General features: G+C 38.3%; 1 protein-coding gene across 2 annotated transcripts; it reads left to right on the plus strand.

The window, feature by feature from the left end:
* Positions 1-5,789: 5,789 nt before the first annotated feature.
* IBTK (inhibitor of Bruton tyrosine kinase) lies at positions 5,790-59,558 on the plus strand. 2 transcript variants are annotated; one of them, XM_039728599.1, is made up of 29 exons: positions 5,790-6,002; positions 13,248-13,913; positions 17,177-17,273; positions 17,614-17,738; positions 18,586-18,696; positions 19,871-20,041; positions 21,154-21,271; positions 22,993-23,173; positions 24,487-24,610; positions 27,932-28,109; positions 28,797-28,971; positions 29,845-30,438; positions 31,804-31,890; positions 32,797-32,879; positions 32,982-33,019; positions 34,766-34,859; positions 35,248-35,349; positions 36,087-36,204; positions 37,924-37,984; positions 38,618-38,745; positions 40,277-40,389; positions 40,979-41,127; positions 41,325-41,488; positions 42,625-42,717; positions 43,839-43,994; positions 48,861-49,013; positions 55,519-55,587; positions 55,689-55,821; positions 58,190-59,558. In XM_039728599.1, exons 2-29 carry the CDS (start codon positions 13,590-13,592, stop codon positions 58,313-58,315), a joined length of 4,065 nt encoding a protein of 1,354 aa, XP_039584533.1. In that variant the 5' UTR covers positions 5,790-6,002; positions 13,248-13,589; the 3' UTR covers positions 58,316-59,558. The 2 variants fall into 2 exon arrangements, with proteins under 2 accessions (XP_039584533.1, XP_039584545.1); XM_039728611.1 differs by having other exon boundaries at positions 43,842-43,994.
* Positions 59,559-72,089: the final 12,531 nt, after the last annotated feature.

A 72,089-nucleotide genomic window follows, 5' to 3' on the forward strand; every position in this document is an offset into this window, starting at 1 on the left:
ATATTTACTGTTTCTTATACAGCCTTTCACTCATAGGTTTCAACCCATTTTAGAGAGTCCTATTTGCATCCCACCTTCTATTTCCCTCCAGTAACTAAAGGGAGCCTGCAAGAAAGAAGGACAGAGACTATTTACATGGGCATGTAGTGACAAGGGGGAATGGCTTCAACCTGCAAGTAGATTAGACAACAGGAAGAAATGATTTTTGGGAGTGTGAAGAGGCCCTGGAACAGGTTGCCCAGAGAAGCTGTGGATGTCCCATCTCTGGAAGTGTTCAAGGCCAGGTTGGATGGGGCTCTGAGCAATCTGGTCTAGTGGAAGATGACCTTTATGGTTCCTTCCAAGCCAGGCCACTCCAATTCTGTTTTGCTGGGGATTCACTGACCACAAACAGCTTGGTACAAGGGACAATTTAAAACAGAGAAGATAAATTCCTGTTTTCAGCAGTCCCAGTAGAGGTCCTTATTTAGATTATACATGGAGACAGACCATGGTGGGAGTGAGGAAGGATGAATATTCCTCCCACTGCCTGATGCAATATTTAGCAAAACACTGGCACAGCTGAAACTAGGTCAAGAGAAATGCCTCGAGTTCCGAGCCTGCACTCCACAAGCTAAACTTGCAAAGAAAACTGTGGTGTTGTTTTTGTTGCAGAATTGCCTGCTAACTGAACAACACTGAGGTGTCATCCGAGTGTCTCAAGACAGACTGTAGATGGCACTGCAAGGTAAGTGCAAAGGTGTGTCTCTAGTAGCTGTGGAGATTTTATTCTCCTGAGATTTTTTTTATATATCAAACACAAAGAAAGCATTTTATGACTAAAGACCTACAAAGAAGTAAGGTAAAGCCAGAAGAGACCTGTCTGGAGGTGATGGAAGGGAATGCCATGCTATCTTTTCCAACATACTATTTAATGCAGTGCTACTGGGAACCAACACCTTCCACAACAGTGGTGAGTTGCTACAGGGATGGACATGAGTGGTGCTTCCAGCTGCTCCTGGCATCCCTGGTCATGCAACTGGAGCAAGACAATTCACACAGAATCACAGAGTCACTAGGTTGGAAGACACCTTCAAGATGATCGAGTCCAACCCATGCCCTAACACCACAACTATGGTTGTGGTACCAATTCCAGTCTCCAGGCATCATTTCAGCTGGACCATGAGCTCCTGGAGAGATGTCACTGGCACACTCAGAGAGACAGGCTGCCTCCTGCTGTGCCCAGTGCTGGGAGACACATCCTGACCCAAGCCTCTGCCCTCTGCCCCCCAGCCCGAGCACAGCAGCTTGACACTGCCAGCACAGCCACTGTACCTGGGGCTCAGTGCAAGAGAGGGGGTCAGATGCCTTGTCCAGGGATAGCACCAACATAGCTGCATCTGGGCATGAAATGGACAGAAAAAAATCAGCTGTACCATAAAGAGGATGTTTACCTAGTCTTTACAAAAAGTTTGGTTTTTCTTTAAATCTCTTTTCTTCCCATCATCAGAATAAGGCAAGAAAGGCAGTTTCTCTCTGTTCCCACAGGGTCAAAAGAGAGAAACAGATCCTCTTTTTCTTTTAGCCATGATAATCTTTCCTCTCCCCTCTCTCTGAGATTGCCAAAGACCAGTGCTATTTGCCATGGCTGTGGACTCTGAGACTTGCACTGGAAAGTCTGTATGAAGCCCAAGAGAATGTCCTTGATTCTCTTGTGTTTTTGTCCAAGAGAATGTCCTTGATTCTCTTGTCTTTTTGTCCATCTCTCCTCTCCACAAAGGTTGATGCTCTGAAATAATCTGCAGCCTTGCTCCTTCTATTCAGAAAGATAAGGGTGATGCAGGAAAGGCAGGCCACAAATTGAATTTTTTCCTGCATTTGTACAATAAACTTCCCCCAGAATAAAAAAAAAGCCCAACCACCATTTTGTTTAAAATCACACTCTTCTTTAAAATATTTCACATCACAACAGATTATACTACAATAACTTTACATGTACTGCAGTCTCCAGTTTTATTGAAGACTACATTCTAGTAACAGTCCCTTTACCAGGTCCCACAAAAGTTCTTTTAGTACCTGTGGGATGCCAATACGATTTTTGTTTCATGTATGTCAGGCCCTTTATCACAGGATTTTACAAAACGTTTCTTTAAAAATATGGGAGTTCTGAACAAATGGGGGACAATGCGACAATGTGTCACCACACACCTGGCATATCACTGATAACAAACTATCCTTTTTGTGTATCTGGACTACTACAACATCAGAGAGGCTCCCAAGGTCTAACTTTAAAGCTGGAAATCTTGCAAGCTAAAGAGGAGATGTTGGAGTTTCTGACAGGGCACCGCTACACAGAAGTGCTCCAGCCATGCAAGATGAAGAACCTGCTTTTCTGGAGCCACGGTTTGCTGAGAAAAAGCTCATGGATGCTCACCACATCTCTATTTCCTACTTCACAGGGAAATTCTCAAGTAGATGGATCAGTTTGGGAAGCCCATATCCATCACCGCTGTCATTTCCACACTGCTTGATCCTTGGACTTCTCCACACTTTTCTTGGATTGTTATACATCAGGAATTTCATGACCCTGTCTGTTTGAGCAAGAGGATAAGCTTTGTCAAAGCTAGATGCACATAGTTTTAGTAAATTTGGAGATGCCTTTTTTTTGCAAGCTTTCCCTTCTAATGGAATTTTGCTTTATTAGTTCTGTAATACAAATTTTCTACCATATTATACTCTTTTTTTTTTCAAGTTTGTTAAAGAGAAGGATCATGAGAAACTTTTTTAGTAGCAGAATTAAGCCTGATTAATATTTTCTTCAGCAGAGTATTACTGCTGCCAATAACAGTTATTACTCAAGGCTCCAGAGGACACTGGTAATAATTAGGCCAGCTAAGGCACACAAATAGATATGTGAAGGCAGAAATCTGTCACTTGACATTTAGTATAGCCAAAAAGGAAAAAAAAATAATTATTTTAATTTTTGATATATAGACTGAACTTTATGATTAATGACTTAAAAATGACTTTTTCCCCCCAACGTTCAGGATCAATTTCAGACAGAATAAAGCACAAGTTCTTTTTTTCCTTTCTGTCACTTAAATCTCCTCCTCTAATTCCTCCAGTAGCCTAAGTCTGGTGCAGACTACAATGGATGCATAGATAAGATTAATAGGTCACTAGAAAGCTGCCTAATGGGGTAATGCCCTCCCTATAGCCTAGATTTATCTTCCCTAACTTAAATGAGTACACACATTTAGAGCACAGTCAATTCGTAATTCTTCAACACTCAATGAACTGAGAAGCATAGTAAGACAAAAATACACTCTGTAGGCTAGTTAAGTTACTCAAAATTGATGTTCCTCCTCAAATTCTGAAGATGGCTAAGTATACTGGTTTTCCTTTTTAAGTGTTGCTCTTCCTTCCTTTTTATGGATTAAAGTCTAGAACTTCTATAAAAAGTAACAACAGCAGTTAGAGACATATTTTTTCCTATAATTACTTGATTATTTCTGATAATTCAGATCTTTTCATCAGAGACTGAAAAAAGCCAGATGAACAGTTCTTTATTGACAGACACATGCTGTGTGTGTCAGGAATTTACAAATCTGGCTGTTGGGCTACAAAATTAAAAATACTCTTCAATGACTTGTTGCTGGCTTTTCATCTCCACATCTGTAGTTTTCTCCAGAAGACTTAAAATTGTATATTTTTATGCAACACTGTTGCAATTTTCCACCGTAGAAAAACCCAAACCAAAACAAGTAATTTAAACAGAGGCTCAAGTTACGCTATTTTTAACAGAAGAATTAAAATTGTATATTTTTATGCAACACTTGCAATTTCCCACCATAGAAAAACCCAAACCAAAACAAGTAATTTAAACAGAGGCTCAAGTTACCCTGTTTGAGCTACTTTTGTTTTACAATATTACTTTAATACCTCAACATAGCTCTGCAAATCAAGCTGTGGCATCCTCGTTGTGTGGATGGTGTTCACCAGTTTCCTGCTGCTTTTGCAGAGGCAGTACAAGATAGCAGGAATTTCTATTACTGACCTGTAAGCTGGGGTCAATTGGAAAAAAACTAAACAATAAACAATAGGCAAAGCAGTTAATGTCTTATTTTTATCATGAATATATTAAAAGTCCTGCAAAGATAAAACTGTTGCATAGAAAACAATTGCAAAAAGCCTTTGGCTATTCTGTCAGGGTTTTGTCTGACTTGGACTCTATCAGGTCCTATTTGTGACTGTTATTTTCCACTTTTCTGTGTTGCTTGCTGCAGTTTTCTATTCTTTACAGTAATATTTATTAAGAAAGACATGAGGGGCAGTCCAGCTTTCAGAAATTATCTTTTTTCATATGGAATCTTAGACATGATTCTACTTTAAGCCTCTTTATCTTTTCATCACGTTTTTTTGGTGCTCCAGAGTTGGTCCAGACTATTCACCTGAATTTGTTATTATGCAACAAGGCATTGCTTAGAACTGCCTCCAGCTGTATTTGGAGCTCCTCATGTCCCCAGATGGTCATCTCTGTCCTTAGGCCAGCTGGCAGCAGACTTGGAGCATGGCCACCTCTGACTTTTATTTGTGACTGAAGCACTAAGAAACTATCACTGGGAAAATAATGCATAAATAAATTTTACGTAGCTTGCAGTTTTAGTTACAGTGGTGAATGGCTGCTGGCAAACTAAACATTTATAGAGAAAATCAAAGGGCAGATTGTACAGTTCACATTAACTGAGTCAGATGGCACTGGTAAAAATGCTTGAGATTCACCTAATACAATTCATACTGAATCTTTCCCAAATTGAACTGCTACTAAAGAACATGCAAAACTTTTTTTATCAACTGCTTTATGGTTTTAAAGATAGCTATGTTGTTTTAAGATCATAATGCTTGCACCGCATGGGATAATGCCGTGGCTTTAAAAACCACATAGGAACTCTGCCATTACATTACTATTAATACATCATTAGTGTATTTATTGGAAAAATCAATTTCCCAAGAAATCAATTTCTTTTTTTTTTTTAAGGTGTTGTGTGTTTGTTTTACTCTGTATTTTACTTTGGGTACTGCTTGTCTTGGGTTCAGCTTCCTGCCCTTAAACAGTACACCCTAATCCTGTCCCAGATTTCATTTGTAATCTGTGCTGCCTATTGCATCATCCAAGGCATCCACCGAACAGGGACGGAGCCCTGCCGGAGTGCCCGCGGCAGTCCCAGGAGCGGGTGTGCAAATCCCTGGGCACACACCGGGATTGGGAGGCTGCCCCGAGACGGTGCCAAAAGCCTCACAAAAATCAAGCTGTATCCGATACATTAGACCACTTGCTCTGTCAGAGCGAGAAACTCAACGCAGTCTGGATGGGCACAGCCTTCTCCCTGCTTTCCCCCGTTACTTTGAGGGGACCCACGGGCTGGGTTTTTGACTATTTGCTTTTGAGCCCTCCAGGAGGGAGGCGTGACCTTACAGAAACCCATCCCACCCCCCGCAGCAAGGCACGGCGCTTCTGCGGCCAAGACTGCCAGAAGGAGGCCCCTCAGCTCTCCTCCCTTCCCGATAACTCCAGCCCGTTCCCCTGCCCGACACCAGCACCGATATCCCCAACCCACACTCCCTCCGACCATCTTGGTTTAACGCCGGCCACACCAGAGCCCCCACAGCCGCCCCGGCCCCGCCCCTCGCCCCTGACCCCGCCTGTCAGTCAATCCGGGCTCGGCCGCGAGGGGCGGGGCCGAGGCGGCAGCCGCAGCCAATCGGCGCGCGAGGTGCGGCGGCACGGCGGCCAATCGGCGTTTCGCTTCTTCGTGGGTGCGGCGGCCGCTGCCGGTGCTCCCCGCTGAGAACCGCGGCCCCGCCTGTCGCTGTCGCCGTCGCTGTCGCTGTCGCCGGCGGAGCCGCCGCGGTAGCAGCTGCCCCCTCAGCCTGGCCCTGCCCCGCAGTCACTGAGGATGAACCCCCGCGCTGCCCAGCGCGCGTCCCGCCCTGCCCGCCCGAGTCCATTCATCTAGCGACTGGTGAGGGGCGGGCCGGCGCGGCCGGCGGGGAGCCGCTCGGGGACGGGTCCCGTCGGAGGGGTCGGGACGGCGGCGGCGGGCGGCTGAACGAGAGGGCAGAGCTCCGGGCAAGGCAGCCAGGGAGGGTGCAGGACAGCCGGCCACGTAGAATGGGAGGGGACCGGCTTGGTGGCTCGGCCGCCTGTGTCAATAAGGGCTCTTGTCGCTCCTCGGCTGCGTGGACGCTGGAGCCAGAACGGCCCCTTGTCCCTCTGCCTGCCCCTGGCCTCTCTCTGGCTCCTTGAAGCGCTTCAGACCTTCCCCCGCCCTGACACTGGCAGGAGCCTCTTGCCAGGTTTCCTGAGCTGTGGGTTCAGGGAAAGCCTGGCGTGTTTCTCTGCTCTTGGTGATACTTGGCTGTTTTTGGTGGCAGCTCGCAGTGCTGCTGGGTTAGACCAGCACCGTAAGCACTGGAGAGCCGCGATCTCGTAGTTATCTTAAAAGGATACTTCCATGCAGTCTTCCTAGGAGAAATACAACTCTTTTTTTGGGTTATGTGGTCAGTGTAGTTGTCTGTCTTTGCGGAAACTGGTCAGAGTTTGTGGTTTACAAAAAACAGTAATCGCCCACCAACATCTGGTGTGGCTAGTCTGCAGTAAAACTGTACTCGGAGTTTGCAGTTAGTCAAAAATGTCACTTTTTCCCATGATGGAAAAGTCCTTGATGGATTTATTGGGCATAATTTGAAGTGGGGTGAAGTTCTATTGCACACTTGTGGTTTGTTGTGTTTAACTTCCCTTCAGCATTGTCTGTTTCAGTAAAGCCTGTAGCAAGATCTTGGTGGATTGTGGAAGTGACTGAGGCTGCACTCACTGTACTTTTGCCTATAGCACTTTGTTCTAATTTTTTTAAACAGTATTAAGTTATTAAACACAAGCAGTCCTAAGTATGTCCAGATAAGTGCAGCACAGTAGTTCACAGTTTACTGTTTATGTACAATGATTCCCAAGTGATAGATGTGCTCTGACGTTTGTAGCTGAATTTAGCTACCAGTGGTACTTTGGTCTTTTTTTGACAGATGTGTCAGCCTTTAATTGGCAGTGCTGCTTAGCTCAGCTAGGAGCAGCCGAATTAGGGTTGTTGGATTGCAGAATGTCTCATTCTGATAAGGATTATGCTGTTGTTGTTGAAGGAGAAAGTTACAGAAAATCCGGAGCGAGCCTCTAAAGGTCACTTGTGCTGGGTTGTACCTGTGCTGAGTGGTGGCATGAGGCCCCATCCCAGTGAGAGAAGCAGCAGTGGCCCAAGGGACGCAGTGGGCAGGGTGGAATGTGGTGTCTTTCAAAGCAAGTTGGTTTTCCTTCATAGCTTTACTTCTGGGCAGGTGACATTTATTTATAACTTGAGCAGTTTGCTTGTTGTCCAGCTTGTTTTGAGAGCCTCACGTGCATTCAGTTTGTCATTTGAAAATCCTTCCTGATGTATAATCTTAATCTTTTATGGAATTTGAACAAATGACTGTTTTGCCCACTGTCAGAAGTAAATTGGACTGGAGTTTTGATGTTTCTTCTTTGTGCCTTATTCAAAGGCTCTGGATGGTCTGCTGAAGCCACAGCTGAAGGAGGAAAGAGATCCAGTTTGCTGGTACTCAGGGGTTGTTCCATAAACATTCTGAATTGCTAGTAGCTCTTCCCAAGTTTTCTCTACTTACTTGCTTCTCTTAAAACTTGTTATCTGAATTAGAAGCAGGACTCTATCTGATATTTTGTTCATTGAGGAGAGCAGAACCCTTGTTTTTTGTGTCTCAATGCTCCTCTTATACAGTCAAGAAGAAGCTGCCTTTTTAAAGGTCTCTCTGTGGGAATTTCAGGCAGCCAAACCATTCTTAGGTACTGCATAGCTTAGGTCTACCTGGTTTTCCTTGTACATTCAGTTAATTTTCTCCCCGTAAAATACATTTTGTGTTCAAGGGGTTGGAAAGTGTAGATTTTTGCCTATTCTTCAACAAATGTACAAGGAATTTCTGAGCAGGTTAAACTACCTGTGAATATGTAATCTCAGCAGGAATTAATAGTCTAACTGTTCTTTAAAGGCTAGGACAATGTGCTGCCTGTGTCTGAAAGGTGTACTTGCTTTGTTTATCTAGGAATTCATCTGTGTTTCCTTGAGATCTTGCTTAATGCCAGTGCTAAGGCTGTTATATTACTACCTAGCCTCAATTTTCTAGTCACTTTTCACAGATTCTAAACTGTTAGTTTAATATGTATTAGTGATAGTTGTCTTTAGGTAAGAAAATAGTCAACAGAAAGTCCTGGAAAAGTGGTAACATGATAGCAAATTCCCATGGCTTCATCTCTGTAAGCCTTTTTTTATTAACTTGCTAATCAAGGAGTCTGTTTAGTCAAGTTTGCTTTATTTTAAGGATTAAGTTTATTTTAAGGATTTCTGTGCTGTTATGGTTACAGGTCTTTTGTGATGTTATGAAACAAATGTGAATGGACCAACGTGGACAAATGTCAGCATGCTTGTTTAAAAAACAACCCCCTTCCATTCCACACTGGAAATATTTAAGATATTGCAATGCCCTTATAAGGATAGACTTAACCCTCCTGAAATGCATGGTGTTGCCAGTCTCACTTCACTTAGCAACTTACTATCAAAAGGAAAACAAAATTAATTTAGTGCCTTCAGAAGAATATTTTTTTACTTTTTTTTTAAGGAAGGATGTTAGGCTTGACAAGGAAAGCTCTATTCTTCTTTTATATGAAAAATAGAAACCATTGCTTAGTTCTGTTTTAGGAGACTCAAATTAGGGGAGCTAGGTCATTTTTCATCATGTGCATTTTAGCTGTGACTGGTATTTAGTAAAATTAGTAACACTGAAAAAAAAATAAACTGACAAAAAAGCAGTGAATGGAATGAAGTTATGCCAATGTTAAGGTCTTGAGAAGTATGTTTTTAGTAAAGCAGCCCAAGGATGAGTTTCAGGGCCATGTGACTAATTTGACACTTGAGTTACTTTAATGCAGTGCCCATTGAAGATGCAAACCCAGCAATCTGCCTTTGAGTGGCTCTGAATTCTGAGTAGCTGAATCTCTTCTGTGTTCTCTTTCACTTCCATGTAAGACCATTGTCTGTATTGAATGAAAAAAGGCACAACAGCAGCTACCAGCCACCTTCTTGGTACCAGTATCCACATCCATATTAGCCAGGTTTTGGTAGCTCTAATACCTGAGTATTGGCATTCAGGAAGAATTGCAAGAAGCACAGATGGCAGTTCTAGTATCAAATGAGACTGGATGCTAGAAACATACATGGACACTGCCAGCCATGGTGTGAGGGCTGGTTGTTGTTTCCTTGTACCTCTGTGCCAAGAGCACACAACCTCTGTGGAAATGCTTCCTGGGAAAAAAGAAAATTGGGGATGCATTGGTAGCAAATATGATACACAGAGAGAGATTTCTGGAACTCCACAGTGGGAGGCTTCTGCTAACTCTGTTAGCTTTTCCCAAATGTTGAGATTCCATGTCTGCTGTTTGCAGGAAATGAAATCTATCACATCATCCTTAGTCACTAAGGTATTTGTAGAATCTTTGTTCACTTCATACTCAGGAGAGGTGTGACAGCTTTGATTTTTGTAGTGACTTCCTGAGAGAAACAGATTTTTGAGACAACCACGGTAGGTACAGAGCTGCTTTTTCAGCTGTAGGAGTTCTGCCTCCATAGGGTCAGATGACACATCTGCCACACTCCCTCGTGGAGGGTGTCTGACAGCTCTGGTGCAGTGGTGCTTTGCCTTCTCTGAGGGGGAGAGCTGAGTAAGACAGCCCTGCCTACTTTCTTGCTACTAAAGAATTACTTCCAAATTGGTTCCAGTCTTTTAAATTTTCCTGGGCTGTGAACATATATAATAAATAGCTCATGTCTCTGAGGGTTAGAAACCCACTTGCTGCTGAAATAAAATATCTTTGGGATACTTCGAACGCTGCTCTAATTCCTTCATTTTTTGTGACTTTTTGCTATAATGTTAATTAGGAATCAGGTTTTTAAAAGAATTTGAATTCCAGATAATGCCTACTGTATCACAGAAGTGTTAAAAATATTATAGCCTTATTTAGTTTTTTATGTCTTTTAATGATTACAACATGAAGAAGATACTGGTATTGTAACATGGATGTGATTCATGCTGAGGAACCTACAGAAATATCTGCAAATATAAGTGAAGACACATAATCAAAATGGCACCATGTTCTAGATCATCTTAATTCAAAGTTTAAAAAATGCTGGTGCTTCCTCTTTTCTGCTTGTTTTAGGTGCTCGCTGTTCACACTGACCTGAGCTTCAGTTCACAATTTGAAAGTTTTAAGGTTTTCTCTTAAGGGCTTCCTTTGTGTAACAGTCAGATCTGATGATTACCCTTTTTCAGGTTTTGTATAATGTGGCAGTGTTTGTTGCCAGTGTGACAGTCTTAAGTGAAAACTTGATCTACAGCTTTCTGTCTTGAGCTCAAGGTGTATATGTCAATATGCTAATGCAGTATTTAGTTTTGTAATGTTTACAGTAAAGAAAGGCTGGGTTTGAATGACTTATAAAGAAATAATTCAGCAGAGTCAAGTTTCACATAGCTGAAGTAAATGTCACTGTGATGGAGTTAGTGTGTGATAGGCAGGCTTACATTTCTGTTTACTAGCAGACTTTTTATTCTTTTAATATTTGTTGTGTTATTCACATTATTTTGGTGTTTGGTAGGCTGGAGCTCAGGTGCCTCCAATAAGGTTTTGTTTGGCATCTGTTCTTTTCTTGTAATGGCACAAGTCTCAGGATTTGCTTTCTTCTGGATCATTTTATCATGCAATCCAGTGCCTTAGATAGGTGTGGATCTGCACAAAGGAAGGTATGACACAGGGGACAGCAGGACTGCTTTCTTGGGTGGTGGTGCCATTTCATACCAGTTTAACAGATTAGTCAACCTTATGTCTCCCCAAGTGATTTTTCTTAATGTTCTTTTTATCCTTACCTTTATTTTCCTGTATAGCAACAATAGTAATGTTTAAACAATGAGTATTTAAGATGTGCTTTACAAGGCATGCATACAATTTTTACTTCTTCCATTACATAATTTTATTACCTAGTGTCATATTGGTGAAATGTGATAAATTTTTTCCTGTAGATCTTGAAATGTTTGGGGTTTTGTAGATTTGTTTGGTTTTTTTTTTTTTGAGGGTGTTGTGTTTTTAATTATTAGTTTTGGAAGGGTGTTTGATGTGCTGGCAGTCTGAGTGTGCTAATAGTTACTTATTGCACTTTGATTCATGGGAGCAACAAGTCAGGTTGTATTCTTGAAACCAGAGCTTTTTTCCAAACCTGTTACAGTGATTTACTTCTCTTTACAATCAGGCTTGAGAAGGTCAGAGGACAAAAGTCCACACATATATATGATAAATTTCTTGTGTTACTGCAGAAGTTTTTATGTAGTTTGGAAAATGCCCTGTAGAGTGAACTGAAGCTTGCTGTGACAAATCCAAGCTGAACAGTTGTGGTCAGTTCTAGTCTTGTAAAGATTTCCTGGTGCTACCCCCAGTCAGGGATGAGGTACTAAATTGTAGTGAATAACTGTTGGAGGCTTCATTATGAGATATTTAAATGAATACTCTGGACTAGATTTTTTTTTCTTGAAAGTTTAGATTCTATTGCTAATGTTTGCTTTAAGCTGATTGCTTGCAGCTTTATGGAAATCTTGATTCTTAAAACAAGAGGAGGACTGGGATTTCTCTTTTCCAAACAAAACCATATTTTTCTGGTATGTCTTTGCAAATAAAGATGTTAAGAAAATGTGGTTACACATATAGTGGCTGAAAAGCAATGGAAGCTAAGCTCAACCTTTTGATGAGATTGGGGTCAAGGAGTAGGATGTGAACATTTATAATGACTGCTAAGCTGAGTAGGATGGGGAAGTTCTGTGTTTTGTTGGGTTTTTTTGATATGTGTCCCTGTCTTATCCTCCCATTCCCCACTCTGAGGGTTTGTTAACATTTTTAGTTTTATTATTTTAGCTTGCAGGATGGCATTGCTCAACTTCTCTTGGAATATTTTAATTGTGGGTAGAACAACTTTAAATTACCTTTTGCACAGCAAACAAAAACAAATTGAATACTGTTTCACTAAGTTTGAAACTTACATCTAGTTTACTGAAATGTGATTTTTTGGGGGTCTTAATAGTTCACACTTAATTAGTGATGTACATAGTGATGTATGTTGTTCACTTTTCCTGTTTTCTGAGTTTGTGTGTGATTTTTATACTGCAGTCTGCACTTCTTGTGACACTTCTGAGTATAACTGCAGACATTTCATAGGCTAGGTGAGTGCTTCTGTCAGGCCTCCTTTACTTTTGAGAAAAGGAATGACAAAGAAAGATGTATATGCTAAAGATAAGTATGCACAGCTAAGCAGAAGAGCTGCATGCCCCAGACTGTGAATATACTTTCATGAAGAAGAATGCTTATTTTTGCTTCCTTTTTCTTTCTTCGTTACCCCTTCATTTCTTCTTGCCTGTTTCAGGAGCTTTAGACCTGAGCCCTGTATGAGTGCTAACAGCCTGAATTCATCTCTCTTGTTCAAGCTGCTTTTATTTGCTTTGATGCCATCCTCTGACCCACCTTTGTGAGCAACTCTGGGAGTGGTGGAGAGGAGCCTTCCTATTGATTCTGCAGATTAGAATTAGTAGAGACATGGATAGGTATTTGGGCTGGGGAAGAGAAAATGGGACATAATCCTTTCATTGCAGTGGTTGTGAAGATTGGTGCTGTCCCCTTCCTTCTACCACACTACTAACAATGCCTCTGTTAGCCATGGTGTACTCAGTAGCTGAGGGGATTTTTTGGTGGATGGCTTCCACCCCACCCAGTCTTTTAGTTCAGTTCTTGATTTCTGATCACAAAGATATGATACAGTTAGACACTAAACAGTCAGGATGCTGAGGACCCTGAGGGTGGGAAAGCAAACTTTTTTGGATGTAGTTTACTTTGTGGCCTAAATAATTTATGTCAAAGAAAGGTAGGAGGTGCCTTTGGAGGTTGGGGTGGGGAAGGGAGTGATGCTTTTTCAATCTGACTGAATGTCTGGTATAAGCTCAGATGGCATGGGGCAGGTCAGTCTGCCCTTGTCACATTGTCTTGTCATGTACTTGCTAGTTTGATATGCAATTAAATTAGTTGCAGGGGTAAAGTGTTTTTGTTTACTAATCTGTTCTGGTTTGTTCTCTTTCAGGTCTCCCTTGCAATTATGGAGTTTTAGAAGAATAAGGTAGTGTGGAGGGGGAATCCCCCTCTGCACTAGAGGTAGTTCACTTTTGGAATTTTCTATGGACAAGATTATTTGTTATATAAGATGGTGAAATAAGACTTCTAAAAATATATATTTATAAATATTTATTTGGATCAAGTGCCAAACATAACAGTACAAAGATTTCTAATGGCAGCTCAATAAACTTGGATTTACATCCTTGGAATTACAATTTTTCTGAGGCACTGTGTTGTGTACTGAATTGGAGTGCCTTGATACACTTAAGGGTTGTTCCCCTTAAGGAGAAGAGCAGCTTTAGAACTGAAGATGAATTCTTACTTGCCAGAGTGCACTTCAAAGTGTCGATCTCTACAGCATGCTTTGGATGTTATTTCTGTAGTTACCAGAGGAAGTGAAGGCCAGATCAAGGCCTTTCTCTCTTCTTACTGCTACAATGCTGCAACTATCAAGGATGCCTTTGGTAGAAATGTTATACATCTAGCATCGTCCTGTGGCAAAAAAGGTGTGCTGGACTGGTTGGCTGAGACCAAAGGAGTGGATCTCTTGGCAAAAGACAAAGAGTCTGGATGGACAGCTTTGCACAGAAGTATATTTTATGGATACATTGATTGTGTTTTGTCATTACTGAAGGTGAGCGATTTGCAACTGTAATTTTCCTTGGCATCAACAATTTTTAGAGTTGTACTGCTTATGTAAAAATGTGTTTTTAAACTTGAATGGAAGCCTCTTGAGGCTTGTCTTAATATTGTGTTCAGATTGCAGTGCATTGATTTACTTGAAGGTTGTCTCTGTTCATACAGATGTCTGCCTTTGCCCATGCAGAAATCAGCACTGAGAAAGGATCCCTGATTAATTGTGGACTTCCTTGAAGACTTGTTTGGGTAGATGATATCAAGCTCAGGATCTTAAAAATAGAGAGTGGTCAGACTAAAGATACTCTGAAAATAGACCTGCAGTAATTGTATCAATTGATGTTAGAGAACATAAAATAAGGGGAAATTAAATGGAGTTATAATTAGAAATTAATCTTATATTTAAAAGATAACTCAAGATATAGAGTATTCTGTTAAGTGAATCTCCATTTCATTAGTATTTTAAACCAGGGCTTTTGCTCAGTCCCCCTTATTCCTTTGTTACAACTGCTGTTTCTTCCCATCCAATTAGCAAGTTGTATATATTTTTAATTAATTTTCCTTCTGTTTCTCCTTTCGCAAGTACAGCAAAGGGAAGAGATGTTTGAGGTGTTCAGAGTCTCTTTAACCATGTGAGAAAATGAAATATTTGTGGTTCAGGGTTGTTTAAAAACAAACCTTTTAAGGCAGAGAATGTTCGTTCCATTTTGAATGCAGTCTTTTAAAATTACAGTGACTAGCCATTTGTGGACATAACTCTGCTTTCTACAAGACTTTAAACAAAAAGATGGTGGATGATCTGGTAGGGTCTGATAACTGTTAAATATTTATTTCATGTGCTGTCCCCTTAGAGAGAGGGGAAGTTTTCATCAAACTTGAAAAAAGTAGATGTTTTTATAAGCATTGTACGTATGATTCTGTTCTCTAGAAAACTGGAAACTGTACATGAGATATCAAAAAGTGTTCAGTCCTCTAGTGCATGTGTGTATATCTGTGTCTGATATTTGCTTACAGGAGGCCTGTACAGCTTTTCCCCAATATCTTACTTTTCTGTCAGTTCCATAAGTGAACGAGATTTTTTTCTAGCCAGCTCTGCTGATATTCTTCTAGGATGCAGAACAAAACACTTCATGGAGGATGCTCTCTCTTCTAGTTCCTTAACTGAAGTCTGTCTGCTGTACTGTGTCATAAAAAGGGTGTGTTCTTAAGGTATTATAGCAATAACAGAAACTGATTATAGAATAGAATTATGAAATAGGTGAGATAGAAGGGGATCTCTGAAGGCTGCCTTGTCTAGCCCCCATGTTCAGGCAAGGTCAGCTAGAGCAGGTTGCCCAGGACTATGTTTGGTTGGATTTTGTGCAGGGCATCAGACATCTCTGTTCCAGTGTTTTACTCTCAGTATAGTAAAAATATGTTTTAGATTTAAACAGGTTTTCTTATATGTTAGCTTGTGCCTATTGCTACTTTTTCTGTCACTGGGTATCACTATGATCCCTACCTCTCACCTCCAATTAGGTATTTATTATGTATAAGGCATACTGTCCCCCTCCCCCATCCCAAACCTTCTCTAGGCTAAGCATCCCAGCTCTCTCAGCTTCTCTTTCAATGTCAGATGCCCCAGTCATTATCTTCATGGTCTTTTGCTGAGCTTGCTCCTGTCTGTCCTTATCTGTCTGGGAGTCCAGACCTGAACCCAGCACTCCAGCTGTGCTTGCCAGTGCTGAGTAATGCTTGCTGGCAACACTCCCACCTGCAGCCCTGGATGCTTTCAGCATTTTTAACTCTGAGCTTGCTGGCTTGTGGTCATCTGGTGGTCTACAAGAGTCCCTAAGTCCTTTTCTACTAAGGTGCTTTCTCCAGCTGTACCAGTTCACTGGGTTGTTCCTCCCCAGGGCCAGGATTTGCATTTCCCTTTGTTGAACTTTATGTGGTTCCTCTCAGCCTGTTGCTCCAGCCTGTCAAAGTCCCTTTGAATGTCAGCACAACCCTCTGACTTATCAGCCACTCCTCCTGGTCTCCTGTCATCACCTTTGCTGAGGGAGCAGCACTCTAGCCTATCATCCAGGTTGTTAGTCAAGATGTTAAACAGTACTAGCTCCAGAATCAGCCCCTGGATTCCTAAACTAGTGTGGATGACAGACTTCTGCTGTGGTCTGGAGATGTTCTTGGCTTATTCTCAGACTGTATCTAACTATAAGATTTTCCACTCAGCAATTGGATTTTGTTTGTACAAATTCAGACCATATGAATATCCCTACAGCCTCTGTCTGCTTGTGAATATTTTAAACATCTTCCAGAAATGAAGAATATCTAGCTATAGTTCAGTCATAAAAATAGGTCAGTCTTTTCTGTTATATGGTGAATTAATCCCAGCCCTGTTGCACTAGCGTTGTCTTTATAATTTGGAGAATGTATGCTGTTCTTCTTCTGGGGAATGTTTTTCCAAATAAAGTTGTATTTCATGTGTTTACCTCTTAAGTGTGAGGTTTTGTAAGGTATCCTTTGTATTAGCCATGACCTCAGGTATGCAGGTACAGCTGAGTTGGCCATTAGGTTCTCTTTGAGGACATCTGGAGTTTTTCCCTTTTGGGAGGTGATTGATGGCCCTTGACCTCCTTCCTGAACTCAATGCTTCTGTAGCAGCACTCTGTTGTATTAAGAAAATGATATTTACAGAGATTGTCTGTGTCTAAGTTCTGAAAGAATGACCTGTACATGCTTTATGCCTTTGAAACTTCCCTAGTGCTCTTTCCTGGCTGTGTCCTCTTGCCTTTTCTCAGCAACTGTGAAACTCTGTTCCTTGCTTGTTTTCAAAATAATAGCAGGTTGTTTTTTTTTTTTTTTCATTTTGTCACTTGTCTAGCTTGTCAAAACTGATGCTGTAGAATGCCAGTTTAAGAAAAGGCATCGTTTGAGGCTGGTAAATTAATTTCTGGTGAATACTTGACATTCCTAGATGTCAGTGCTTTATCTTCACATCTTTTCCTTTGTGTTTTGCTGGTTACAGTTTATTACACAGTCAGTGTTGAGACAACAAAATCCATGTTAGTATATCAACAAGATGTGTACACGGCAGAACAGATTTGCAATGTTTTTGGTTTATTTTAGATTTGCTTACAGTTTACTTGAATCTGAAGATTTTCTTTTATTAGTATTAAATTTCAATTAAAGATATGTTTTGCTCCTCAAAGATTTAGCTGGTTTACTTCAAGCTGTGAAGTTAAAATTAACTTCAGTTGTTCTTCTCTCCTCTTTCAGCATGGTGTTAGTCTGTATGTTCAGGATAAAGAAGGCTTATCAGCCCTGGATCTTGTGATGAAGGATAGGCCTATCCATGTGGTGTTCAAGAAAACTGGTAAGAAATAAAATAGTCTAATTTGTATTTTGCAATGAGATCTGTTTCAACAACAGATCTGTATTAACGTATGTACCAGTGTACACAATATTTTCTGGTTTTAATTGGGACTTCATAAATTGTGAGATGCCTGATGCTAATGTTGATCATCTGTACAATATTATTGGAGTATTTTGTCATTATATCTTCTTATAATATTAAATGTTTTTAAAGTTAAGTTTCAGGTAAAAAAAATTTCCTCTTCAATATTTAGATAGAAATGGCAGCTGTTGTTTTTTGAAGTCAATGTGCACAATACTGATACATTTAGAAGCTTCAGAGAGGATCTTTTTCATTACAGATCCCATGGAAGTCTACACCTGGGGAAGCAATATAAACTTTACTTTGGGCCATGGTGGTCAGCAGGGTAGACATCATCCTGAATTGGTGGACCTTTTTCCTCGGAATGGCGTGTATATTAAACAGGTATTCCTAGTGTAGTACACAGCCCCATTTCTTGGTGAGGGGTGTGTAAGGGGGGAAATGTAACCAAGGAGTTAGCAAGTGTTGAAGATTTCCATGGAAAAACAGTTCTTGGAGCTTTCCCCTTTCTGCCCACTTCCTTACCTCCCTGCACCCCCAATCACCATGACTGAAATTGTGGTTCTCTGTTTTGTGGGGAGAACAGGGGCTTTTATATTATTTACTTCGGATATATGGCTTGTGTGTCATTAAATACATTCAGAAGCTTGACACTTCTGTAACTGTTTTGAGCTGCTGGCTTTCTGTGTGACTCCAGTCACATTTTGAACTGAAGTGAAATAATAAATGTGCTTGGTACATATTGAATTAAAATTCATCTTGTGTTCAAAGCAGCATATGCTGTTAAGCACATGTCTCTAATAACTTCTTGTGACTTCAGTTTGAGAATATTTGGAACTTTAAAGTACAACTTGAGCAAACATTCAGGGCAGACAATCTGTGCTGCAGTTTTAACATGTTTTCTTTAGCATTTCCGAGGCAGCATTGTGGACCTTAAAACTCAGTCTTTTGAGTTTCTGTTAGCCATGCTGAGGCCATGCTTAATCTTATTTTAATAAACTGAAACTGTTGATCTCTTCAAGTAGCTTAAGGCAGTACATAATATGTTTTAAACAAGGATTTTATGGGTCCTATGATTAAATACCACTGTCTTACTTCTATTTTCATGAACATATCTCTATTAAGGCAACACTTCTTCGCAAAGTAGTTATGGCAGGTGTTACAGATTATTTGGGAAAATTAATCTGTCCTTTGTCGCCTCTTCCTCATCCATTTTTTGCTCTTTTTTCAGGTGGTACTCTGCAAATTCCACTCCGTGTTTCTTTCCCACAAAGGCCAAGTGTATACATGTGGACATGGACAAGGAGGGCGCTTGGGTCATGGTGATGAGCAAACATGTTTGGTATGCTGTCTTGTGTCATTTCTTGTAGTAGTATGATGTTTCTTTTATTTCTAACAGCAAGTCTAAAAAGGAAATTAGAGTTTCTGTCAGTGTACTTTCAAAATGAGCTTGCCATTCGTTTTAAACCAAACACCTTGCTTCCCACCAAGTAACAGAAAAGCTTCTCCAGTGCTCATAGTGAGGTGGCAGAGAGTAGAGGAATGTGCATTTAATTTTAGTTTAACTTCAGATAGCTAGATGCTGTGATCAAACTTGTGTTTATGGCTGAGTTGATTTAAAGGCCAGCTGATGCTAGATAAGTGGAAGCAAATGTTTTTTGGCTGGGCTTTTTTGGCAGAGAAACAGCAGTACAGTACTGGGAAGCTGTAATGTCAGGAAGAGGGATGGTGGGGTTGCTTTTTATTAGACTTAAGCAAATTAAGTGAAAAGTCACTGGTTGTTTTTATTTGAATAGTACATTATTGCAATGCACGAAACTAAAATTTGAGAAGACTAAGATATGACGACAATACTATTCTTTGGCTTAAACATCTTATCCTACCTCACAGTGTGCATTTATCTTGCAGCACAGTAATTTTTAAAAATTTCTAATGTCAAGTATTTGGTAGAACTTGATATTCTGTTGCTAAATGCTATAGTGGAACTCAAAATTTCTGTTTTTTTAAAGAAAGTAATTCTGTTAAATTAGGATTTTTTTTTTCAAATTGCTTTCCAAAATTATGGTGTTATGTGGTTGAATAAAGGAGAAGTCATGTTAGAATGCATGAAGACTCAAAGATACAGACCTGCTTCCTTATTCTGTGAAATTTCATTAGGATTATTCTGTGTTGGAGGGAGATAGCTCTAGTGTTGGTGGTATTTAAAATACCACATGATAGTTAATATTTGTTCACCTGTCCTGAAGATGTAGTTTCCAATCAATTCAGAACTGGTGGTTTAAAATTCACGTCACCTGATAGAAAAGGACATTTCCCTGATAGCATTTCAAATGAAAGTAATTCATCTTACTACACTGGATGTGGTTGTTACTGACTGTGTTGGAATGCATTTTTGCATTTTATCTATTTCAATGTTTGGTCATGACTTTCTGTTGCTGTAACTTTAGTTTCGTAGATGGCCACTGGTTAAAAACAAAACAATATGCCTTTATATCAACTTGTTTTTCCTGATTCAGGTTCCAAGACTTGTGGAAGGCTTAACTGGTCATCAGTGCTCCCAGATAGCTGCAGCTGAGGATCATACTGTTGTTCTAACAGAAGATGGATATGTTTATACTTTTGGTTTGAATACTTTCCATCAATTGGGTATTCTTCCTCCTCCTTCTAATTGCAGTGTTCCTAGACAGGTAAAAATAACATCAGTGAAAGCTTAATTGTTTGGTGTTGTTGTTTTGGTTTTTCTTAACAGAATGTAAAATGTGAAGATTATAAAAATAACTCCTAAACTTTTTCAGAACATCAGAGTTTAATGTGAGCTCAGATAAATCTTGATTCTGTGTTATATATCTCAGATCTTAACTGTGTTCTGATAAATGTCTTAGTTTGTAACCTGAACAATACCAAAATTTGTAATGTGAAGTATGATATAAGGCACAACTGCCAAAACCCTTTTCTTCCCTCTTCCCCAAATTGCTTTGTAGCTCAGGTATTAATCGGTATGTATCACTTGAGAATCATGCTCTTAGCTCCCTTTGAATCATTGGATGATGGCTCTCAGGGTTTGATCATTACATCCTTTGCTGGAAGCACTGGCGTCAGTGCTTTGGGAACACTAGTGGCAGGGAAGAAGGGGTATGGGCATCAGCAGCTTAACTATATTTCAATGCCTGATCTCTAAATGTAATTCTTTAATTTAATCTGAAGTAAGCTTTAATTTAATCTGAAGTAGAGTAACATGGCACTATTCATGTTGTGAAAGTGAAAAAGAATGATTGGCCAAAATGCAACAGGATAGTGTTTTGGGGTACCATGTGTTCTTCAGTAGTGTAATGACAGCTCTATATCCACAGTATTTGCTGTGATTTTATCATTTTAATATGGAAAAGTTAACCTAAATGTGAAGTGTGGAATTAGTAGTGTAGTGTTCTGCACCGTGTTCAGGCCATTAGGACTTACAGGTTTAAACTTCTAGCTGACATTTTGCAGCACCTGAGTCTTCTGGGGCTGTGCTATGCATGTCCTGTTCAGTCTTGTTCAACATCATCTTACATATGACAGCCTAAGGAGACCTGATTCTAGTTCTGATTAGCTATTACAAAAGGTTTTGTTCTTTTTGTCATTAGTGCAATAGTGCCCCACTTGACAAACTTCTGAAATAAATTGATTTATTAGACTATGTGGACTGATATTAGTGCTTCGTTCTTAATGGCTTTAGGAATTAAATGTTGTCAGAAGTTTGTACATGTGAAATTCACCTGTTCCTACTTAATATTAAGATGTACTTTGGATTTGTGCTTAGGTTCAGGCAAAAAACGTGAAAGGTAGAATGGTGATTGGAGTGGCTGCAGGCAGATTCCATACTGTGCTATGGACTAAGGAAGCAGTGTATACCATGGGGCTGAATGGCGGCCAACTAGGTAAGGTAGAAGCGTTCTGAAAGTAAAACCCAGCCATTGAAAGATGTTGTTCATGCTTAACCTGTCATCTGCTTCTGAGAGCAGAAGCCTGGGTGAAGCTTTTTTCTCTCTCTCTCGTTTCTTTTTGCCAATCTGATGACATCATCCCTTTACACTTCTTTCAAAGAATATTTTTCATTCCTACCAGTTATTTTCACATTTTGAGATGACAGGAGCTTGTCAGATTTAGCTCTCATTTGAACTCTTTTTAACTTTTACCTTCCATGTATCTTATGTGGTTTTGCTACTGAAACGGAATGTTGCTGTGTTGGAAATTACTCCAAGGCAAACTTGTCTCCTTCCAGCAATCTGGCTGGCACTGCCTTTAATAAATTATAAACCAGCCTTCAGCTCTCCTGTCTGTGTCCTTCTTTCCTCAAGCACTGTAAACATGCTACTGATAACTTTTTCCATACTGACTTTTTAGAGTGAAATAGCCCATATCTAGATTTTTTCAGCAATAGCATTACCAGAATCTTCAGTTAACTCTGTCTTATTTTGAAGTCAAGAAAGAACTATTTAAAAATATATTACCAACTAGTGAACTTGATTTTTTGTATTAATGGGACATTTTAATTGTTTTTATCTTTTTTAATAAACAGGTATTGCTATATTGGTTTGGATTTGCATTTTTGCAGTTTTGGGTCTATGGGAAAACAAAAGTATTAGCTATCTCTGGTACTTAATCTGCATCAGCTCTGGCCTCAGGTTCCAGGTAGTTTTGTGTTTCTATGTTAAGGTGTTCAAGGTATGTGAAAAAGCTTGTCTTTGTCAGAGAAATATCTTACTAATGAGTATCTTCTTGTTTGTTTTTGCCTTTTTTTATAAGCACCCATCATATAAGCTTTTTTAATGGTTGCTGACATTGGGATTATTCTGGCTAGTATGTGGCCCAGTGCAGTACCATAGAGAGACAGTAATTGAATCTTAAGTGATATTATCTGTGTCAGCTGGGCACCCTGGTGGACCTGTGGTGATAAACCTTGCCCCCATAAGATGTTTGAGCACAGCCCTACATTGTTCTGTGGCAGGGCTGCTTCCAGCTGTAGAGGCAGCTCTGCTGCTTGTTTCATGGTATCTGTACCCTGGTGCAGGCATAAGTACCCTGCACGCAAAACAGGATTATGCCGTGTATGAGATTCCTGATGTTAGGTTTCTTGTTGCAACAGAGCAGCAATGACTTGTTTTTATTTTATTTTTTTAATGTTTTCAGAGATCTTGCATTACAGCTCCAACCTATTCTGTTTCATGTAACTGCTGCCTTCGTGCTTACCTGCAGTTATAGTAATTTTTTTGACAAGCTTATTTTTTGTATTCCAGTGTCCACAATAATCTGTAGTTTATGTCAGTGTTAGGGTAGTTCCACTGCATTGAATTTTCGTATAATGAAATAAATACTCTTTTTTTGGAATCAAAGCAGTACCACCGCAGTAAATAGCTTCCCTATTGAATATGCCTTACTTCATTTTTATGTATCAGGTCTTGGTTTTCAGGTGCTTGTAGTGGACTAACAAGTAGATGTGGTGGGTCTCATCTGTCTAAATATTTTGAAGACAAATTGTCCAACTACCTAAAAAATCTTCTGGAATTCAAAGTTTCTTCAAAGTAGTGTCATAAAGTATCCTTTAAATACACAGTGTGTGGAATGGTAAATAATTTTTTGGGTATGTTGTATTTTCTAGGTTATCTGCTGGATCCTAATGGAGAAAAATGTGTAACTGTACCTCGCCAAGTCTCTGCTCTACACCATAAAGACATCTCTGTGTCCCTGGTCTCTGCAAGTGATGGCGCTACAGTATGTGTTTCTGAAAGAGGAGATATTTATTTACTTGCAGACTATCAGTGCAAAAAGATAGCTTCCAAGTATGTGTTACTTTTCTAATTTGTCATGAAGAACAATAGGGGAAGATTTCACTGTAGTTGTATACTTGCAAGCTATTTTAAAGATTTTTGTGCATAAAGTACAGAAAATACAGTGGCACTCTCTGTTTTCATCGTTCTTTCATATGAACTAAGACTATAATTTTTGTTTGTTTCTTCTTTTGGTTTTTGGGTTTTTTTTACAAGAGGTTAAGGTGCCATTTACTGTTTACCAAAGATATTTAAAAAAACACATTAGGAGGAAATATTTTGTGCCGTAACTTTAAAAACATTGAAACTGGTATTTTTTCTTCCTCTGTTACCTGAATTTGTCTAAGTGCATCCTGGTAGAGAGATGTTGAAGATCTGCTATTCTGTTTATTTATGTTGTTATAATTTTGAATCAGTGATTTGGGGTCTGAATTTCCTAATTAATGTGTAGATATAGTACATTATAAAGAGTAATTTAGGTTGCCAAGAGGATGTTGTAAAATCCTCTGGTACATATGCTAAAACCAGGTCGTAAAACCTGTTGAAGAAACTGGATTCTTGACTCATGAATTTAGGAAAATATTTAATCCTGTTCTCTTTTACTTAGTTTGCAATGGCAGATTATAATAGATTTTTTTAGATTTGATTTTGTCCACATAATTCCCCCCCTAGTTTTTTAGCTTGACTTCAAATTCTAACTGTATTTATTGATGTGTTACAGCTTAATGATTACCTTATACTTAATTTCTATATGGCTGTTATGTGAAGGTTGACACTTGAGGAACCTTATGCTGTGTCCTGTGCTTTTATGCTAAGCAGCTGAAAAAAGATAATGAGTATGATTTTGATCACCTAAAAACCAAGACATAGCAAACCCCTGAGAAATGACTTGCTGGGATAGGATAGATGTTTTAATACAAACAGCTGAATAAATTTTTGTAATGATGAAATCAAAGTTACATAGCAAACCCCTGAGAAATGACTTGCTGGGATAGGATAGATGTTTTAATACAAACAGCTGAATAAATTTTTGTAATGATGAAATCAAAGCTACATAATCTACTGATTTTTCACTCATGGAATTTTGTGAAGAACTTATAGATATACAACGTGATATACTTAAAAACAAAAGTTATAGTCTTCTGTAATAGTAGCGACTATATTAATAGAATCAGTAGGATGAAACTAAACATAAGTAATTTTTCAGTGTCACTGCATCAACTTTACTTTTTTAATGCTTGTGTAAATGAAAAAGGTAACTGTCATAGAACCAACATTAAGTACACAATAGGGAGATACTAATTTAACTTTTTGTGTTCTTTCAGACAGCTGAACCTTAAAAAAGTTCTTGTCAGTGGGGGATATTTGGAATATAAAGTAGATACCCAGCATCTTCAAGAAAATGGGGGTCAAAAGACTTGCATTCTGGCACTGGATGAAGCTGGAAGGGTAAGTTGTCATAATTATAATTATATAGCAGGCTGCATAGTGATAAATCAAACTTTAAATGTCAGACAAGACAAAGTCATGCATAGAAAATAACAAATTTCACAGAATTATAGAATATGCTGAGTTGGAAGGGACCCACGAGGATCCTGGCCCTAAATAGGACCATCCCCAAGAGTCACACCAGGTGTCTGAGAGCAGTGTCCAAATGCTTCTTGAACTCCATCATGGTTGGTGCTTTGACACCTTCCCTGGGGAGTCTGTTCCAGTACCCAGCCACTCTCTGGGTGAAGAATCTTTTTGTAGTAAACCTTCCCTGACACGGCTTCAGGCCATTCCCTCAGGTCCTGTCTCTGGTCACCACAGAGCAGAGATCAGTGCCTGCCCTTTGTTGTACCCTCACAAGGAAGCTGTAACTGCAGTGAGGTCTCCCGTCAGTCTCCTCCAAGCTGAACGGACCAAGTGATCTCAGCTGCTTCTCACAGCTTCCCCTCAAGGCCCTTCACCATCTTTTTTGCCCTCCTTGGACACTCTCTAATAGTTTAATGGCTTGTCTACATTGTGGTGCCAAAACTGCCCCCAGCATCCTCTGAGAAGCAGTATCAAAAGCTGTGCTGAAATCCAAAAAGATTGTCAACTGGCTTCCCTTGGTCAGCTAGGTGGATTACCTTGTCATTAAAAAAAATCAGGTTTGATAAGCAGGACTTTCCCCTCATGAAGCCGTGCTGGCTGTGAGCAATGACTGTGCTGTCATTGGGAGGTGTTTTTCAACACCTCCCAGAGTTATCTCCTCCACAGCTTTACCAGGTACTGAAGTGAGACTGACAGGATTGTATAGTGTGGGGTTCTCTTTTCTTGCCCTTCTTGAAAAGTGGGACAATGTTCATCAGTAGCTGGGACCTCTGTGGATTTCCAGGACTGCTCAAAAATCAAGGGAGGCTTTGGGATGACATCAGCCAGATCTTTGAGGATTCTCAGATGAATCCCACCAGGCCCCATAGCATTGTAGGGATCCAGCTGGAGCAGCAGATCCCACACAGTTTCAGGGCTGACTGGGAGTGAATCATTCTCACAGTCATGGTCCTCCAGCTTGGGGGCACTGAGACCCCCTTGTTGAAGACAGAGGTGTTAAACACCTTTGCCTTTTCTGTGTCCCCGTTTTTGAGGTGATCATCCTCACCCCATAATGGGCTGATGATAACTCTTACACTGCCTATGGACATGAATATATTTGAAAAAGCTCTTTTTATTGTTCCCCAGTCAGTTTGTTTCTGTAGAGCTGCTGCTGATTTTTTTTAATATTAGGGCCATGGGAGGATTACAAAAATAATGTACAGTAGTTTATTTTTAAGTCTATGGACTTTTAATGGCTTTTCAGTGAAGGTGTAAACTTTGTTTTTGCATATATATTAGTGATTAGATAGAGTATGTGGTTTAGGTTCTTTTTGTTGGTGGTTTTTTTTTTCTTCCCATCTCTTCATCCCACTTATGCCAGGCACCTTTACACCTTTCAAAGTAGTCTCTGGACTTGAAGTTTTAGAGCCTTTGCTGAAACACAGCTGTTTGGTAGATAAAACGTCCATTTTATTGTCAAAACGTTGCACTTAAACCTGGTGAATCATTTAGTATTTAAGTGTAGTCGCTCGTTTGTCTTAGAATTGGAATGCCATGGTGAATTTATTATTTAAGTGCTGGTTTACAGGACCCTACTAAATCCCTTTTTTGATCTGCTCACTGAGAGATCTCAACCTTCACTGCCATCTAGTGGTGTTTACAAAGAAGCTTTTCCTACTGAAATGCCTTCTTAAAGAATGTTGAAAAAGGTGCTTGTATATCAAAATAAGGAGCAATGTGGTTATTTCCTTTTCTTTCCTTGCATTTGGCTGAATTATGTTTTGAGATTATCTATCTTTTCATTAGGTCATTAGTTGTCTCGGAGATGATAAATTTTCAGTTCAGTATTTGATCTTGTGATGTGTAGCCTGTAGCATCTGTAGTATTGGTAGTGCCCCTTCAACATCTTTGAGACACTGCTTTAGCAGTAAGAAATTACTTGATCTTCCTGCATCAGAGGAAAAAATGTCAATGTGCATTTCATATCTTTGCATGTTGAATACTGATAAGTGCTTTTAGGCATTATAAATTATTGAATAAGGAGAGGGATCCTAACACTTGTGTTTACTGAATCAGTGCTTCCTGGTTTGGCTTGATTGCACTTTCTTGAAGGGAGTACTGTTTAGCCTAGAAAATAAAAGTCACAAGAGGAATCTTGTATATACATACTTGAAAAGAAGATGTGAAAAAGAGTCAGTGGTGCCCAGAGCCAGTACCAGAGGCAGTGGGCAAAAACTGAAATAGAGCAGGCTCTGTCTGAATATTGGGAAGCACTGAGGGTGGTCCAGCACTGCCACAGGTTGCCAATTTAGGTTGTGAAATCACTCTCCTTGGAAATACTCAAAAGCTGTTTGGACATGTTCCTGGGCAGCTGGCTCTGGGTAGTCCTGCTTGAGCAGAGCGTTGGACTACACAACCTCCAGAGTTCTCTTTCAATTTCAACATTCTGTGATTTTTAGGGCGCAAGGCAGGGGAAATTAAATAGGTCACTCAAGTTCTTCTGTCCCTTTCTTATGTGGATGCTAACAGACTTGTGCAGGTCCTTCAGTGGGAGAAAATGAAGGCCTGACTTTAGCACTGCTAATGCCACATTCGGGTTTTACCTTGCTTGGGGCTGTCTTTCGGACATGTACAGTGTACCTTGTTGGGGTCTTGCTGTGCATGCAGTGCTTCGTATTCCTGAGGGTTTTGAAATTTGTGTTTCATCATGATCTCCATTCTAAACCTAGACTGGTACAGAGAAATTTGAGATTTTTGTCAAACAATTAATAGGAAATGACTTAAATTTCCAGTGTGCTGGGTTGGAATTTTGTCTGATTTATAAGCAAACCAGATGGACAAATCTGTTATTTAAGAACTAGATAAAACTTGTTTCGTGACTTGACACCTTTTATTCTCTTTGTCAAGATGTCAGTAAAACCTGTCCTATACATGACTGCTGTGAAGATATTTCAGTATTTGGAGAAGCTTTTCAGATGCTCTTCATGAGCAAATGGATCTTGATATCATGATAGATTTTCCCTGTTTTACTTGTGATTTCTCTAATAGATGCTCATAACACTTTATCCTAAAATTTTGAAGAATGTCTTTTTCCTTTTATATACAATTTTGAGATGGCATGTGGTTGTGTTTAAAAAAGTAGTTTGTAATATGTAACTGCTTTTAAATGATATTAAGATCTTCCCTTATTTTTAAAATTTGATATTACAGGTGTTTTGTTGGAAGTCATCTAACAACTCCATGAAGCAGTGTCGTTGGGTGTATGGCCGGCAAGTCTTCATGTCTGATGTTGCATTGAATGAGAATGAAATAATGTTTGTCACACATGATGGTGAAGCTTTTACAGGGAAGTGGCTGGAAGAAGGGAAAAAAAACTCAGAAAAGAAAGGTTAGCTGTGATTTCTTAGTGTTTTTTAAGTACTTTTAAATCAGTAAAAAAGTTTAATTGAATCTTTACTATCTCTTAACAGTATTATGTGGCAAGTTTGTTCTTTCCTCTGTGACTGACAATTTTTAGCATTTCCTTAGTAATACTAAGATTGACTTTGCAGCCTGCAGCTTACCTTTAGGTGGAGATTTCTGGGAAGAAAAGTACTTCTGAAGAACAATAGTAGCACAATGGTCTAATGTAATGATCTTGTCACATACTAGATGATGAATCTGAAGAGAATTGGTATTGAGCAAGAGAAGGAGCATATACTTGCTTGCACTGCTAAGTCTCTGAAACCTGCTTCCCAGTCCCTTATCTGGGCACCTGTTCTGGGACCCTACTCAGGGTCCAAAGCAACTTCCACCTTATTAGCTTGGCTCATATTACTGAAAGTAGGTCCTGATGGTTTTTCTGCAAGGAACATACCTGTCTCATACAGGACAAAATTTTATGTGAAACTGTCAGCTCTCCTCCTATGTATTCTGTAAATAAGCAAGCTGAAATCTTCAGCATGGTTTAGTCTTACTTAATTACTCTGTCAGTGGATATACAGAAGTCGTAGTCTTGCCTTTTTGTTGTATTAGTTGTATTTTAATTAGCAGGATCTTTCTGTGATCTGTGTTCATTTTGTGTTTTTTTTAACAGAACCTGTATCAAGCCTTCAGCATCCTTCATGTGATGTGTCTTGTGAGCATGATACACCCAGTGTGTATGAAAGAATTAGACTTCAGAAGCTGACATTTGTCCACCGAGCTGTCAGTATTGCCACTGATCCTAGTGGCTGCAATTTTGCTGTATTACAATCAGATCCTAAAACCAGGTATATTTAAGTTAACAACAGTTGTAATTTTTCCTTTTTTTATGTGTGATTGAGATTGAATAATTCTTTTCCAAACCGCTTTTTGGCTCATACAGAAATCACAATAAATACAGTTATCCATACTGCTAGAGAACAGTACTTTGTTAGTAATGATGTTGAAGTTAGCTAAAGGCCTCGGTTTATGTATTTGCATAATAGTAGGCTGTATTGATGTTTTATCTGAAGTGTTTAAGGCAAGCATTTGCTTGCCTTAAATACTTCAGATAAAACATCAATACAGTCTACTATTTTGCTTGCCATGTATTTCCTAACACACTCTGAGTTCTAAATATTGTAGAAATTCACCCCTTCAGTAATCACCAATAATCAGCTTTTAAATAAAAGTGACAAGTGAATTTTTGTTTGTTTGGAAAGAAATGTATAAAGTAAAATAAATAAGTAGAATACTGGACCATGGTTCTTATGCTCTCATAATGGTTTCCAACATTTGTGATAAATAGCTGAACATTAGCTTTTGTCCCTTACTGCTTTAGTTTGTAATATGAAGTACAGCAAGCATTTCTGTGTTTTCATGTTGGAAAAATGAGATGAAGATAAGATAGTTCTGATAACACTGTTACAGTATAAAGGCAAAATATTGTATACTGTAAATATACTGAAGGTAGATAGGTCTTATTTATGTCGTTTAATTGCCTAAATACCATATTATTAGTTATTTTTGTAAAGAACAGGACAAGAAATGTTGAGCAGTGCAGCAATGTAAGAAACAAAGAAACCAAATGGAAACATCATTGTTCTCCTCATTAAACATACTATGTAAAATGTGATGAAGGTTTTAAATAATCTTTGCTTATGGATTTATTTTTGTTTTAGTCTCTATGAAATTCCAAGTGTGTCACTATCAAGTTTTGGAATGGATTTTGGTAAACTGTTAGATGAAACAGATGAAATGGACAGCATTCATGATGTGACTTTTCAGATTGGCACAAGAATGTACCCCGTGCACAAATACATCTTGGCCGTACGCTCCGACTTCTTCAATAAGCTCTTTGTTTCCAGTGACAGCCAGCTAGACACTCCAGACATCTACCGTAAAGATGAAGATGCTGTTGGATGTGATCTCTATGTAATTGAGAAGGTCCATCCAGATCTGTTTGCATATCTTCTGCAGTACATATACACTGATACGTGTGATCTTTTGACTCATGGTTATAAGCCAAAAATCTCATATAAAGAAAAATCAGATGAATATCAAGATACTTTAATTTCTAATCTCAGCAAAATGAGCTTTGATGAAGATGTCAATGGAAAGTCTGCTTTTGAGATTTATAGAAATAATCAAGTGCAAGTTATAAATGAAAAACAGAAGAGCAAGTCTAAAAAAGGCAAAGCTGGTGATGAAGCTAACCTCATTAAAATGTTGCAAAGTGCAGCAAAGAAGTTTGGGCTCAGCAATTTAAGTGGACGGTAGGTGAAAGGAAATGCATTTCTATTTTGACAAGCTCTCCATGGAGTTTTTATATGTAAGCTGATCTAACTTTCGTTGTTACGGCAATAGTGGAAATTAAGACACTGATGTTAGAATAGAAACTAGGGGGGAGATGATGAGGGGATGCTACTTAGGAACTGACTGGGTTTATTTCCAGTACATATAGGACTTTCAGGTTGGTGGGTGATGAGCTATTCCATCACTATTTGGACATCACTTGTTTTGTATCTGCTCATTCTCTTAGCATTATTACTATTTTCCATTATTTTTCTGCCCTATTAAAACTATCTGTCTCAACCCACAAATTTTACTATTTTTTCCCCAATTTTCTCCCCCGTCCCACTGATGGGTGGTGAGGGCAGAGAGAGTGAGTGAGGGACTGTATGGTCTTTAGCCAGATGAGTTAAACCACGACAGTATCCTCTAACACATGAGCTCTGTGGGATTTGATATCTGGTATAAATCATAAGACTTTCCAGAAAGACTGTCCTAAAACATCAGTACTGGTTATGTTAGAGACAGCTGATCTAGTGGAATTTTGGGCTGCATAATTTCTGTACTGTGGTCTGTAGTCTAGCAGTTTTTTCACGAGACAGCTGTGTCTGTTTTAGTATAAAACACCACAAAGCAAATTTAAATTCTTGTTCAAGAGATGTAATTTTTTTGTTACATACTGAAACAAATGAAATTGAGATCAAATGTCTCTGTAGAACTGTATCAATCAGTTTGGGCTTTTTTTTTTCCCCTGCATTTGTCCTTTCCAAAGAGGGTTATGAACTTTTTCAGGGCAGTTTTCTAACTGTACTTCTTGCATGCATGGCCAAGATGTGAGGCTGCTGCTAAAACTGAATTCCTAAGTAACATTTCCATGGTAAAGTACTTTGCTTTAAACGTGTATTACTTTGTAATCCACCAGCATCACTCCTGTGTCTTTAACATTCCATTCACAAGTCTTCTTGATGAATTAGGATGCTAAAAAAGCCTGTGCTGAAATTCGCATCTCTTCCCAACCACTGTCTTTGCTCAGTTTATTGACTGGTACCAATATGTATTTAACTTCCTGGTTTTTGACTCTGTAGTATTGAATTTCAGCCTTAGCTATAACAGGTAGGTTTCATATAAGATAATAATTACATATCTAAGATGAGGAAAGAATGTCAGTTACATTTTGCATCTGCCTTGAAGACTTTTCAAGTAACAACTGGCTTCTATTTTTGTATGATGATTTGTTTTCATATTTAGAATATGAGCCCACTGAAGTACTGTTACTTTTTGAAACTGTTCTTAGTGGTTTGAACTGTATATTAATTATGTTGCTTATTACTAATGTTAATAATTTGCAGGTTGGATGGAGTCAGATTAGAAAATGGAAAAATTAATGTTGTCAACAAGAAGAATGGGAACAAACCAAAGTTAAATCAGGAGAAATGGTAATGTTTTTAAAATCAAGTTTACCCTACTGCACCATCTTCCTCTTATGTAATTTCTTTACCTGTTAAGTAAGAGCTAAGGTTGATCCAGCTGCATTTTAACTTCTGGTATGCAATTGTCTCTATCATAGTAACTCAGCTTTGAAAGTTCTCTGTAGTTACTTACAGACTTGATCTGTAAATCAGTTACTAGCGATAGATTATGTGTGGCATCCTTTTTTTATTGTACCTTAGTGTGTTCTGTGGATTAACTGTGTCATAGAATACTAATGCCAGGAGAAATGCTATGGGTAATCCAGTCAAAAACAATTTGACTTCTATAAATCTGCTTTCTGTAACAATAAGACTACATTGATTGGAAATAAGTAAATGCACAGTATGTTTTCTAATTTGCTTTTAGCAAAGTAATGTTTGTTTTTGAATTCCATTGATGTGATCGAGTTATTTATACCCAAAGTCCTGAATAGTCTATTTATATAGGAAGAGCAACATTGCGTAGAAGTTGCTGTTTTCACAGAATTTGGGTTAATTCTTAAAATGAATCATCAAGGCCTATGGTACCTCCTGCTATTGAAGAAATAGGTAACTTAACATAGACCATTTAAGATTGGCTAAAATTAGCCATAATTAATTTATTTAATCATAGCATTTTTGAAACAGTAATTGAGTTTTGAAGGAAATATTTCAGATGGAATTTTTAAAGCTTAGTTTGACAAAGTAATTCTCCCTGGAAAGTATTGTGCCTGTTCTTTTGGGTTCATGTTCTGTGGTATTATTAAAGTTCAGGTGTGTTTTATTTCAAAGGATAAACCCTAACTTGCTAAAGTTAAGGCATTTAATTGTAGAGTTTACAACATGTAACTCTTCTGAATAGTCACAGTCCTGATGCTATTAAATATCTTCTAGTTCATACCTCTGCGATGTGACCCTGAAATCTTTAGATGGAAAGGAATTCCCGTGTCATAAGTGTGTACTTTGTGCAAGACTTGGTATGTGTGTGAATTTTTATATATATTTATGTAACATGAGTTATATTGTCTTTTTTAACTGTCATTGTATTGCATCTTGAACTGAAATGCCTTTCTTTACAGATTATTTTCACAGCATGTTAAGCAGCTCGTGGATTGAGGTAAGTTTGCCAAAACCATGTGTGATGGCACATTTTATTTTGCATCAAATAAGTAACAGCTTTTTAGTTTTTCCTATAATAACATATCCTAAATACGAGGGAAAAAGAAGGGTTGGATTCTTTGATTCCGTTTGCAAGAAGAATACTCCACAAGCCACATTTTTGGTTACTCTGTATTTGTACTGTTGAAATTATGTATTAAATGAGAATAATAAATGTAATACTGTATGTTGAAGGAAATTGCTGCTTTTGTTTTAGGGGTTTACAAAAGACACTGGACTGTTCTTATGGGATGCTTCTTTGGATGAATTTTCATTTTCTTTCTCTAAAAAGATTGTACATTTTAAATAGTGTGCAATTTGGAATAGCTTGTCATATGTACTGAGTGCAAGAGAGAACAGGATCAAGGATCAGTATGTAGAACTCCAGCTGACTTTTGCTGTCAAATTAGATAGAGGATATCAGGGACTATTCTACTTAGTCACCAACTGCTATTTCAAAAGGTGTAGATCTTTAATTTGTCTTGGTTCCTATTTGTCAGCTGTGTGTCAATGCCCTGGTTGTTCCTGGACATTGTAATTTCACTAAATGTCTCTGTTGAACTACCTGAGCACTATTGGTAATGTTTGTGGAAAGAGAGGAATGGTCTAAGTGGAGACGCATTTTTCTGAGACTGAAAACTAAAGCAGTGTACAGGAGTTCCTCAAATTTCTTAGCTTTCTGGCAATACATTCAGAACATTAAGTACTTAAGTGAAGTACTGGCAGTTCTGTTGTGCTGTGAAACAACACTTCACCTGTCCTCCAGGTTACTGTGCTGCTTTTACCTAAGTCATCCCTGAAAAAACATATTTGCAACACTGTGAGACATATTATTGATTTAAAGGGTTTTTTTAAGTGTTGAATGTCCATTTTATATACCAGTAGTATGTAGTTAATAAGTTGCTTATTATTTTGTAAGTAAACCTAAATCAACCTAAATTAATAAATAAATATTTTATGAAGCAAGGGCTGTAGATGTTATATAAAAACCTTAATGTCTGTAAGAGATTTTTAACCTTTAGAAGGAAAATATATCAGTACCAGTAGCATGTTCTAAAGCAAAGTAAATATTTTATTATGAAGCTTTACTTGGGTACCACCTGAAGTAAACCAAAGTTGTTAAGCAGTGATGTTGCATGAACACAAATGGTGACAGTTGCATGGTTTAGTAGTGAATGTTTGCTCTTATGAAAGCTTTTCCTCAATGCTTAGGATGGTTCTTCAAATGGAGGGCTTGATGAGGATCTTGTTTTCAGAGGCATTAACAATAGTGACTACTTAATTTTATTGTTATTTGGGAACTTGTGATTTCATTAGCTCTTTTGACCTTGAAAGGAAAGCAGTTCAGTACTTGCATAGAGGGTTCCTGTAGTTCTACTTTTAGGCAATTGTTGGTAAAGTAATATAGCCAAGGAAGATTGTTAGAGTAGATGATCAAAGTGATCAGACATGAAACTATTTCATGGGTATTTTTTCAGAAGTTTGAACAGAATGTAATTAGTTTGCTACAATCAATTCTTGATTGAGAAACTTGGACAGATTTTGTAGAAATGCTTAAGTAATTAACTTTGAAAATGTGACCTTCAATCTGAGTTATTTTCTTAATATAGATGCTGTCTTAATTTTGTATTTTATTCCAAGTAGTCAGCCTCTCTTACTTTTTCTATTTCTTCTTTTTTTTTCTTTAAATACTTCTGCTTTTTAGGCTACCTGTTCAGCTCTGGAAATGCCCGTCCATTCTGACATACTACAGATAATTGTGGATTACTTGTATACAGATGAAGCTCTTGCCATAAAAGGTGCCATTAATATATTTTCAATTGTAGGTCTTGCAATTTTTATATATTTAAAATAGAAATTCAAAACTTAATATGCTTGTGTTGGAGTTACATTTTAAAAAATCAAAATTCTTGACTCTTTTCTTTGGAGTTTGAGGGGATAGCAGTACCCCAGGCCTTGTTTTATCTTTTCTTTAGTTAGTCAAACTGCAGTTTTCCTTTTCCCTCCTTCTGTTGCTTCAAAAAGTGGACTGTTGGTGCTCTTCTAAGCTATATCTTGTGCTATGAAAATAGCATAAAAATTTACAAAGGCATTGTATTTGTGCTTTGGTAAAATCTCATTGAAGTTGTCTGTTTTGTATTTCTTTTTGATTTGCCCCCAGTGTTTACATGATGCTTTGTTTTCCAGATTCTCAAAATGTGGAATTCATATGTAATGTTCTTGTGGTAGCAGACCAGCTTCTTATATCCAGACTCAAAGAAATCTGTGAAGTAGCCATTGCAGAAAGATGTGAGTCCTTCCACATGTATTGTAAAGTGTTAGAGTACAAAAAATGCTATTTTTAGATGTTACTGCCTTTTGCAACACAGAATTTGTGTATCTGCCTTTCAGGTGATTACATTTTGATGTTCACTGCATGTCTGCTAATAATTGCTTCTTTAGTCTGAGGAATATTCTAGGTTAGCATGACCTTCCATTACTTATGCTCATGCTCTTTAATAAAAAAGAGTAAAAAAATTAAAAAAAATAATCTAACCCAAATGAAATCTTCATTTCATTGAATTGAAATTTCTTTTCTTTAAAATATGATAAAATTAATTACATTTCTATTTTTGTCCTTGTATTTAGTGTTCCCTCTCTCCTCTTTCATGCTCATATTTCTTTTCTCCATACTAAATTGAAACATTTGAAAGTTTAATAACTGTTTATGCTATTTATTAAACTTGCTATTTTTATCTTTCTTTTTCCTTTTTGTTTTGGACTGCTGGGTTTTAATATTTTGAAACAGATCTGTTTGTAGGCAGGGCTTTTTAGTTCTGTGAAGCAGCCATTGCATACAAGCTGCTACAAAGTTGCATGGGTCTTCCTATACTTTGTGGCCATTTGAGCATTAGCATTTTTTCTAGGAGTAGGGTAGTATAAGATACGTTTCAATAACTAGATCATGCTGCACAATAAGTCTTAAAATGGCTTCTTGATACTACAGCCAATTATCTAATTTAGTTTGTTGTGCTTTGTTTCTGCAGTGACCTTAAAGAATGCTGCTGAGCTGTTGGAGTTCTCAGCAATGTATAATGCTGAACAGCTAAAATTGTCCTGCTTGCAGTTCATAGGACTCAATATGGCAGCTTTGCTTGAAGCAAGGTAACCTGGAGTGCAATGTATTCATGTATAGTTGTAAAATTTAAATATCCCAAAAAGGTAAAAGGATTGGGATAACTAATATAGACAGATTAATGCTAAAATGCAGCTGTATGCTTCTAGTTTAAAGGTAGGCTCATTTTTGTCAGTTAGGGAGAGGGAAGCTAGTTAAATATGTGTACATACTGTACCAGTTCTGTAGTAAAAACCATATGTTACGGTCTGGCATGAAGAGCCTCTCTGGAATTCAGTGGGCTTTAACATTAGGTCTAGTCTTTTTTGGGGTTTTAAAAGCATTTTGGAAGATGCATAAAACACTGCTGTGGGGCTTTTCTTTTCTCTCCATTTGGAGGTTGTTTTTTGGGGGGATGGGGATTTTTGTGCTTTTTGGTTTTTTTTCTTTTAGGATTGTTTGGGTTTTGTTTTTGTTTTTTTTTAAAATATGGTTGTTAACAATACATATTTGATTTGTTTTAAGTAGATGTATTAATAGTTGCTTTATTTTCCAAAGAGGTTGGGCCTGCCTTCTGGTAGTCTTTTTGCTTTAATGTCTGCAGTGAGAGCTGAACAAATTAATTTATTATCCTTGCTTTCCACAGTGGTTCTAAAGTTCTGAGAATCTGAAGGTGTACTCTGGCCTTCCTTCTCTTGATGCTTTTGGACAGGCCGTCAAGTTGTTTCCTAAGTACATATCATCTTCTCAGAGCAAACCTTATCAGCACTGATTGAAGTTCTTTTCTTGCAAAACCTTTAGAAAAAAACCAAAAAACCCAGCCAAAAAAAAATCTCAATTGTGAGTTCGCTCTGTCCTTTTTGTCAGACTTCTTTTTACTTAGAGAAGTTCTTAGAGATCTGAAACAGTTCAGAATGGCAGCAGTTCATTGCCACACTGTGGCTTCACTTGCATGCCAGATGCACAAGTTCATTCGTATTAGCAATTTCCCTCTTCACCTGTCTATAAAATATGAACATTCTAACCTTTGATTTTGGAGAGAAGAGTAAAAATCTAGTAATGTTGCCTTAAATGTTATTTGTAATTCAGACTTGTTTCCTCTTAAGCCTACACGCAATATTCTTACTACAGTTAAGAGTCTATCTACATTTTAGTGAAAATCTGAAAGTGTTAGTATTGGGTAGAAAGACTTAATTTGAGAAACCTGAGACAGAATTAAGTCCTGCCAGTTTTTTGCAAGAACTGCTCACATGGACAACACAGTTGTGTTGAGTCAAGTTTGCTGCTGTAGTATTGTTTATTGGCATAAATGTCTAAGTTGTATGTTGTGTTTGAGTTTTATGGACAATTTACATACATGTGGAGTATTTAGATACATGTTGGGAGGACAGTATGCAGAAATAGGTAAAGCAGTGACCAGTTCTTGTTAGCTTAACTATATAGGTCTGTTTTGGCTGTGACCTTAGATAAAGGTATGTGGGAAGGTGGTGTATTTAATCCTGCCCTACAACAAAGGTATTGATTAGTTTTTATTTTGTGTTCAGTGTCTTCCTTTAGACTCTGACCACCATGATAGGTGATAGTACCTGTAGGTGAGATTCATCCAAAGTGTTCATTTGAATTGTTCATTAATGTGATTGTAGGTCTCACCACCCACCTGTAGGTGAGATTCATCCAAAGTGTTCATTTGAATTGTTCATTAATGTGATTTTTTTATAAGTTGCTAAGATTCATTTGGTATTTAAGGACAAAGATATATTTTTTTTTAGGACTCTGGATGTCTTAAGTGATGAAGTTGTGAAGGATCTTTCTGTTTATTACAGGAAAATGGTAAGTTGTACAACTTGAGTGTAAGCTGATTAGGTGTAAAATGAGAATAGATAAAGTTGTCTGCTGCTATTATCACTCTCAAAGAGTTAATATTTCATGGTTCACTAGCTACTGCTGCAACAGTGTCTTTTAAATTAATTAGTTTTACATTTTAAACATATTAGTGTTCTGTAATTAACAATTGTTGCATGGAACAGTTTAAGCAAAACCTATGGAAAAGAGCATCCATTGCTTAGAAAAAAGGAGAAGAAAGCTGAAAAGTTCAGGGTGATCGTATAGATGTTAACATCAGTTAGAAGAACAATGTGAAAATTGAACTGTAATACAATGGTGAAAGCCAAGACCCATTATAATCCAGTATTCTCTTACTGTAAAAGATAAATGTTTGCAAAATCTTTAAGCTTTTTTTTGCCATAAGTTAACAATAGATGAAACATAGACATTTTGAGTCTGTCACTTAAGATACTTCTCCAATTTTGCTTAAAGATATCACTTAAGTTTATAAGCTTGTTAAGTAATTAATTACCTGATCTGTGAAAGTGTTTTAAATGACAATTGGTTTTGGCCCTCTTACATAAATTTGCTAGCATACAATTTCAGTGAAACTTAATGTAAGAACTTTTACAACTGCAGATTCCAGCTATGGTCAGGAGAGTCATTACTCCATATCCAGATGGACCTGACATAAGTTCTTTTGAGCCTGAAGATGGAGAGAACTTCGTAATTTTAAGGGAAGAAATGAATACAGAGCAAAATTCTCAGTAAGTATTTGTTTTTCATCAATATTTTTAACTAGATGAACTGTGTGTGGTATTAATTTGCATTGGTGCCTGACTACGTTTACGTTCAGAATTGAAAGATTAAGAAATGAGATTTCAAAGTTTCCTTAAGTCTTTGAAAATGTTGCAAAACTACAGCAGAACACTTTCAGTTTATAAGTAGCATATGAGTAAAGGTTGTAAAATGAGCATTCATAGTGATGTTTGGGGGTTGTGCATGTGATGAGAGTATCTGTATATGTGTGAGACCAACTGTGCAGTTCATTGTACTTCACTGCATTAGGAGAGATCAAAAGAGAAAAAACAGACTTGAATGTACTATAGATCTGCTTGAAAAATTGTGATAATCTAAATTTCTCCATATTAACAGACTTGTCAAGTGAAATACGGAGCTTTTTTAGTTTGTAGGATGGCTTGGTAACAGGCTTCCAAATAGTGGGGTAAAATGTCAGCCTGCAGAGGAAACCTTACCTGCATTATTGTGTACTGTTCTGAGCACTTGTGTTGGAAAAGTTGCACTAAATAAACTAGTGTAGGTCAGAACTAGTAGATCAAGGAAACTGAAAGGCTATTTTGTATTCAACTTCAAGGCTTTCAGTGTCTTTCAAGGCTGGGTGGTAGCATCTAGGGAATTGGGTAGTCCAAGGATTAAAAAACAGACACCCCAAGTACTATCAGGTAGTGCTGCAGCAATGATTAAATAGTTATATAGCAACAAAAAACTTTGAAATTGTGCACTGTAGCTGCATTTCATGTAATCATGAATATCTAGTAGTTTTGTTAAAATGAAAGATGCCTTTTATTTGATTTCACTTTTCCTAGCTTTGAAATTGTGCACTGTAGCTGCATTCCATGTAATCATGAATATGTACCTTCATTTCATATAATCATGACTATCTAGTAGTTTTGTTAAAATGAAAGATGCCTTTTATTTGATTTCACTTTTCCTAATAGCATATACAGGAACACATGACATTTAGGTAACATCACCCTGTATCTGCTTTATTGTCAAATTAGTATTATCGCAATGGCAGTGTTTAAAATGGGGAGAAATGACACCAACTGTGGCATTTATTGAGCTTCAGCAATTTAGGAGAAAGCAAGAGAGAAAAAAGTGGAGAGTTGTCTGTAGTTTGCTTTACGTCAGTTGCTGTGATTTGTAGCAGGTTTAATCTGACCTAGGTGGCGGTGCCAGCCTGTGCAGCAGCTGTATCTTCCACTGTCTCAGCAGAAGTCTGTGTGCAGTATAATAGTCCAGAGGCTAGATCTAGACTGGAAAGAGTTGTTTTCTTTTCCTCCTGGCTTGTTCTTTTCCCCCAAAATCATTTATGAAATGGTTGTGCCAGTGCATAAGCAGAGCAGGAGCAGGTAGCTAGTGCCAGTTGCTGAGATCAGGTACTACTGCTTGAAGTGTAACTGCTGCTGCTGACTGAAAAAAGTGACATGGGTAGTTCTGAAGCTCAGTTTTTTTGGCTTTAATGCATTCTGTGGTTTTGGGTCTTTTTCCTATTAGGGAAGCCCTTTTCAAAAAAGCAAAAACTAAGGCAAAAAAGAAGCCAAGAAAACGGTCTGACAGCTCTGGAGGATATAATCTATCAGATATTATTCAGAGTCCAGCCTCTACAGGTCAGTGGGAAAGACATTCCTTTCAGGTATAAAAACAGAACATAAAGTGTAATATGCATGCAATTTCTGTATTTCAAGAAGAAAATATTAGATTATTTCTTTTGTAGTGAACACTATCTATAGTTGAATTTAAATAGTGAATTCTTAAGATTAAGGGTTTTTTGAAAGGGTGTTTGTCATTGTGCCCAAAGTTCAGATAAAAGCATGTATTTAATCAAATAAAGATAAAGTGCATTTTCTCATGTGGAACATTTCTGTTAATGTGTTGTGGTTTGGGTTTTTTTTCTGAAACATTAAAGAGTAAATTATCCACTTTTTATTGAGAAAATGGTAGAAGAATTTAAAAGAAAAGTGTTGTTATTTGTATATTGTGAGACAGAGGAAGAAAACTGGGAGTAATGTTATTCTGAAAAAAATACTTAGGATAGCAAAAATTTGCTTATACTTTCTACTGGCTAGTATTCTGGACTAGATAAACTTCTGATTGCTTTATAGTCATCATATGGTGTGAATAATTTTTGTGTTTGTTAAGCATTGTTTAGTCTAGCTCTCATGATTTAATAGTTCTACTATCTTTTCTTATTTCTAGGCTCAGTAAAACTGGATAAAGCTAACTCAGTAGACTCACTTCCAGAACTCTTAACATCTGACTCTGAAGGCAGTTACGCAGGAGTGGGTAGTCCCAGAGACTTGCAGTCCCCTGACTTCACAAAAGGATTTCATCCAGAGAGGACTGAGGTTCGATTTCCTCTTAACATTTTTTTTGTTTGTGTTTATCTGGTCCATCAAAAGCAGAGTTTGTATTTTAGTCTTTCTGTGAAGCTGTTGTACTTACGGTGAAGTAGACAACTTTGGGGAGTTGTTGTTTATTTGATTAAGAAAATAAAATTTAGTGCTTGTAGTGTTTATTCAACAATTTTCTGCCTGATCTTTAGATGAAGGACAAAGTATGCAGTCAGAGTATGAAACCCTCTCACCCCAGCAAGGAGATGAAGTCATACAAGGGAGCATCAGCAGTGACGCAGTCTGTTCCACAGTCCATTCCCAGTGCCAGACACAACTGTGCAAGCTCTCCCAATTGGGTAGCAACCAGTTTCAGGTGCAGTAATACTTACCTTCACTGGTTTACACTTGGTAGTGAAGGCTAATAATGTTCTAGTCAGACTAAAAAGCTATCTGCTCTTCAAAATGAGCATGCATTACTTGACATATGAACTCAAGATCTTGGCAATTTAATAAAAGGAGACCATTTTGTAATTATTTATTGAGAAAAGCAGTGCTGTATAAATTATTCTTATTTTTTTAATTGCTTCCGTCTGTACTTCTAATACCTGTTTTTCTAACACCTACTTGGTTAATACTGTGTAAAATACTGAGAAGTTTTTTGTAGAATCATACCATGCTTGAAGCCTTGAGAAACTCCACTGTACTTTGAGATTTTTTAGGTCTTTAGACCTAAATGGGTTGTAAAAATCAACATCACAGTTTTAACTGGTACAATAATAAAAAACTGAGTATTGTCTTTGTATGGAGAGATGGAGGAAGTGCTTCTTATGTTTTATTCCAAAGCTTGTCCTTGAATCGAGATGTAATGCAGCTTACTTTACAGATGCCTTTAAGTAAACGCATTTTAATTTATAGTTTTTTGTAAAGCTTGGGAATGTATAGATTTAATTCATTCTTATTTCTGTGAAAGTTTAAAATTAGTTCATGTATGAAAAAGAGACTGATACCTGAAGTTATTGATGTTTGTGTAGCCCTCTGACTGCAAAAGCTGTTTTGTTTATCTTGTGAAATAATTTGCATCCTGCACTTCAAAGAGAAATCTAATTCAACCTTCAGAGCTGCAAGCAGTGCCTCTCTGTGCATGAGCATTTGACTACTAAATACGTATCCTTATTTAGGTATCTAATTTTTTTGAAGTAATCATAGTTTTTGCATCTAATTTTTTAGGGTTCTAATTTTTTTAAAGTAATCATAGTTCACATCTTTTTGTTTTGTACTATAATGAGTCTTGAAAGTATTTTTATAGTGTGCTTTTAAATATGTATATATTTATAAAAGTTTTGTCAGAAACATTTTATTTGAGGTTTGCCATAATTGAGGAAACAGACATAAATTATACAACCAGTTACCAATCCTATGTATGATTTAGAGGATTTCAGTGAAGGCTGGAACTGTGGAATGTAAGTAAAAATCAGTGCCTTGTAAGGTAACTTTTTATTTTTCATTTAGCCCTGCCAGCCCTCCTGCTATGGATCTGAGAACCATCATGGAAATTGAAGAAAGTATGCAGAAATGTGGAACCATGCCAAAGGCAAATTCAAGGTTGGTAAAAAACCAAAATCTATATAAAAGTGTGATAGGCCTAGGTTGTTATGAATTTACTTAGTGGTTTAGGCCATTCAGTTAAAAAAAGCAGGAGAAAAGTTGTCCTATTTGGTTTTGAACAGCTTTGTTTACTTCATTATGATGTTTTTCTTTGAGCATGCAAAATGTATCCCTTTATTTTACTCTAGTCTTTACTCAACTACTGCAAAAGAGCAAGTGAGCTAGTATCTTAAATAAGTGGCCTGTCCTGCTGAGCCTTTCTGTTTCTGACCTAAAAGAATTAATTCTTGTCCCTAGGACTTTGGAAATTACTTGTGCACAAGTACTGAATTTGACAAGTTCATTTCTTGACTTGCATTCTCTGACCTCTCCCAGAAACCATGTCTGTATGTTAACAATTCTTCAGACAGAAGCAAGTGTGGTTCCTTCTTGTAGAAGCATCCCAAAAGACACAGGGAGATAAATGTGCTTTTTTACAAGGCAGTGTGTTAAAGCTAGTGTTGTTTAAGTGGCAACATATGGAAGAGAAGACAAGAGGAGGTGACTGTCATGACCTTTGAGGTGTGGCTTTCTTATAAAGGAGAGTTAGGACAGTACTCATGGAACCTGATAAAGGCCTGCTTGATAGATTCAGAAACTGCAAACAAAACAGCCAAGACTGAAGAATCCAAATATCTTAGAAAAGAAAATTATTACAGATAGAAAAAATGGCTCTATGCTGTTGTATACATTTTTTAATGTATGAATATTTTCGGTTTAAGGGAGCTAAGCTTGGCAGTCTCTAAAAAAATCACAAGATTAGAAAATAGTCTTCATCTGGTGGTAGTCCTCTTTTGGTGACTCGATTCCTACTCTGCACGTTTTCATTTATGGACATCTATGTGAAGAATATTTCTATGATGTTTTCTTTCTGTCACTCTTGATACTAATTGATCTTTTTTTTTCTTTTTCTTCTCAGCCATCTGAGTCCTTGTTCCCCTCTTGCATTTTGGCACTCTAAGCAAAGTATTTTTGTTTAGGAAATAAGTTATTTCTCAGTTTAATTTGCAGGATTAAAGGTGAGTCATCTCAAAGGACAAGGATCTTACAGCTTCTTTCTTTGCAATGTCCATTCACAGCAGAGTGGTGTCTCATGGAATCAAGCTTTCTCAGAAGCAAAGGAAAATGATTGCCCTGGCAGCAAAAGATAATGGATCAGCTAACAGCCCAGAGCCTACCACTCTAGTAGCTGCACCACCTCCACCCACAAAAGTTGCAAAACTAGGGAATGTGTGGTATGTCATAAATCAAATATCAATTCTTTTTCTTTGGAGAGTTTTTACTTTGAATAGGCAGACTGAACTATTTGTATCTACATTTGGAAGTAGTCTAGAAATTCAAAGGGGGTAGGGAAATGTAGTGGTTGCAGTTTAACAGTTCTTTGAAATTTTGCTCTGAGTCAAAAGACTGCATCCCATCTGGTGCTTTCCTGTGTATGATGTTGTGTTTGCAGATGGTGTTCAAGTAAATCATAGAAGAAGGAGAACTAGCTCTGAAACTTAATTAGGAAGAGGTTATTGAAAACCATTATGAATGTTGTTTTTTCTCTGTCAAAACCAAAGGAAAATGTTAGCCCTTCCTGGGGGAAGGTTTGGAATAACTTTGGACTAGAGCAAAATTGACCCAAATTAGGGATAACAAAGCTACTAGGTGTCTCGGAGCTGGAGTGAGCATTGGGTGCTTCTAAAAGTTTTTATGGTGGAAAGAAGCATAGGGGTTTAAAATGATTTTGAATGCTGATCACATACAATTTAAGGGTTTGAGTTAATATCATAGTATCAAATGCAAAAAATAGTTTATTATCTGTTCAGTGAGTTAGGTTTATAACAAATGTAATAAAGTGCTAGTCCAAGTCATACTTTGTTCTTCACTTTTACTGTTGGTATTGGATAAAAGCATAAGCAAAACATGTAGAAGTTTGAACTATGTAAATTTAATGGGTTTGATTATCACAGGATTAATACCTATTTGCATGCTCTAAGCATGAAGTAAATGTTCATTTAAAGTTCATTTAAGTAAATGTGGCCTTTTCTCCAGTTTTCCCTGTTCAAGAAGGTCTAGACTTTTATTGCAGATTACATTTGTACTGTTACCCTAGAAGAATAGTCAGTCTTCTCTCTATGTAGCTTACTTGGTTGTACCTCAGTGGGAGAAAAGGTTTCAGCATACTCATCACAGTCACTCTTAAGCTTTTTGTCTTTTCAATTGATTTTCGTCCATGTGCACATAATACTAAAATTTAGGGTCTTATTTACTCCCCCAATCCCTTAAATTGGTTCTGATATAACACTGGGCAAAGCCCACAATTTTATTTTTAAGAGGAAAGACAGTGAGTTGGTTTGCATTTAACGATTCAGACTCTTACTGATCTCTGAACAATAATTGAGACCTTGACAAGGTTTGCATGATTCATCTTCTGAAGTCTAGTGAGTGGATGAATTTGTGTCCTTAAAACTGGTCCTCTCAAATGCTTTGAAGAACATGCTACCTGCTTTACGCAGGTGATTTTGCAGGTCAAGCAGCAGGTTAATTATTTGCTCTAGCTAATGGGGGGTGTCACAGAGCTGTTACAGCTCTGAGGCTTAAAATTTGTTAGGACAAACTGATGGTTGAATCACATGTTGATGAGCACAGTAAACACTGAGTTGTGCTATCCTTTGTTATATTAAAAAAGTGATACTCTATCTACTATTTTTAATCTCACCACTAATGTTGTAATTATTCATAAAGACAATTCCATATCAGAATTCTAAAAAATAAATACAAAATTGTTTATAGAAATAAAATGAAGGTGAAGGAGACTCTTAATCCTTTTATCAGGTGCCGTGACAAAGTATGAAGGAAATCCTGAGGCACCTGATGTCTTCTTTGCCTCAGTCTTTAATAGTAAGATGAGTCATTCTCCAGGTACCCCGACCCATGGGCTGGAATGAATCCGCTATAATCCAAAGGGAATTCTATGCTATATGATGTGCTACACCTCTTAGACACACACAGCTCCATGGGGCTGGATGGGATCAACCCAAGGGTACTGAGAGAGCTGGTGAAGGTGACCACTGAGCCACTGTAAATCATTTGCCAGCAGCCCTGGTCAAATAGAGAGGGCCCTGGTGTTTGGAGGTGAGCCAATATGACACCCATCTAAAGAAGGATTGGAAGGAGAGCATGGGGAACTATGGGCTTGTCAGCCTGACCTCGGTTCCAGGGAGGCTCATGGGGCAGATCATCCTTAGTGCCTTAATGTGGCATATGCAGGACAACCAGATGGTCAGGTCTAGCCAGCATAGATTTAGAAAGGCAGGTTCTGCCTGAACAGTTTGACTTATTCATACTATTCATCTCCTCTCTGATAGATAATTCTTTACCTATTGAGTGTTATTTAAACTGCAAACTGCCTGTGAATTCTTCCTTGCTTTTAAAAAGCAAATAAAGACTGATTTTTGAATATCCCTCGATAAATGTCTCCAAAAAGTATATTGTACTCTTAAGGTTCTGATTAAACAGTTTTTGGAAAGAGCTGGGCCTACTGTGTTACACAAACCATCTTAGATGGAAAGGCTAGGGTATATTTCAGAAGGATGGAATCCAATCTAACACTCATGTGGTCACTGTGCGTGATTCCACAAGTTCCTCCTGCATTCCTCTGGCTGCCAATCTGGAAAATACCAGTAGCTCAAAAGTTCAAGCACAGAACCAGTGGGAGCTATATGAAATTTTAAAATTAGGCCTCACTGCTGGAAGAAAGCATTTATTGAATAAACTTCAAGCTGCTTTAGGCAAGTGGTCAATTATTTGATTGCTCCTACTAGCTGTTCAAAGTGTTTTTGTGTGTAAGGTAGAATGGTTGTTACTCATCTACTCTAATATTGTATTTGCAGAGTTAGTCTGTAAATTCACAGTGGACTATTAATTGACTGCATTTGGTAGTCGATTGAGCTTTCCACGCTTGCAGTATAGTCAAAGCCATAGAACTTGTGTTCCAGTGAAATCAGATATTCAACTTGGATGTTGAATGCAGTGAAGCACACTTGCCAGAAGGGTGTGGGACCTTCTGGTTTTTTTTTTGGTTGACTGAAAGTCTGTCATACACTATATCCTATCTTTTCCACCACGAGAAACCTCCAGTTTCACAGTTCTTTGGGAAACTGAACCTTTGTTTCTTCCTTTGAAGAAAACTGAAAATTAGAAGGGAAAAATAAAATGCTGCTCTAGTAATGTTTTGAAAAATGTCTAAAGTTAACTGCATGTTGACTTTATTAATTCTCTAAACCTGCTTTGATCAAGGAAGTGGGAGTGTTGCTTACTTGTTTTGGGCCTTTTTTAAGCTCAGGAGAGTCTATGGCTTTTCAAGACCAGAGGCATAACGAAATTTGAAGTCTGTCTTGAGAATTAAAAATTGTGTATCCTGATGTCTAGGTTGTCAGTTTGACAGTATTCCAGCTTATACTTAACATCAGCTGTTTTGGAACTCCATGCTTTGATGGTTTGCAGTTACATCTTAGAGAAACATAGTCATATTCAAAATCTTTTAAGCAAAAAAAGTATAAATTAGTTTTTCTAATTTTACAAATTACTTAAAAATGTCAATGCATCAGACAGGATAAGCTGAAATTTAGAGTTGTTACATGTTAGGAAAATTTTGTACCACTTTTCACACAAATCATTTTAAGCCACAAATAATTGTTTTGGTAGGTTCACAAACTGAGAATGACACAGTTGATTTTTTGGGAGATGTTGTTTGTGTGTTGGGGTTTTTTTGGCTCTCTGTTGCAAGTGGATCTGATTGCAGTACAGAATTTTCATGGAAATGGGTAAATCAAATCAAAGTAGGCTATTTAAAATGTTGCTAGCAGAAGCAGCTTCTGACAGCAGATCCCATGGACCATGTGCCTACTCAGTAGAATAGGTTTGGGGGAGCTCTGGTCAAACACTTGCCTGACCTTCTGTGTGCCAGCTGGTGGTAGGAATACAGGATGTGCAAAATGACTCTGAGCCCCTGTATTTGAGGTTCCCATTCTGCTTTCTGTCTTCTGTGCTGCTTATCCAATATTTAAATAAAATAAAAGAATCCAAACTTAAGCCAGGGTGTTCTAATATCACACAGCATACATAGATTTCAGGTTCTTTTGTTGTAACGTTTCAGATACAATGTTACACTTTTAAAATTCCTTCTTCTTTAGTACCTCAAATTGTGTCCCACCTAGATATAGCTTTAAAGTCTTTGACTTGAGATGCTGCTCTTCTTATGGTAGTTGCACAAACAATTGGCATTGTATAAAAAGCTTGTTTTAGTTCTGTAGTGTTTATGAAGAATTAATTCCAAAGCCTTGATAGGTAAGAGAAGGACTCATGGTAACTGCCTTGAATTCTGTAAATAAAAAAGTTTTGAGTTTGCAAAGTGTTAATGATACCTAAGATGCTAAATTTCTATATTTTATTAATGATTTATTTTTGAAAGGTAATATGCAGGCTCTAATTCAGTAACTTGTGCTAGGACAAGTAAAATAAAATCAAGGACATTAGTTTTATTGAACTTCACTGTGGATTAAGAGATTTATAGAGCCTCAGCAGGTATGAGTAACTCATTCAGTATTTTGGGAAGAAAAGATCAGCTGTACTTGACTTTCATGCCTGTGTTAGACCAACAATACCTGGAGCATTGTGATTTATGAGAATATTTTTCAAGGACTAGCAGTGTTAGAAAAGGTACAACTTGTCTAAGATAAATCACTATGAAAAAATAAATTGCTTTTTAAGAGGAAGCAGTGGGGGGAATAGGTGGAGGGGGTGGGGTTTGCTTTTTTTAAAATTTTTATTTTAATGAAATTTCAAAACTTCTGGCTTCCTCTGTTTTCACAGATATTTATTTCCTGTTCTTTATCTATGTGAACCAAAATGACTTATTTTAAGAGATGAGGTCTAGCAGGATAATGGTAGTATACAACACCTAAGTAACAGTGTATTTTTAGCAACAAATGTATTTTTATTTGTGTATTTAAGTAGAAAGGCCTCTTTGCTGTCTGAATCACAGAATAATATGGGATCTTGAAAAGACAAGTACCAAGTGCATTTATTTTGTTTCATTTTTGTTTCTAAAAAAGGTCATCTTCATTACATTCTGCTTTGCCAAAGTCATTCCGTGATCTTGTGATGGAAGAAGAAAAATGTATGACTGTGAATAATTCATCTGGTACTGGTACTAAAAGATATGGATATAAAGGAACTGAGGATTCATCTGTCCAAAACACCATAAGGTAAGAATGCATTTTTTTCTGATTGGTCAACCATTGTACAAGAAGCACAATGGCCTGTTAAATTCTGCTGAAATAAGAATAAAATTGTCATTTAGAAGAGCATTCTTTTGATGATTCTGTTAATAAGACTTTATTAACGAAATATTCTTAAGAATAGAAAGCTTGAAGACTTAAGTAATTTAATGCCACTGATAACACTTCGTTTGAGTTTCAAAGTGTTTGTATCCATACATATATATGTATCCATATACATATATATACATATATATATGTATAAACATGTATCTACATGTTTATACATATATATATATATATATATATATTTATTTTTATATTTATTTATTTATTTATGTATATATGTAAACTTCAGGCTCCAAAGAAAACAAATCCGAATTTGTTTGCATATGTATCTATGTATAAAGTGATAAACCAGTATTTTCTAACCTCTGCAGTAATTAGATATTCATGAGCATTCAGATATGGCATTCATGAAACATTTTGCTAAGGAGTATTTCTATATAACCACAAAGTGGAAAAAACTAGTTTATTCAAACACAGTTCTGGCATTTCCTAATCTGAGTTTTTTTATAAGATGACTTTATTGTTTAAGTGCAGTTTTTCATGGATTAAGCAAGTTTACAGAAACATTGATGCACTGGTTCTGTCTGTGTATTATAATTACTGTGGGTCTACAGTTCTAAGGACAAAAATAAGGTACATGTGAATTATATCTCTAGTTATTAGACAATATTGCTCTTTGGTCAAAATGTTTTTGCCATATATCCTCTTGCTACCCCCAAAAGAATTGCTGTTCTGTGTTAAAATAACTGCTTAAACTGAAGAAAGAATCTCAGCCTTATTCTTGAAAGTCTGTATGACTGAACTGCCCACCCACCTGCATCTCTCCCCCCTATCATCAGTAACTTTGAATCCTATATGTTTCAAATATATTTACAAAACAGAGAGCCTGAAAATCTTACAGACTCTACCACCTACTATCTGGAGGCACTGCAGACCAGCTGACCCACAGTGGTAAGGAACTCAAGTGTGACAGCACAACTGGCTGGTGACTTCCCTAGCAAAGGCACAGCCCCAGTGTGCCAGAGGGAGGTGAGCAGGGCAGGCTCTGTGGCAGAAACCTGGATGAGCCACAGTCAGGGAGCACAGACCGGTGCATTGGGATCAGGCAAGGATGATGTCAAACCTACAAATCAAGTCAGGGTCGGGAACAGCAAAGCTGGGCTTGGCCATAGCTGCAGCATAGCTCAAGAAAGGCCTGAGGGACTGAGCTTAAATGAAGCTCTTGAGTAAAGAGGGGGAGCTTCTGTAATCCTTCATACAACTCTTCTTACAACACAACTTTAGAGCAATCTGACTCAAGTTTACACAGCTGTGCTGAGGGAGAAGTTTGCAGAGCTATTGGTGCACAAGGAGCTGTGTCACTATCTGGCTGTTATTTTATGAACTCCTGTTCCATTGTCCTCCAATAACTGACTCCTCTGTGAGGAAAAGAAAGATCTGCTGGGCCTCACTTTTGAATGTTCTGCTTGTATAAAAACTGGTGTTTCCCTAGGACAGAAGTAGTACATGTTTTACTGCTATATAAAGAATAAAATGATGATAGAAATGTAGGAACATTGTGTGGGATAGTGTCTGAGGAAAGAGGTAGGAGGCATTAAGTGTGTGTGTGATGGGGAGGCATTCCTCAGGAACAGAGTGATAAAGCTGAAGTTACTGTGGTGAGTGGAGGTGTGGGGACATGAAACACAAATCTGCAGAACAGATATTGTTCATTTTGTTGCTAGGACAATCATATGGGTGATGCCAGGGGCTGGTAATAAGAGAATTTGCACTAGTTGCTATTATTAGCTTTGCCACAACAGCTCTGTAATCTTTATAAAGTAATTTCTTTTCCTTTTGCATTGCCCTCGTCTGGCCAGTCTGCATGCTCTCAAAGGGGTCTATTTGAGCTGAATCCAGATTTAATACATTAAATGTCTGAAGATGATACATTAAGCTAGTGGAAGCCTAGTAGGTGGCTAAATTGACTATCATCACTTTGAAAAGAAGGTCTCTCCAAAGTTATTGCAGGTTGTTTTTGAATTGTGTCTGAAGATGCTTATTCTTTTCTAGTAGGTATAAAGACCCTAGGTGACTAGTTCCTCCATTTGCAACTTAGGAGTAGAGTTTCTAGTTTGAGGTAATTTTAGTTTTTGACTGTATAGTTTTGTCACAGTAGGCTCTGATTTTTTACCTGTGGCATTTAAGGGCTATTTCTATGAAGATTAATTATCCACACCCTTACCCCTTCCTTTTTAAGGGGAGGAAATTACACAAGTGTAGAGCATAAGCAATCCTTGTCTGTTATGTCAGACTTGGTGATGGGACACTGAAGATACTTGCATGACTTAATGTTCCTGTTTTGTCTTTCTCCTTTGGATAAACTGTGCACTAATTAAAGTGACAGTTTTCTCTTATATATCTGGTTGAGAGTATTTTGGATGGTGATGTAAGCATTCTTCTATTACTGTCACTTTCCAATTTTTGCAGTACAGATTTTTTTTTTTTAGGTAAACCGTGTCATGAATTGTGGTGATTTGAACTGCATTTAATCCAGAGGTAGATCATTCCAGAAGCTGGGGCTTGTGGATGTGGCTGTGTTGTTTCCAGGGGCACCTCAGCCTTGGGAGTTGTGCTGTGCATGTGTAGCTCATAGTCCAAGCTAAAAGCATAGGCCTGGACATGACTTAACTTAGTTGTGGCAGCCTGAGTTGTCTTCACGGCGTTACTCCAGGGAGCAGTGAAGCGTCTTAGTGGAAACAAGTATTTGCAGCTTTGTGTGGGAATGGCCTAGTTCTGTCATGCCTAATAATGAGCTAATACGTAGCTCATGACTCAAATGGTATAGCAAAACCCAGGAGGGTTCTGCAGGAGACCAGGCTTTGTGTTCTGAGAGCAGTTATTAGATCAGGGAGGCACCAAACCTGACCTGGCGTCTCATGAACAAATACTCAAGAAACACTTAGGGAGCTGAGGGCTGGGACCTTTTTGGTGGCTGCACAAGAGTCATGGCAAGTTCAGCCAACTGAGTTAATCAGGTTGGTTCAGTACTGATGATACTTGGCTGGTTTATTTCCATGCAGAACCATTTATGTGTCTGCATCAGTCTTAATTTCTGAGACTTACAGATTTCCAAGATTTCCATATTTTTGTGGCTCTTATTCCATTTTTCTGTATATGCTAGCTTCACATTTCCTGCATATTCCATTTCTAGTCATTTTGATGCCAGCTGAGGAATTAATTTAGAATGTTGAAATATCTGCTGTTGATTTAATATCTGGACTGAGTGTCTTGTTAGCAAGAAACACAGATGTACGTATGTACCAACAGCTTCAAAATACCTGGACTTCTTCCTACATTTAAAGCCCCATTGGCTTTAAATCAGGGGGATGATATAGGTATTTACTTACCTTTTAATTGATCAGTAGAGTATGCTGTGATGCTGGAGCTATTAATTCCAGTTTTGGGAAATCCATGTTTGAGGTTAATTTTTTTTTCTTGTAATTTGGGTTTTTTGGCTTGTTTGTTTGTACAGAAATCATTAGGTTTGTTAAGTGTAACAATCCAGATGGGTTCATTTATAGCAATGCTGTGAGTTCTTTGGATTGGGAATGGAAAGAAGAGTGTAGCTGTCAAATCAGGTACTGTCAAATGTGCTGAGTATTATTAAAGTAGGTGGAAAAAGAGATGAAATTGAGAGTTAATATCAGTATAAAAGCACAGAGGGCTGCCTTCATCTCTTCTTTGTCTTCCTTTTCTTTGGTTCTCTTCTGCTTTTCAGTGTTGTTATCTTTAAGTTCAGTAAAAGCCTTGAAAACTTGCAGGGATGGGGCATCCACAGCTTCCCTGGGGGACCTATTCCAGTGCCTCATCACCTTCACAGTGAAGAAAGTGAAGAACTTCCTCCTAATATCTAAACTAGACCTTCACTCTTTCAGTTTGAAGCCTTGTCCTGACACTACATGTGCTTGTAAAAAGTCTCTCTCCACCTTTCTTGCAGGGTCCCTTCCTGTATTGGAAGGCAGCAATTAAGTCACTCTGAAGCCTTCTCTTTTCTAGGTAGAACAAACCCAATTCTCTCAGCTTTTCCTTGGTTGGAGAGGTGCTCCATATCTCTAATCATCTTGGTGGTCTGCTCTGGACTTGCAGACAAGTCCTTGCTGCTGGACTTGCAGCAAGGTCCATGTGGTTTTAATGCTGAGGACCTCAGAGCTGGATGCAGCTAAAAAATAGTGCCCTGCTTTGAAATCACAGAATAATTTTGATTCTGTAGTTTAGCCTCCTACTAAAAGTAAGTGAAACTAGAACATGTTACTCAGGACCTGGTCTGGTTGAGTCATGACTGCTTCCAAGTGTGAAGATATCCCAGACTTTTTGGGCAACATGTTTCAGTGGATAATCATCTTTGTATGATATTTTTATTTTTCCTTTTATCTATCTGGGATTTACTATTCTGCCTCTTGTGTATGTTGCCTTTAATCTGTCATTGTGCACCTCTGAGAAGATTATTGCTTCATCTTTTCTCTGTCCTTCAGTTAAGTAGTTGAAGAGAGCAGAGATCTCCCCTTTGATGCCTCCCTTTAGGATTAACAAAACACTTTCTTCAAAATCCTGGACTTGTTCCAACCTGACAGCATCCTTCTTGTATTGTGAACCCCAAAATTGAGACTGTTACTCTGTATGCAAATGGAAAAATACAACATAAAGGGAGGAATCACTTCTTCTGCCTGCCTTGCTACGGTTTTGCTAGCACAGCCTGTGTGTGCTGCAGAGGCACTGGCTGGTAACATCTTCCACTTGTCAGCCAGGACTCTGCAGGTTCTGCTTTCTCTCTGTTGCTTTCTAGCCAGTCAGTCCTGGCCTCTACTGCCTTGTGGGGCTGTTCTCTTCCAAATACAGAACTTTGCACTTGCCTTTGAAATTCATTGGTTTTCAGTTGCCCATTTTTCCAGCCTCTTGAGGGCTTCTGAAAGGCAGCGTGGCATGCAGAATGTGCACCATCCCCAACCTCTCCACAGCCAGCTGTGGCCTGCTGAGGGTCTGTTCTGTTCTATTGTGTTCTACCAAAGATGCTTAACAGGATTGGTTCCAGTATCAGCCCCTGAGTCCCCACTAGTTGGTTTCCAGTTGGACTTCATACAGCTAATCCATTTCCAGATGGTTTTCCACCCATCTCGTAGTCCATTTACTCAGTTCATATTTTTCAGACTGAGTACAAGGATGCATGACCTGGCAATGTGCATTGTTTGTTTTGTGGGAAAAATTATGTTTTGTGACAAAAAGCTCAACACAATTAATTTAAATCCACTTTTGATGATGGATGTTGGACTTCAGATTTTTTGAGATCTTGCCCTTACTACTTAGTGGTAGGAATCATGTTTTTTGTTATCCTTGGAATTGTGTACTGGGGAAAATATTTCAGACAGAAAACTTGGTAGTTACTGGAATTCTCTTAACTTTCTATAAATTTTTTTCTACTTTATCCAAGAGCTTGTGGTCACTTACAAAGGATTACCAAAGTATTAAACAAAATTGAGAGTGATTTATTGAAACAGCAACACCCTTAGAGTTGTTCGCAGTGCCATAGAATAATTCAAAAAATGTTTGCCAGCATGTCACATTATGCTGTTACACTTTAAGGTTCTGGAAATTGCAAAACTATCCTGTCAAAGATAGATATTAAGTAATGAGAATAGGGCCCTCTCTTCCTACTGGCATAAGATTTTTCTGACAAATATACTTGTCTCTTAGTGAATACAGTGTAACAAATGTGAACTTCTTTTTGTTGAGAGGTTAACATTTTGCAACTGAATAAAATGCCTTCCTGTCGGCAACTATATAAATATTTCCAGATTTTATTTCTATTCTGTTAATTTTAGTTTTACGCTGTTCTTGTGAATGTGAGAGGTGGTTACAGGATATGTACTGAAAGTCCATAATTTCTGGGTTTACACTCAAAGAATTTACTCTACTAAGATTATAGCACTTTCTTTTGCATGAAACACTTACTTTGAATGCAGGACAGTTCAATTATTTATCTTGAATCTTTATCTTTTTAACTTGAATTTTTTGTTCTTTCGTATTAATTGCAAACTTTTATAGGTAGTGTTTTTAGTGCATAACTCAGTTGGCCAATTTACATGTAAAAAAAGCAAAAGAGCCTTTTAAAAAAAAAATCAGAAATTAAACTCCTTTTTGCAAATCCTCAAATGTTAGGAAATGCCAGAATTAATGCCCAAGATGAAATTCCGTTAGGGTCTGGTAATTAGAAATGAGAATCAGTGTCTTTTTCAGTCTCAGTATCACACTTAAATTCCACATTATATCTTAATGCCTTTCCTCTGTAAAAATCCTACACATTTGTTGTAATTTCCTACTGCAGTTTTGTATTTCACAATATGATGTAGGAGAATGACTTTTTATTTACTTTCCTATCTCTCTCCAGGTGCAACACTAGAAGTAACCCAGGTCTGGAGGACCATGTTCTAGATTCTCCACAGCTGGAGAGTCATAAGTAAGTTTGGTAGTGGCTTAGGTTCTGGAACTTTTTTACTGTGTGTTGTGCTGACCTTGGTGTTGCCTCATAATGTTGCTTGGTTTTGGTTTTTTTTGCAGTCCTTGGTCAGCAGCATCACCAGCCAGCTCTCCTGTGATAGCGCCTGTCATGTTCTCAGCTATTGTAGAGGAAGAGCTCCAGCAAGAAGCTGCTCTTATTAGGAGCAGAGAAAAACCTTTGGCGTTGATCCAGGTAAAGGGCTAAGTTACTGCTGCTCTAAAGTAACATGAGGAGTTTCCAATGGCTCTTTCAGAGATCAGTTATTAGTATTAATTATGTATTAGTACATGCCATTTACATAATAATATTGAATATAATTTAATAAGAACTTCACACTGCTATTTGATAAGGTCTATTAAAGTCAAAATGGCTGAGTCTGTGATAAATGTATTTGCAGCATCAGAGAATGGTTGAGTTTGGAAATTGTCTAATCCAAACTCCTGCTCAGAGCAGGTTTAGAGCAGGTTTCTCAAAGCCAGGCAGCCTTTTATTGTCTGCAAGGATGAAGACTAATGGCCTCTCTAGAAAACGTGTTCCAGGGACCACTCTCACATGAAAAAATATTTTAAAATGTAATTTTCTGTTTTCAATCTGTGCCCATTGCCTCTTCTATCTTTGGGTACCACTTACAAGAGTGTGGGTCAGTTGTCTTTATTCTCTCCTAGCAGGTATTTATACACTTTGATAAGATCACCCTAAGCCTTCTTTTATCCATGTTAAACAAGTTCTGTGTGCTTGGTATCTCCTCAGTGTCAGATGCACTGGGCTCTTAATCATTTTTATGCCATGTCACTGGACTGTTCATTATATCCATGTTCCTCCTGTACTGGGAGGTCAAGAAGTGGACCCAGCACTTGAAGTGTGTCTTACCAGTGCTGGGTAGAGGGAAAGGATTATCTCTCTCATTTTTCTGGCAGTGCTGCCCCTCATAGAGTACAGGAGGCTGTCACCCTTCTTTGAAGTATGAGTGCACTGCTGGCTAAAAGGCTACATTGTCCACCAGGACCCCAGCTCCTCTTATGCTAGGCTGCTTTCCAACTTTTCAGCTCCCAGTGTGTACTGGTGTCTGGAATTTTCTTCCCTGGAGCTGGATTTTGTGTTTCCCTTTCTTGAGCTTCATGAGATTCCTTGTAGCCCATTTCTTCAACATTGTCTGGGTCTCTCTGGCAGTACAGCTCTCTGGTATTTCAGCCACTCCTTCTCATTCTGTACTGCTTGCAACCTTGCTGAGGGTGCACTGTGTCTCTTCCTGTGGGTAATTGATGATGTTAAACAGTACTGGCCCTGGTCTCAGTGTTGGTGTGGTGGACTTTGTGCCGCTGGTCACAGCCCTTTAAGATCGTCAGTTCTGCCACTTTTCAGTCTGTCTCACATGGCATTTATGAGGTCTGTTCTTAATCTTGTCCACTTAAACTCTTAGTTAAAACTTAAGCTGTACCATATTCCCAGGAATCACCCAGTGGTCATTCAGATCCTCTTGCCCTTCTTGAAGGTAGGAATGACATTTGATTCCTTCTAGTCCTCAGGAATCAACCTTTCTTACAACAATTTTTCAAAGGTTTTTTTGAGAGTGGTCTTGCAGTCATTTTGGCTGGCTCTGATCTCCTGGGCCTGGCACTGCTAGAGACGATCTTTACACTTAAGACCAAGATGAAGGTCCCCAGCCTTTTCCATGTCTTTTTCATTCAGTAGTGGATCCATGTTGGGGGTTTTTTTTGCTGCTGTAGAAGCCTGTTTTGCTGCCCTTTATATTCCTTGCCAGATTTCAGTACAGATGGCTTTGACTTTCTTAATTGTGTGGTCACACAGTGTCTCGGTTTTCCTTCTTCGTCACTTTTCTCTGCTTCCACATCTTGTATGCTTCCTTTTTGTTTGGGTTTTGTCAGAAATTAACTGTTTGGGTTTTGTCAGAAATTAACTGTTGTTCTTTTCAGCTGTGCAGTCCTCCTGCCATTCTTACTTGGCTAGGAAGCTCATTGGCATGGCCTGTTCTTGATCTTGGCAGAGGTGATCTTTAAAGTCAACCAGCAGTCCTGGACCTTTCTTCTTTCTGGGGCCAAATCCCATGAATTTTTCTAAGCAGATGTCTTCATAGTCTTCTCTTCTAAAGTCCCAAGTTGTTTCCTATTTTTCTTGTTCCCAGCTTTCAGGATCCTGAACTCCAGCATCTCATTGTCATTGCAGCCAAGGCTGCCCTCAACCTTCACATCCCTGATCAGACCTTTTTTTTTTTGGAGTATGAGAACCATCAGAATGTCTCCTTTGATCACCTCCTTCATCATCTGTGTTAAGAATTTTTCACCAATAGGGAGATGTCTTAGAGTGTTTGTGTCCAACTCTCTTGCCTTTCCAGCAGATATCAAGGTACCTCAAGTTTCCTATGAGGAGCAGGACCTGAAAACATGATGTTTCTTCAAGCTGTCTGAAGAATGTATCATCTACTACTCCCTCCTGATTAGGAGGTCTAATGCATTCAGGACCAGTAAAGCCAGTTCATAACCATGCCTATGGTGTAAATGTAGACCTGACACTGACCTACATGCTCTTTTTTTCCTTCCAGATTGAGGAGTGTGCTATTCAAGACTTATTAGTCCACTACGAAGCTTTTGATAACCCTGAAGAATTCGTGACCGTTGAAAGGGCTCCACAGGGACCTATAGCAGCACCTATGTGGAACAAGCACTAATTTGTACTCTTCACAGTCCTCCCTTCCACAGTTCTCACAGCTGTATGTGCACTTTTGAAATTGTAATTCTTCTTACAAGTAAAACAGGACTGGAAGAATAGGAATCATGTAATTTTTAACATCAGCATTAAAACACTGCCCATAATCACTAGGTATTAGAGAGAATGAAATAATGTGTTCACTGTGTCCTTTACCCGCAGTATCTATTGTATGTATGTTTTCACAGCATTTCTTTAATGACATCTAAAATTAGTAATGTCACGTGAGGCTGTAGATTGGGAATGTATTTGCTAATCTTAAGTTGTAAGGGTTTTTTGTTAAATTAACAGGTGAAAAGCGAGTGTTTATTTTGTGATTTAACATGGAATTGAATGTGCAGAATTAAACACCTTTGAAGTTTGGGGGTGTGTCCTTCAGACCTTTCTTGGAAATTGGGAATATTGGGAAAAAGTTTTTGCTTGAACTTCATGTAAAAGTACAGTTTGACAATGCAGTTTTTCTTAAGTTATGTGTGCAAGTGCTGGTTCTCTGGTTGCTGTGGCCAGCACGTTTCCCTGTTGTGCCCCAGGCTGTGCCCGGCCATGGCCAGTGCTTGGCTCAGCTGTGCATGTTTGTCACTGCTGTGAGTGAGCCCTGCCTTGGAGCAGCCAGCTCTGTCTTGAAATAAAGCACACAGCTCAAGAGAATGTGGTGCCACTGAATTAGCCCATCTGTAGTCTTACTCTAGTAGATATGGTATGGTTTTAGAAGCACTGTGTTTGGGGATGATTCACTTGAAGTGCTGAGGAAATAAAAGATCAGTGTATACGTTGAAGCTGTAGGGGCGAGTGCTTGGCTGGGAAATTTGCAAATACCTGAGCTGCAAAGATTATCATAGATGGCTTTCAATATTGTGTTCCAAAGTTCTCTGTGCCTGGTTGAAACAAATTTATAGATATAAAAAAAAAAAAAAAAGAAAAAAAGGTAGCCTTATCTGCAATATTTTGTCTAATTTGTCTTGTTTGTATAGGTGTGTTTGAACTTGTGCTTCCTCAGTAATGTCAGTACTCATGAACTCTGGAAAACTGGAATGGAGAAATCTACAGAAAATGAATGTAAAAAAATTGATCACTGTGTGATAAAAGAATCTTGAAAAAAGTGATGTAGATATGTCTTAATGATTTCAGGTCAAGCTACACCAAAAAAATCCCCCACAAAAACTGTAAAAAACCACAATAAACCATAAAGTCTTGATTTATACAAAGTTAGTGTACTTTTATGTGCTGTCCATATGTAATCAATTATTTAGGTAACTAGAGTATAAGTATTTCTTTTGTGTCTGAAACAAGAGCTGCAGACATTTTGAAGCTACACAGGCCAGGAAACATGTAGGTTTTAATTCTGTTTTGAATTCTACTGGTAATTCATTCACTAAACTGATGGCAATACTTGCATTAAGGGCTTTACTTGATGCACCAAAGGGTTTTAGGGCCTGCTGAAACTATCCTCTGGTTTAAAAGAAAGCTTATGTAATAAGCTTATGAGAAATAGCTGTAGTAGCAGCAGGCCTTTCCAGGTGGGAACTAATTTATTGTCAAGTGTAAAATTATTATAAATTTGTTTTTTTTTCCCAAAATATGCCATTGAAAATCTCATTCTCCTGAAGTTTTGAAAGGATTGATGTTTCCACCATGCCAAAGAGCTTGACTGTTTTCAAGTTGTGGTGTTATTGTCACAGTTTGTTTAGGCATCATCACTGGTTATATATAATATTCATAAACAAAAGTGAAGAATGGCCAGTGTACCATTCTTTTGGAGTTGAAAACACTAAACTGCTGTGATTGAACAGCTTTGTTAAGGCTAAAATGTGTCACAGAAAACTGTCATTTTCAGCTCAGATGCCCAGCTTTGTGGTCTTTTTTTGTTGTGCCAAACAGAAATTCAGCTCTAATCACATTTTGTCATTTCTGGGCTTGTGAACTCCTTTCACTTACACCAAAACAGGGTTGAATTTCCAGGTTCTAGTGAACATAATGCAGCACATCAGAGTTTGCAGTAAAAACCAATATTTCACATATAGATGTATAAGTTAAAGGAGATGTATTGCAGCTATTTAGTGTAAGAAATACAACTTTAACACAACATTCTAGTGAAGTATTTGTTGTATCTCAAAGACAAATGAACCATCCTCTGAAACAGTTTCCTTGAATAAGCATTTTGTCTTTTCTCCTTCATCATTTATTATCCCCAACTTCACTAACTTATTGAAAAATAGAGGGGTGAGTAAAACTTGTGAATTTTCCTCCTTCAAATGGAGGAAAAAACCCAATTAAAAATTTTAATAATACTGCACTACCTTCAGGACTTGCTGTTACTATGTCAAGGCATTTGAGGAATGCATAACTTTTCTGCACTGCATATTGAAGTAAAAATGTAAGTAAAGTGGGAGACTTCAGTCAGTTGTAGAATCTTTGCTACTTTTGTTTCTCAAGGATAGAAGTTGTTTTTAGTGACTAATCTGACAGTATTGTTGAATGGAATTTCCATATTAGGACTGATTGTGCAACCTTTCACAGAGCAGCATTGACAAAAAAATTACTGAATTTCCTAATTTAGCTTTTGTTATAAATCTTGATGGTACCTTCCTAGTGTATGTTTTTTAACTGAATTCCCTATCCCTCACCCTGTGGTTAGCGTCATTTGTAGGTGGTGATAGGATATTTTAGCTGCATGTTTTAAAATTAACGATTTTGAACTTCAAATGTGTCCTTTTTTTTGTCCCCATACCTGCCCCTTTACTTTTTTTTTTTTTTTAAATATGAAAAGAGACTCTGAGCTCTTTTGACAGCATTCAACTTGATTGTGTTCATTGATTGTTCTGCAGTTGAAATGTTGTTCTGCAGCTCCTTGGCAGCCTGAACTCTCCTCCTTACCCAAACAAGTGCTAGCTCTGATGTAAAGACAAGTCAGAACAGAACACTGGTTTGTTAGATCATATTCTAAATATAAAGGTAAAATATTTACACTGGAATAAAGTAATTTAAGCCCTTAATCCTTGACTTGCAGGATGCCACCAGAGACACTTTTGTAGTAACAGGAGCTGTCAATTAAGGTATCAAATGATCTCTGAATGTATTCCATCATTTTTACTCCAAGAAAAATTTGTAAAACTCCACTGAAGTGCCTGTTACTTAAACTGAAGGGAAAGGTTTTCGCTCTCTACTGCCTGACGTGCTGGAAAATGGTCAAGTGAGATGCTGAGGCATACAAAATGAATCCCTTCTGTCAAGGCTCTAAACGTGGCAGGCCTGAGAAATGCCAAGAGGGAAGGGACTATTTTTGTAGTGTTTCAGGTGTCTAACCTTGAGAAAAAAACTTAATTAATTGTAGAAGGCAAACAAATTCACAAACACTCAATGTATGTTTGAAATGAAACAGATTTAGCAATGGTGCAGCAGAGAAGTTCTTGTGAGTTTAGGAGTCCCTCTAATGGCTTGTGTGAGAGGTTTCTTGTTCAAGAGTGGTATCTGACACAAACTCTACCTAGAAAGTCTTTGCTTTCCAATAGAATTCTTCCTGAACTACAGTGTGTATCATGGAACATGAAAGAAATGCCATTTTTATAGCAGCTTTCAGATACCTGCATGGACTCTTATTACACTAGTTCTTCAGAACTTGTAAGCTTTGCTTGGAGGAAAGGAAGCTGGATGTGAAGAGTGCTGGAGATGAAGATACTCCTCAGGTGAGGTGGCTGTTCTAGCAACAATTCTGCTTTCTGTTCTCTTTTCTGTTTTTCTATATTTTCTTTTTTTTTCTGTTCTTTGGTTTTTCTCTTTCTGTTTTTCTGTTTTTGTTTTTCTTTCTCTATTTCTATTCCTCTTTCATTTTCTATCTTGATTTCTCCTTTTTTACTCTTGTTTTTATTTCTCACATAGAATACTATTTCTTTAGCATGATAAAAGCATTTCTGTCTTTTATCCCCTTATTTTGTGGCACCCGAATAACATGAGAAAAGAGAAAACTTTTGCAATGGCTTCAGATAAGCACTGGCAGGAACTAATAATAACAGTTTAAAGTCTGCTCTTTGGATCAGCCTTGAAGAATGCACTCTAGTTTATCAAGGTGTTGCTTAAAACATGCTTTATTTCCTGTGATTCCAGTGACTGATGGTGTTCTGTTTCTATACAATACACAGATTTCAGCTCAGGCCTTGGTGGGTGGTGTGGGAAGGAGCTGTGGTCACAGACAGTAAAGGCTTGGGCAGTCAGGTGAGGGCAGCATGACAATCCTGGAGTCACTTCCAAGGATTCTGCAGGGGAGTTCTCTCCAGGTTCTGTCTGCCTGGGCTGAGTCTTCTGCACCTCCATTCAGAGCATGTGAAGGTGCCTGAATTTGCATCTCTCAACCTTTGCAAAGAAGAAGGAAAATTCCTTGGTTCATGTTTTCATGGAAACACCATGAGTCTGTCAAAAGCATTGGCTTTGTGCTGAGTGCATTTTCTTTGCGTGGCTCGTTTTGGAGAACGCTTTTTGCTGGAAATATCCAGTCAAAAGCAAGCCCCTCAACAGGATTCATAATCTCATGGAAAGGGAGAACAATGTTCTCGTTCAACTGCAGTTTTCTTGGAGGAAACTGATCCAGGGAGATAAGAAAGTTTGAGTCAAGTGATGGTTTAGGACAGAACATCACACTCCTTGATCTTTATTTAAATGAATTCTTTGTGGATCTACAGAGTTGTTTTAAAACACATAATTCTAATGTTTGGGATCAATTCTTCCAAATCATGCATGAGGTTTTCAGACAATGAAGGAAATATAATTGTTCAAAGCCTGGGTATGCTTGGGGGATTTTTTCATGTTTCATTTGCATAAAAGATGTATGAAAAACAGATAAGCAAGCAAATAAACAAAGGCAAGTTGACCTTACAGCACAACTAAACAGATCCACTGCTCTCAAGTAACAAGCTGAGGGAAAGCTGAGAGTCAGTTCTTTCCCTTACAATAATAATAATAAAAATAATAATAATATTTTTAAAAGTAATAATTTTCATAAATAATTCTCAAATAAGAACATGAGCAGGGAAAAAGTTACAAAATACAAAAGTTTTTATATAATTCTCAGTACTGTAAGATTTCTTTTCTTTCTCTTCTCCCTTCTACATTATTTTAAATTTTGTTTCAGGAAGATAGGGAGAGTGCAACACCTGAGCCTGGATTCTCAACTAATTGCTCACAGTAGCAAACTGTTTTCAGATTTGTCTCCTCAGACTGTGTGCCATTAAAGTAGAAGAGGGGTCTTTCTTCTTCACATAGTCATTTTACCATCCTGTAATTCTGTAGGAACATGTCACGTCTGTGCCAGGCAGTGGGCCCTGACTACAAGGAAGCAGCTGCCTGTGCTGTAGGTTACGTGGCTGGGAGGGTGCCAGCTGCCCTTTGCTTTGAGCACAGCCACTGTACAGTAGGTGAAGAGGTCGTGAGAGCTGCCTGCTCCTGCCTCCTGCTCACCTCTCTGCAGCCTTCACGATTCATCAGCTGTGACTGCCTTCAGTGACTGGGCTTCTAGGCTAATTTTTTACCTGCTGCTGTAGGTTTGTTCTGAAGGGGACCCCACCATTTCTGCAGATGTCACAGATGGCAACACAGCCCTTGGTGATGAGAGCTGTGCTTGTGCCATTTTTGACACAACAGTGGGAACAACTGATATGTTAGCAAAAAAGAAAAAGGCATAAAAGGTGTATTAAAGTTTATTTTCTTTTTTCCTTATACACACATACAGATATTTTTGTTCACCTGGCCCTCTCTATACTGCCTCTATTGCAGTAGGAGGGAAAAAAGTGCAGAATCTAAGTATTTTTCCCACTATGTATATTTTAAGAGCTTTACAAGAAACACTGCCCATGTTCATGCATACCGCAAAGATGGAATTGGGCTGTGAGTGCAGCAGGGTTTCCAGGACACATCTTTGTGTTACACAAACAGCTGATAGCACGTGGGCTGAAGGAGAATGTGTGTGCATGCACGTGTGCATAGCTGTATTTGCTTATGGTTGTAGAATTGAATTATATTGCACCATTCAGCAAATACAGGTAATGTGTTATCTCTTCCCTCCATCTCTGTGTACTCAGTGGTAGTGAACCTTTTCATCTGAACTTTATCTAGGTGCTTTGCAAATGTTAACGATTACGTCTCACTGTATTTGTGAGGCACACTAACTGTGGACTGCTATCCAAGTTCCAGGTGCTGTCTGTCAACACACAAGTAGGAAGCTGCTTAGTCTAAGGCTAAGCAGTACATTCATGGTCATGTCCTGAAGGAGAATCTGGAAGTTTCTCCTTTTCTTGTCCCATGTGGAGGCTGTAACTCTTCTGGTATCAGCTATATAGGCAAAATGCTGAAAGCCTTTCAACCAAGACTTGAGCCTTTCTTTCTCTGATCCTCTCTATGAAACAAGTGCAGAGAATCTGGAAGTTTCTCCTTCTTTTCTTGTCCCATGTGGAGCCTGTAGCTCTTCTGGAATCAGCTATATAGGCAAAATGCTGAAAGCCTTTCAACCAAGACTTGAGCCTTTCTTTCTCTGATCCTCTCTATGAAACAAGTGCATCTGCTGCCAGAACAGGATTGTACCACAAGAAGAGGTGGAAATTCCACTCCCAGGGCACTCTCTCTTCTCACTGATGACATAAAAAATGAGGTTTTGGCTTGAATTTGGCTGAAAGCTCATTGTAAGTTGCAAGCTGCAATTTTTGGGCTACCTTTTATTCATTCTCCATTCCAACACCTTCTTTCCTAGAAACAATAAACCCAGGTTTTACTTAGTTCTTTTCTCCCTGCTTCTTTGCAGCTTCAGAATGAGCAGCAACAGCTGAAGGTCTAGTACTGATAAATCTTTGGTGGACAAGGAGATGGAAAGGTTTATGTGCTACTGTGCACTGCAAGCTTACTCTGTGAAGTGCTATTGGGGCACTCTCTCTTCTCACTGATGGCATAAAAAATGAGGTTTTGGATGGAATTTGGCTGAAAGCCCATTGTAAGTTGCAAGCTGCAATTTTTTGGGCTACCTTTTATTCATTCTCTATTCCAACATCTTCTTTCCTAGAAACAATAAACCCAGGTTTTACTTAGTTCTTTTCTCCCTGCTTCTTTGCAGCTTCAGAATGAGCAGCAACAGCTGAAGGTCTAGTACTGATAAATCTTTGGTGGACAAGGAGATGGAAAGGTTTATGTGCTACTGTGCACTGCAAGCTTACTCTGTGAAGTGCTATTGGACGTATTGGAAATGCACCAAGTGCAGCAGAAGCTATAAAGCTTTTGCTATAAGTGGCAGTGACCATCTCTGTGTGTGATATTTTGGTTTTTTAATGGAGCGGACTTAGTAATATTAGGAATATTTATACCAATATTTATATAGAAAAGTCTTGGCTGCATAGCAGTCATTAACCTGTACTGTTCAGAGTCCAAAATGACCACCTTAATTTCAGTAATGTTCAAGTTCATGTAGTTTTGAAGCTGAATTTAATTTCTCCTGGGTTGTTCTTTCAAACCTCATGTAACTTGGAGCACAAACAAGTCTGTAATGGTAAAAATTTAGTTCATTAAGGGGTGGAGGTTTAAAAAATTCCCCGTGAAAGGAGCTATATAGAGTAAGATTTACACTAAGTACTGAAAAGGCTTTATGAAAATGCAGCAGAAGAAAACTGGCCATATCAGAGGCATCATAAGTACGTGCTGGCTCTCAAATGTGCCTTTCTCCTGGTGACTGTAGTGCCCACAGCCTTGGCACAGTGGCTGCAGTACTGGGTGCTCCAAAATGGCTCTGTCACTGAGTTTTTTTTTCCATAGTTTTCTTCTGAATTCTGTGATGCTTCCAGTCTTAAGTACAGGAGGTGCCTGATGATTCTCAAGGGACTGAGGCAAAAAAATCAACCAAGAACCACACCCAGTGCCTTAAAGGGTAGCTCCTACCTTGGGTATAGTGGAATCCATCCTCATCAGAGTTTTATAAACTCAGATTTTTTCTGTTTTCTTCTGTCTCATGTGATATCAGTCATAGTGGCAGATGGCAACAAAGATTTTAAGCCCATTGAAAAATAAACCTAACTGCTGACCTGGTGCAAACATTTGTTAGACCATGAAATCTCTTTTGCAAGATGTTGCAAGATACCACAGAAAATCTTTACTAGCACTTTAACATCTTGCAGAATGCTTGGTTGTTTCTGTGCCTGTGCAGTAGGCCTCTGCAGATTTTGGTATCTACCCCCAACCAACTGAGATGCAACTTGCACTAAGCACAAAAAGGAGTTAGAAGAGCAAGTTACAAGGACTTTTGTTGTTTCTTTGCTTTTGATCATATGACAACAAAGTATTTTCCTCTCCACAGCATAACCTTGATGATGAATTTTTTTTCTGTAGCTGTTTGTGTAGTATTGTGTTGTTCATTAAGTGCCTGTCAGCCCATTTCTTCAGCCTGTGGAGGTCCCTCTGGATGGCAGCACAACCTCTGGTGTATCAGTCACTCTCTGCAGTTTGGTGTCATGTGTGCTGACAGTGCACTCTGCCCCATCATCTGGGAACCTCAAAGTGACCCTCTCATTTGGCTTTTGTTTCCAAATGTGTTGGATCATGCTGTGACCTTTGTGGGAATTATTATTGATTTTTAAATTTAATTTTTATTGCAGGCTGGATAATAAAAAATGCTTTTGTTTGTATCAGAACAAGAATTGAGGCCTCCAGCCTCTTTCTCTTGTCCTGTTTTGCAGAGGTCAGCATAAGGCTGGCTTCTCCTACTACCTATCTGTCACACAGTATTGGACATCACAGCAGCCACATCTGTAGCCTGGGGTTCCCTTTTGGCACACTAATTATCTCACCAAGGGAAAACTGAATGTCTGTGCCTTTGTACTGTCTAGGAATATTTAGGTGACAAGATTTCCCTTTTGACTGTCCAAGGGCCCCATTCAAACAGTGGGATCTTTGAAGTGGAATGGCCCTAAATTTGGGGACAAACACCATTTGACTGCTGAGATTAGCTCAGTGGGTTAGAGCATGGTGCTATTAACACCAAAGTTGTGGGTTTGTATCACCCATTGAAAAGGATTTGAGGATCCTTGTGGGTCACTTCCAACTTAGGATATCCTGTGACCCAGGAGAATTGGCAAGAAGAATATAACCAATACCATTAGTCTAAGTACCACTGTCTCCTTTTCAATTGCTCAGGAGTGTTTCCATTTCTCTTCATTTAGCGTGTGAACCCTTTTGCCTTTTTCTTCCCTTTGGTTTGGATGAGACATCACGGATGGGTGAAAGAGATCTTTACTCGCTGTATCGATCTCAGGCCTCACCACCTACCTGCCTCCATGTTTCTGCTTTACTGAGATGTTAGGTGAAAAAAGCTGTCAGAGTTCACTTACTGGTGATGTCTTTGTTTACTTGTTTCATTAGTGGGAAAGGAGATTTCTCTGTTCGCCACCTTCCCCCACATCTGCATTTGTGTCTTTCTCAGCTTTACTTAAAGGCATTGTTGATAAGGAGTGTCAGCATGGTCAGAATTATCCTTAAACAATAGTTTAAAGCAGATTACTTAAACAATGCTTTACAGCTTTAAAAACATTAATTGTCTAACACTATAATATATGTTTATTGTTATTACTGTGATTCTGTTGTTGCAGCAAGTTCTTGACCAGATTCTCAGAAATCTCATTCTTTACTGCAAGGACAGAAATATGAACGTCCAGCAAGCTCTTCACGCTTATTTTTTAAATAGGAAAGGATATCTGTCTATAAACTATAGCAAACAATCTACTTTGGACAGGACTTCTTACTGGTACTGTGGTAAGATGTTTATACTGGGGATAAGAAACTCTGAAAAGATAATTTTGTGTCAACTCTTTTCAGGCAAGGAAAGCACAGGAGCCTTATCTCCCCCTGTAGCCAATGCAAGGATTGTTGTGGATGCCTTTGAAAGGAGCAATGTAGTGGACTGAAAATCAATGCTTTGCCTTATCACATTTAAACTCATTGCTCCTTTTTTATTTTTGTCTTAGTCTAACTGGGTCCTCCTGAAGGACTGTAAATCTGTTTGCTTTAGCTTTGTATCTCTGGGTACAAAGCTGAAGAATATTTTGAAAAATGAAAAGTTTTTGCAAAATAGTTCTCTGCACACCTCTCTGCTTTAGACTAGCTTGCTTCACAAGGTTTATCCATGAAAGAATCATGACCTGCCCCAGCTGTAGGCATGTGGCTGTGTGGAAATCGAAAAGTTTTTGCAAAATAATTCTCTGCACACCTCTCTGCTTTAGACTACTGCTTCACAAGGTTTTTCCATGAAAGAATCATGACCTGCCCCAGCTGTAGGCATGTGGCTGTGTGGAAATAAACTTACACATTCTGCTCTTTAATATGGTCCTGCAAACGACTGTGGACTGCTTGTCATGGCCAGATATTAACTAAACTATGATGTATGGTTCAGGACTTTTTTGGGTAATATGATTGGGGTTTTTGTTGGTTCATGGCCTGTTGGAGCTGGTTTTGTGTTTTTTGTCATATCCATTGTTCCATCCACCACCCACCCCTACCCCAAATGAAGTTACAGATGAGAAATGAGGAGTATAGAGACATTTATTATGGTTAGGGATTGTGGATTGGCATATGAAAGTCTCTTCCTACTTCAGTCAAATAAAGAATTAGGTTAACTCAAGTAGGAGTAGAGTGCTGTGCATTATTATTTGGACACTTATTTTCAGCAAGGATGATGGGATCAGGTAAAAACTGTTCAAAATGTCACTTTCTGTTTAATTTTTGTCAATTCTGACATTTGGAAAGGAACAAGAACAGTTCCATGTTTTCATTCTTGAAATATTGCTAATAGCTCATAGCAGCTGGAGGAGTTGCAGTGGGTAGAGAAGGAAAGTACAAACACATGGCAATTTGAAAGATTTATCATAGAATAAAAGTTGATGATCTTTTATTTATTAAGAGCATCAATCAATGTCCGTTCCGGAAGAAGGAACATTTTATGAATAAGAATGTAATATTTCTTTAATTAACTTATTAGAAGTGTTCAGAGTTGTTTGTTTGTAATGCTGCCTTGGACTCTGAAGCAATATGCTGATATCCAACAGAATCAAGAACTGGCTTTTTTACTCTTGCTCTCTTTTTAAATAACATGTCTTTTGGATTCTACTGCTGACAGCATAATGATGAATTATTTCACTTACTGGTTGTTGAATCCCTTTTAACCTTGCTGAGCAGTTCACCGGGAGAGAAACGAAGTCTTAAGTTTTGTGAAGTCCAACTGTGAGGAAGAACTGGAAAATGTCATAGAGTCCTACGTCCTGTTGAGCTGTACACATAGAGTAATTCCCTTGTGGCTTCCCACACTTTATCAGACACCAGTTTGCCAGCCCTGTTTTCCCAAAAGTGTCTGTGCCTTGACTATCTCCAGAAAGCATGGCTGCTTCTTCATGTGCTCTTGTGTGGTGGTGCAGCTGTGGCTGTAGAGGCAATGTATTGAGCCTGAGCCTTTGCAACACTCCTGGCCTCCTTCTATCAGTTTAACACATTTTGGATCAGGCTGAAAGGGAGGAAAAAAATCCCAAAACCAATTGCATTTATTTTAATGTGTTATGAGTTAAACTAACTGAAACATGGTCCTGCAGTAGTAACATTACCAGGAGCTGTTTTAATGTTTTGTGATGGTATTTCAGGGCAAGTACTAACTATATAGTACCAGAAAGCATGCATTAAAAAAAAAACAACAAAAAACAAACAACAAAACAACAAAAAAACCCCCAAAAAGCAAGGATTATTTTCTCATTAAACCATGTTATGCTCTTGATGCATACCATGGAGGTTACAGTAACTTCGAGGCAGTTATGGAGGTACAGGAATGTAAGCACTAAGACGGGGATGGAGAGCTGACTGAAACCAGGAACCAATTTCCTTCATATATTCACTTCCATGGTAGGAAGTGCTTCCTGATGAGCTGAGTAAATTTTGGGCAAAATTACCTTAATTCTCTGTTGCTAAAATTGTTTCAAGCAGATAAATTGTCACAGACTCTTTTGTCTCCCTCCTATTTTGTGTGAGATAGGAGTGAGACACAAGAGTGCAGTGTCCTTGTCCTGCTTCTTCTTTCACACGTGTTGTTCTCACCAAGTAAAAACTCCTGAAAGTTGTTTTCAGTTTCTTCATGTAAGATCATAGTGCCCTATTCAGGGAGACTGCATCACTTTTTCCTCTGTCATATTTGTTTGAGATGTAAATTTAAAAATCAGAACATCTGTTAGGGTAGATTAGCTGACTTGTTTATACATTTGTGTCGTGGTTTAATCCTGGCCACCAACTCAGCCCACACAGCTTCTTGCTCATAAAATACTTCTATTTTTCTTTTTTCTTCTTCTGTTTTCATTTCTCTGCTTTCTTTTTACCTTTTTTTATTTTCTTCCTTTTTTCATTTTTTTTTCTTTTCTCATTTTTTCCTCTGTTTTCAATTTTTTTTCCTTTTTGTTTTTTTAACCTGTAAAAATTTTTCTGGAACTAGTAACTCTAAAATCTAAACCCTGCTGCTAGTTCTATGAGCTGTCATTATCTCTTCGGCTCTTAACTTGACTTCTGCAAGTACCATGACCACTTAGCCCAGTGTCGTGGGCTGAATTTGGCAATTCTGACTTTTCAGAAATAGCTTTCCCGCTGACAGTGGCTCAGACTTTTGACAACTCTTTTGTTTTTGATGATCCACTCAGCTTTTAAGTGATGCTTTCAACCTGGCTCAGCTTTTCTCTGTGTTTCTTGTCTTTACGGCACAGAGAGGAATTCCTCTCTGGCAGGGCCAGTCTGGCAGAAAAATAAATATGCCCACTTGGAAATCTCTGCTTTATTTCCCTGTGTCTTTTTAGTGCCTGTCTTAAAATTCTCCATTAATTGAGATGGTGCTGTTCTCTGTTTGATTGTGAGGTTGAAGTTCCTGTTCAGTGGATGTGTTTTCACGTAGCAAGGCCATTGTCTTAGCAATTTGTTATCCATCTCTCAGTCACTTTAATGAAGTGCCTGTTTGAATTGTGATATTTTTCATTAAAAATGAAACAGAATGAAAAAATACACCCCCAAAACTCCCATAACCCAGAAATCAACCAAGTGGAAAAAGGAAAAAAAAGTAAACCCAAAACCCCGCCTCTACTCATTGGCTATTATCCTCTAAAACCTTTGCTCCTAGTTTTTACCTACTCTTAAAAGTTCTGGCTGGCTCTTGTCAAGAAGACATTTATTTCAAGATGTTCTTTCCAAGTATTTCTTGACCATCTCTTGATAATGAAGCTGATGTGCAATCCAGCAGCTCACTGCCTTTTCCTGGAGTGGCATTTCTGCTCTGCCTGGCTGATCTCATGCTGTATGCTGATTGCCTCTTCATTCATGCTTTATTTTTCAGGATGTGGTAGCTGGCTTCCAGCTCCCATCAACACTCAAGCTGCAGTGTGCTGAGACAGTATCCTGTAGAAGCTTACTCCATTTGTTGTCTCAGGTGGCAGATGTACTTGGAGGTTTTTGAGAAAATATTAGGAAGTTTTATACCCTAGATTATTGCTCTGATAATGTAGTAGCATTTTTACCTCTTTGGAGTCAGTGATAGACAATGTGTCACTTATATATTGTATCTGACTTGTAAATAACCTGGTTTTATTAAGTTTTATATTTTTTCCCTATGTCTTAGTTTTAGTGTATGTCTCAGGTTTAGTTACCATATACATATTTTTTTTAGTCAGAAGCTGTGGCTTTTCTTCCCTATGTGAAATTTCAAT

Source organism: Passer montanus, unplaced genomic scaffold (genome assembly GCF_014805655.1).
Source record: "Passer montanus isolate IOZ18808 unplaced genomic scaffold, ASM1480565v1 scaffold11, whole genome shotgun sequence".
NCBI classification, from domain to species: Eukaryota; Metazoa; Chordata; class Aves; order Passeriformes; family Passeridae; genus Passer; species Passer montanus.

Excerpts from the sequence above, each read along its gene's own strand:
- IBTK (XM_039728599.1), top strand. The coding sequence starts at position 13,590 with ATGAATTCTTACTTGCCAGAGTGCACTTCAAAGTGTCGATCTCTACAG. Across the intron at positions 23,174-24,486 it reads TGCAAAAAGATAGCTTCCAA|ACAGCTGAACCTTAAAAAAG; the intron begins GTATGTGTTACT and ends GTGTTCTTTCAG. Across the intron at positions 49,014-55,518 it reads TCTGTCCAAAACACCATAAG|GTGCAACACTAGAAGTAACC; the intron begins GTAAGAATGCAT and ends ATCTCTCTCCAG.